The 72,089-nt window shown below is 38.1% G+C and overlaps 1 long non-coding RNA gene and 1 pseudogene across 1 annotated transcript; both read right to left on the minus strand.

Moving 5' to 3' along the window:
* Window positions 1-25,421: 25,421 nt before the first annotated feature.
* On the minus strand, window positions 25,422-25,952 carry LOC122039696. Its single transcript, XR_006128339.1, has 3 exons — window positions 25,897-25,952; window positions 25,698-25,826; window positions 25,422-25,489 (listed from the first exon to the last, which is right to left on the minus strand). It is a non-coding gene; the product is annotated as an uncharacterized LOC122039696 (long non-coding RNA).
* A 308-nt stretch (window positions 25,953-26,260) lies between these two features.
* Window positions 26,261-28,682, minus strand: LOC122043695 (annotated as a pseudogene).
* Window positions 28,683-72,089: the final 43,407 nt, after the last annotated feature.

A 72,089-nucleotide genomic window follows, 5' to 3' on the forward strand; every position in this document is an offset into this window, starting at 1 on the left:
AATACTTAGCTAATTTCATAACATATCATAAGAAGTCTATGAACATACTAAATTAGGTTTTGAGTTTCATGAACCCTAAAACCTCATCATAGCCGAAACATCATACAACAAGAAGTAAACTTCTAAGCAACATATGAACATAAATACCTAGCCAATTTGATAACATATCATAAAGGAATCTATGAGCATGCTAGATTAGGTTTGGAGCTTGATGAAACCCTAAAAATTCATCATGGCCGAAACCTCATCAAGTAGGAATGAACTTCTAAGCAACATATAAGCATGAGTTTCTAGCACATTTTATAGCATATCATAAGAAAGTCTATGAGCATACTAACTTAGGTTTTGAGCTTCATGAACCCTAAAAAGTTATCATGGCCGAAACATCATACAACAAGAAGTAGACTTCTAAGCAACCTTTGAACATGAATACCTAGCCAATTTGATAACATATCACAAGGAAGCCTATGAACATGCTAAATTAGGTTTAGAGCTTGATGAAACCCTAAAACTCTATCATGGCTGAAACTTCATAAGCTTAAAAGTAAACATATAAGAAACATGTAAACATAAATCTCTAGCTAATTTCATAACATATCATATGGAGGTTTATGAGCATACTAACTTAGGTTTTGAGCTTCATGAACCCTAACATTTCCATCATGGCCCAAACTTCCTCAAGCAATAGTTAAACTTCTAAACAACATATAAAAATGAATCTCTAGCTAATTTCATAACACATCATAAAGAAATCCATGAGCATGGTAATTTAGGTTTTAAGCTTTATGAACCCTAACATTTCATCATGGCCAAAACTTCCTCAACCAAGAAAATAACTTCTAAACAACATATAAACATGAATCTCTAGCTAATTTCATAACACATCATAAATAAATCCATGAGCATGTTAAATTAAGTTTTAAGCTTCATGAACCCTAAATTTTCATCATGGCCGAACCTTATAAAAGAAAAGAGAAGGTCAATAAACATATTAATAAGAAGATCAAGCTTAAACATCATACACATAATTTTTTTCTAACTAAATTCATATCATAACCTGCTAAGATTCATGAGCATGGTTTCTTCTCTTTTTATTTTTAATTTCAAGAGTTCAAATCTTTCGAAAATACCGTAAGCAACTTGTACCACAGGTTAGGGAATACTTACATCCTTGTTTAATTTACTTAAGGGAAATATCTTGCTTGTGGAGCCTTCCTAGAGAGGGGTCCTCCTTTGCTTTTGGATTTCAGCAAGGAGAGATGAGGAGAGGTCTTGGTCATGGTGAGGAGAAGGATGGAGGAGGAAGAGAAGAAAATGAGTTTTCCTCTTTAAATTTCCCTTTTATTCATCATAAGAGAAAGAAGGGAAAATGTACTTTTCCTTCTCCTTTCTTTTTTTTCTCCTTAATGAAAAGAGGAAGCAAGAATCCTCTTTTCTTTTGATAGGGAGAAGGCAACTCTAACTTCTCTTTCTCAATGAAAAAAATAACTCTTCTCTTACTCTTAACTATATTGTTACTTCTCTCTTTAATAATCACTTCTCTTGGTCTATTGGTTTACATCTACATATATCTAATAAGAGATCCAAGGTTCAAACCTTGGTCATCTCTTTTTGGTTCTATTTTGTTTTATCATTTTTGCAAATTTACACATAAGGCCTATTTATTTTTATTATGATAAAAATATATCTAAAATCCTGCTAAGTACCCTATGGGTGTTACAGTCCCCCATACCTTATAAAAGTTTGTCCTCGAACTTAAAATAGTTTCGGGTACTTTTGCCTCATATCGTCTTCTCGCTCCCATGTGGCTTCTTCGAACTGTTGATTTTACCACAGGACCTTTACTAATGGTACCTCTTTGTTCCTTAGTCTTTTGATACTTCGATCCAATATCTGTACTGGTCGACTTACATAACTTAGATCCTCTTGCACTTGTACGGTTTGGGGTTTGATCACCTGGTCAGCGCTCGGAATACATTTCTTTAACACCGAAACATGGAACACATTGTGGATAGCTGACATCTCCTAAGGTAGCGCTAGTTCGTAGGCCACCTTGCCCACTCTTTTCAGAACTTGATATGGGCCTACATAACGTGGGCTTAGTTTTCCTTTCTTTCCGAACCTCATCACTCCTTTCATAGGAGCTACCTTAAGGAACACTGCATCTCCGACACTGAATTCTAAGGGCCTTCGTCTTTTATCTGCATAACTCTTTTGTCGGCTCTGAGCTGTTTCTATTCTTTTGCGGATGTTCTGTATAGCCCGGGTGGTGTTGTCAATGAATTCTTTTGAACTCCCATCTCCTTCTTCTCACCACCTTCGTACCAGCATATAGAGGATCTACATTTCCTTCCATACAGAGCCTCGTAGGGTGTCATTCCGATAGTAGCCTGATAACTATTGTTGTAGGCGAATTCCGCTAAACTTAAATATCGGTACCAACTCCCTTTGAAATCTAAGGCGCAAGCCCGTAGCATGTCTTCTAGTACTTGATTCACCCTTTCTGTTTGTCCGTCGGTCTGAGAGTGGAAGGCAGTGCTGAACAATAGCTTGGTGCCAAAATGTGAAATAAAACGACCATCTCGGTCAGAAATAATGGTCTTAGGAATCCCATGTAATCTGACAATTTCTTTGACGTATAATTGAGCTAATTGCTCAACAGAATAGGTCATCTTAATTGCCAGAAAGTGGCTAGATTTTGTCAATCTGTCTACGATTACCCATATAGCGTCGTAACCATTTGTCGTCTTGGGTAATCCCGAGATGAAATCCATAGAGATATCTTCCCATTTCCATTCTGGAATTCGGATTGGCTGCAGTAATCCTCTAGGTCTCTGGTGTTCTGCTTTAACCCGCTGGCAGGTCAAACAGGTACTGACATACTGAGCCACATCTCTTTTCATACCGGACCACCAGAATTTCTTTTTCAGATCTTGGTACATCTGGGTGGAACCCGGATGCATCACATAGGGTGCTGCATGGGCTACTTCCAGTATCTTCTTTCTCAGCTCTGGATCCTCAGGAATACATAATCTGTCCCTGAGATATAATATTCCACTATCCGCGATACGGAACCCGTCATTCTTTCCCTCTAAGGTTTCTTTCTTAATTCTTTGGAGACTTTGGTCACTAGTTTGCTTCTCTAATATATTGTCGAATAATTTCGGTGCTAAGGTCAAGGTGGAGAGTTGCCCGGACATGTTTTCGACCCAGTGACGCGTAATGTTTCTCAGCTTCCCAATAATTTTGACCATCGATTCGCCTTCAGTATTAGATAACGATTTACTTTCAATATCAGATAAGACTTTAGTATACTGACTAAAGTTAGGCAGCTGACCTGTGACGACCGTAGAAGCATTCGTCGTATCCTCCTTGGTGATGGAGAAAATTCTGGCACTCGTCGTTACTGGCAGAGCTTCCAGTCTCCCTTGGCTTATCTGCGGGTCTTCTATTGCAGCTTGCATCATGTGTAGCTGTGGAAGCGCACCTTTGTTCTGGACCTGCGGAGGGATAGGTGTCTGGATCTGTGTAGGGCAGTTCCGAGCCATATGTCCTTCCATTCCACAGTTGTAGCATCTGTTTGTACCTATGCGGCATGTCCCCGGGTGCTTCTTTCCGCAAGTAGTACATTGAGGGAACATGAGTTGCTTGCTTGCTGGACCACTCTTGGAATCACTCCATTGATTCCTCTTGCCACTGTGATTTCCTTTCCAGCTGGTTCGGTTACTTTGTGATTTCTGTCCCCCTGACTGAGTCTGATTATTGCCCTCATTCATTGCTTTCTGATAATATTCCGTGATCAGAGCGCTGCTGATTAATTCTTCGATGGTCTGTGGTCTATTAACTCCGCACCACGTGGCTATCTCGTGTGAGCATCTTGATGAGTCCGACCCTTTCTCTCTGCCTTGACCAACTCGGGCACAGAGTGCTAGGCGGTTGAATTTCTTAACGGCTTCATTGACTAGATCACCTTGCCGGAACTCGGTGAATTCATCATAGTGTTTATTTGTGACTCATATGGAAAAATTCTTCAAGAATTTCGTCTCAAGTCGTCCTCACGCCATCTAATTTACTTGTCTTTTGCCTTCACTCGTCCCACCACACGGCATCTCGCAGAATGATGCACATTTGACTTTCTCGTTCGTAGGCCAATCCAAGAACTCCACTATGCTCTCCACGTCTTGAACCGAAGCCTGTCCCCATGGTTCCAGGTTTAGCTTCGAGAGCTGGTTTTCTTGCGAATATGCCTCTGACGAACCACTGATGGGCTGCAGTACGGCCTGGGGTAATAAAGTATACTAGGTACTATCGGTGCTACATCCTGTGTCTCGCAAGTGAGGATTCCCTCTGATTCAGAGAAGCGATGATTTGTTGTTGTTCCGTAACTTGACGCTGGAGCCTGTGAATACATGCATGATCGTGGAGGTGTTGTTTCCTCTGCTCTGGTATTATGTCTTCTAGCCATCCTTATCTTCATTAATGACAATAGAGCTAGCGTAAGTTATTATCATTCCTAACCAGACTAACAAAAGGTTAATGTCATTTCTATCTATTTGTAAATTTGTTGTGTTATCATCCCTAACATACCATCATGCAACCTAAACTAAAACTGTGACTTAAAAGAATAATGTAAGCATGTTTACTACTAAAGCATCATATATAAAATGAATAAACTGAGCATAAGCAAAATAAATAAACTGAGCATAAGCATCATAATTAAAATAAATAAATAAACTGAGCATAAACATCATAAATAACATAAATAAATAAATTGAGCATAAGCATCATAAAAGAAATATACTAAGCATAAAAAAATATATAATTTCTTACTTGGAGCGGCAGAAAGAGACTCGATGTGTGTGCAGTGGGAAGGCTAACTTGGCTCTGATACCAATCTGTAACATCCGCCCTCCCTGCTACTCAAAGGGACGGGGCTACTGGCTTACTTAACTATTCCAGGATACATACATATTCAAAATTTCTTTCTTATAACATAAAGCAGCGGAAATATCTTAAAGTTATACTGGAATGTAATATAAATACAAATGGTTCATGTCAAACATAACAAAATATTATAGCAGGTCTTATTTGTCTCAGCCGAGCCACTGTCATACACACCTCCTTGCCTCTCCTGCAGCTCCCTAGGTCATCCATCCCTTGCCTTTATCTGTGGTACAAGGAAGTAAGCTATGAGCACACTAGCTCAGTAAGATTCTTTCCTACTCACAAAAATCGTATCTCAAGCATAATCATATAAGCATATCATCGTTGAAAACATAATCATCTATCAATATAAAATGTGAGCATAATTTCTGATCATAACATATCCTTATGAACCATATTTCTAACATATCATAAATAAAGGAAACATATAAGGAGAGTCATGAGAAGCATAACATATCATCAGATTACATGAAACATAAAGGAAACATATCATATATGCATGGGTGCATTATGCAAAATGTCCTTTTAAAACATATGCCATGTCGAGTGCAAGATGTCTTTAAACATATCTTTTAATACTTGAACATAATATCATCATCATGAGGGCCCGGCTTGTACCACATACATGCATAAATGCGTGCAATCCCTAGGACAAGGTAGCTAGCCCCGAACATACTAGGGATCTAGACCCGTTCATAGTCCGTCGGCCTAGGGGCGTACTAAGGAGCTCATCCCTTTTTACTAGACCCGTTCATAGTCCGTCGGTCTAGGGGCGCTTATGGAGCCCACCCTTGGTACATGTCATACAAAGTAAAGTACATGTCATGCATATTGTATCATCATAACTGTCATATCATATCATCATAGATGTCATGCTCTTGTCTTAACATGAAGAGTGCTCTTAATCCCAACTTAAGGAAAGCAACTCTTTGCCATTTTCTTATCATATCATAAGGCATACATTCTTGGCACATAGACATCATATAAAACCATTATCATGCTTGGTTCATAAGCTTACATAAATGAGCATGCAACATCTTTGAAATCATACATGCTTGAGTACATAGTCATCATAAGAATCATATCATGCATAATTCATAACATACATAATTAAACATGTTACTGGTCTTGTCATAAAGCATGCATACTTAAACATAAAACATATCATAAGGGCCATCATCATGCATAATTCATGAGCATCCCTAATTAAGTATATAAATTATCGTAGGCAACCATAATCATACATGGAAAACATTTACTAGCATCTCCTAGTTCATATTCTAGTATGTGAGACACCTAGCAAGGTCATGATTGGGTCTCTAACCCTAGTTTTATATGGTGGCCGAGAGTCAACATGCTAAGTGTTAGGTCACAACTACATATAAGCATATGAACCTTAAATCAAATTCATGTCATAATCTAATAAGAATGTCATGAGCATAGGTAGTAGGTTCTAAGCTTCTTAGCCCTTTTAACTTAGTTGTGGCCGAACCCCTAAGAGTATGGAATTAAGTTCTACATGAGCATAAAAATAGCAACTACCTTCATATCATATCATAAGGAAAATTCATGGCTTGTTAAGTTTAAGTTTAAACTTTCTTGAATCCTAGGTTATAGTTATGGCCGAGAGTTCATAACAAAAGGTAACTTCTATGCAACATACAACATGAATACTTAGCTAATTTCATAACATATCATAAGAAGTCTATGAACATACTAAATTAGGTTTTGAGTTTCATGAACCCTAAAACCTCATCATAGCCGAAACATCATACAACAAGAAGTAAACTTCTAAGCAACATATGAACATAAATACCTAGCCAATTTGATAACATATCATAAAGGAATCTATGAGCATGCTAGATTAGGTTTGGAGCTTGATGAAACCCTAAAAATTCATCATGGCCGAAACCTCATCAAGTAGGAATGAACTTCTAAGCAACATATAAGCATGAGTTTCTATCACATTTTATAGCATATCATAAGAAAGTCTATGAGCATACTAACTTAGGTTTTGAGCTTCATGAACCCTAAAAAGTTATCATGGCCAAAACATCATACAACAAGAAGTAGACTTCTAAGCAACCTTTGAACATGAATACCTAGCCAATTTGATAACATATCACAAGGAAGCCTATGAACATGCTAAATTAGGTTTAGAGCTTGATGAAACCCTAAAACTCTATCATGGCCTAAACTTCATAAGCTTAAAAGTAAACATATAAGCAACATGTAAACATAAATCTCTAGCTAATTTCATAACATATCATATGGAGGTTTATGAGCATACTAACTTAGGTTTTGAGCTTCATGAACCCTAACATTTCCATCATGGCCGAAACTTCCTCAAGCAAGAGTTAAACTTCTAAACAACATATAAACATGAATCTCTAGCTAATTTCATAACACATCATAAAGAAATCCATGAGCATGGTAATTTAGGTTTTAAGCTTTATGAACCCTAACATTTCATCATGGCCGAAACTTCCTCAAGCAAGAAAATAACTTCTAAACAACATATAAACATGAATCTCTAGCTAATTTCATAACACATCATAAATAAATCCATGAGCATGTTAAATTAAGTTTTAAGCTTCATGAACCCTAAATTTTCATCATGGCCGAACCTTATAAAAGAAAAGAGAAGGTCAATAAACATATTAATAAGAAGATCAAGCTTAAACATCATACACATAATTTTTTTCTAACTAAATTCATATCATAACCTACTAAGATTCATGAGCATGGTTTCTTCTCTTTTTATTTTTAATTTCAAGAGTTCAAATCTTTCGAAAATACCGTAAGCAACTTGTACCACAGGTGAGGGAATACTTACATCCTTGTTTGATTTACTTAAGGGAAATATCTTGCTTGTGGAGCCTTCCTAGAGAGGGGTCCTCCTTTGCTTTTGGATTTTGGCAAGGAGAGATGAGGAGAGGTCTTGGTCACGGTGAGGAGAAGGAGGGAGGAGGAAGAGGAGAAAATGAGTTTTCCTCTTTAAATTTCCCTTTTATTCATCATGAGAGAAGGAAGGGAAAATGTACTTTTCCTTCTCCTTTCTTTTATTTCTCCTTAATGAAAAGAGGAAGCAAGAATCCACTTTTCTTTTGAGAGGGAGAAGGCTATTCTAACTTTCTTTCTCAATGAAAAAAAACAACTCTTCTCTTACTCTTAACTATATTGTTACTTCTCTCTTTAATAATAACTTCTCTTGGTCTATTTGTTTACATCTACATATATCTAATAAGAGATCCAAGTTTCAAACCTTGGTCATCTCTTTTTGGTTCTATTTTGTTTTATCATTTTTGCAAATTTACACATAAGGCCTATTTATTTTTATTATGATAAAAATATATCTAAAATCCTGCTAAGTACCCTATGGGTGTTACAGTCCCCCATACCTTATAAAAATTTCTGCTTAACACTCCTCCATGCTATGGCTTCACCTCCTAAAGTAAACACATAACCTGAGGTAGACTTACTATTGTCCCTATCTGATTGGAAGTCAGAATCCGTGTAACCCATAGGGAGCAAATTATCTGTTTGGTAAACTAGTATATAATCTCTAGTCCTTCTCAGGTACTTTAATATATACTTTACGACAGTCAAATGTCCCTATCCTAGATTACTTTGATATTTTCTAACCATGCCCACAACAAAATAAATATCCACTCTCGTGTTTAACATTGCGTACATTATGCTTCCTATAGCATAAGGAATTGACTTCATTTCCTCTATCTTTTTTGATGTCTTAGGAGATATCTCTTTAGATAAAGATACACGATGCCGAAAAGGTAGAAAACCTTTCTTGGAGTTTTGCATGCTAAAACGAGCTAGGATAGTATCGATATATAAAGTTTGGGATAAACACAACATTCTTTTCTTGTGATCCCTTATTACTTTGATCCCAAGAATATGTCCACATTCTCCCAAGCCCTTCATATCAAATTGCTTGGACAACCGTACCCTTACTTCTGACAACACTTTGACATTGTTGCCGATTAATAAAATGTCATCTACGTATAGTACAAGAAATACCGCCACATTTCCGTCACACTTCTTATATACACAAGACTCATCCAGACACTGAATAAATCCATAATACTAGATTACTTCATTAAACCGGGTGTTCCAAGATCTTAAAGCTTGCTTCAGCCCATAAATAGACCGATTGAGCTTATATACAAGATGCTCTTTGCCCTTTGCAATAAACCCCTCTGGTTACTTCATATGGATGTTTTCTTCAAGACTTCCGTTAAGGAAAGCTGTCTTGACATCCATTTACCAAACCTCATAATCCATATGAGCAGCAATAGATAAGAGTATCCGGATAGACTTAAGCATAGCTACTGGTGAAAAGGTTTCCTCATAATCTATTCCCTCTTTCTGAGTATACCCCTTCGCAACAAGCCTTGCTTTGAATATTTCCACCTTCTCGTCTATCCCTCTTTTTCTTTTGTAGATCCATTTATATCTAATAGCTTTTACACCATTTGATGGTTCTACTAGCTCCCAAACTTTGTTTGAATACATAGATTCTATTTCTGAATTCATTGCTCTTTGCCAAGATGCTACATCTTAATCTTGGAGTGCTTCGTCATATGTTCAGGGATCAGGTTCATGTTTACCTGGGATCAAGTCCGAAGACTCTCCCAAAAACATGAATCTTTCAGGTTGCCTTATAGTTGTGTATCATTTGTGATACGTGTTGCAATTTCTTATGATATTTCATCTTGCACTGTTGGTACTAAAGTAGACGTGTCCTCTCTCATTTCTTCTAGAATAATTTCACTCATGGGCTTGTGGTTTATTATATAGTCCTCTTCTAAAAATCAGGCATTAGTGCTAACAATGACCTTCTGATCTTTAAAACTATAAAACAAACCACCTTTCATTCCTCTAGGATAACCTATAAACAGGCGAGCTTTTGTACGAGATTCCAACTTATCAGCATCTCTCTTCAGCACATATGCTGGACTACCCCATATCCGAACATGACTCAGACTAGGCTTACACTCATTCCACAATTCCGTAGGAGTAGAGGGTACTGATTTAGAAGGTGCCAAATTCAGAATGTACACTGTCGTTTCTAAAGTATATCCCCAGAACGAATTTGGTAATTCTTAATAACTCATCATCGATCTAACCATTTTTATAAGAGTCATATTCCTTTGTTCTGCCACACCATTCTGTTGGGGTGTACCAAGTGCAGACAATTGGGATTGAATCACAACCTCTGATAAGTAATTCCTAAACTCTCCTGAGAGGTACTCGCCACCACGATCAAACTGTAGTGTCTTGATACTTTTACCATGACGTTTCTCTATATTAGTCTTGTACTCTTTGAACTTATCAAAGCACTCAGACTTGCGACGCATCAAGTAAATGTCCCCATATCTCGAACAGTCATATATAAAAGAGACAAAATATTTGAAACCACCTCTTTCCTAGATAGTCATAAGTCCATACAAATCAGAATGAATCAATTCCAACACATCTTTTGCTCTATACCCCTTGGCCTTAAAAGGTCTCTTGGTCATTTTTCCTTCCAAGTAAGATTTGCGGGTTGGAAAGTTTTCCAACACTAATGAACCCAAGAGTCCATCGGCTATTAGCCTTTGAATCCTACTCAAGTTAATATGACTAAGGATTCCTCAAACAATATTATTTAAATTCATCAACACCTCAAAACACCATGAATTTTGTATGAATAATATATGTCCTAGGAAGATCGCAGTTCCATTGTACAAAAATTTTATACAAGTGTCGAACCTTTCCTAACCACCCATTGTGTTCTTTAGAAATTAAATTAGGAATCGTAAATGGAACTTAACATTATTGATTCCAATTTAACTTATATGTTCTTAATGGTTTAGACTTGGATCGCAAAGATGATTAACATTATTGATCCAAATCCATCGTTATAAATTTAATTAAAATATTAATTTGAAATCGGCTTCCTGTGTTAAACATGGCGAGGCACTAGGCCTTCTTGGATATGGAAGCAACCACCACTTCCTAGAAAAGTCTTTTAATGAAATCTAATATTTAATTTCCTATATATAACTCTAGGTGCTACAAAAGAACAATCGAATCACAAATTAAAAACAACAAAAAAACACAAACTCGAATATCTAATCTAAAAATCTAGAATCATATGCATCTTGTGTTTGGAATTCATACAAAGAAAAACTAGTATGATGAGAAAAATAATTACTAGTTATACCTTTCTTTGTATGCAACAACCTCTTAATCTTCTACCGTATTCCTCTTCTTATCTCGGACGTTGTATGGGTAACGATCTACCGAGATGAGAACCACCCAAGCACTTCTTCTTCCTCACCATGTTTCGCCCACCAAAAACTCCTCCAAGGATGCAGAGGTTCGACTACCACCTCCAAGCTCCAAGGGATGCAAGAAACAAAGCCTCCTTTCTCTCCTTCTTCTCCAAGTAATATCCGGCCAACTTCCAAGCTCCAAATGATGAAGAGTTTTAGCCAAGGAGAAGAAAGAAAAAGGAGATGGGAGAACTAGAAGGGCCGACCACACCACCAAGGAAAAGAGGAGGAGAATAGAATAGAGTTCTTTTTTATGAAGGCACCCCTACCCCCTCTTTTATAATCCTTGGTCTTGGAAAAAAAGGAAAATTTAAATAAAAAACTTCCTTATTACTTTGCCATGAAAAGGAAAATTTAATTAATTAAAACATATTTCCTTTTCTTAAAACAATATGGCCGGCCACCTCATAATCTCAAACAAGGAATGTTTTAACATGAATTAAAACTTCTAATTTGTTTCCAGAAATTTTAAAATAAAAATTCATCTAATAATTTATCCCTTCATGGTTGGTTATAAAAGGAAATATATAAATTAAAATTTCTCCATAAAACATGTGGATGATTTCCAAAAAGGAAAGTACATTTAAAATTAAAATCTCCTTACAATCTACAAATATGGAAAGATATCAAATATTTTCTTAATCTTTTGTAGAAACTTATAAAAGAAAATATTTAATTTTTAAACTCTCTTTTTAAATCATGAACATGGTTACAAAAAAGGAAAGTTTTATCAAAATTAAAATCTTCCTTTCAATCTACAAATAAGGAAAGATATCAAATCTTTTCTCAATCTTTTGTAGAAAGCTATAAAAGGAAATATTTAAATTTTAAACTCTCTTTTAAACCATGGAATCCACATAAGAAAAATTTTAAAATAAAAATCCTTTTAATTTTCTTAGGGTCGGCCACACCATGCTTGGGTTCCAAGCATTGGTCGACCACATACTTGTCTTATCCTATTGGTCTTGGCCGACCCCTAGCTTGGGTTCCAAGCTAGCTTGGCCGGCCCCATTAGGATGGGTATAAAGGTGGGTATAGGTGGGTATAATACTTTATAAATAAGAGGCTACGATAGGGACCGAGAGGAGAAATTGGTTTTGGTCTCCCGATGAAATTAAACTTCCCGTGTTCGCCCTGAACACCCAACTTAATTCCATCAATAATAATTCATACTATTAAGAAATTATTATTGAACTACCACACCAATCCCAAATTACGTTTTAGGCTCCTTCTTATTATGAGTGTGTTAATCTCCCTGTGTTTAAGATGTCGAATGCCCACTAATTAAATGAGTTACTGACAACTCACTTTAATTAATTTCTTAGTCCACGAGTAGTACCACTTAACCTTATCGTCATGTCGGACTAAGTCCACCTGCAGGGTTTAACATGACAATCCTAATGAGCTCCTCTTGGGGGCATTATCAACCTAGATTACTAGGACATAGTTTCCTTCTATAATCAACAGCACACTATAAGTAATATCATTTCCCAACATATCGGGCCAATTGTTTTATCGAGCTAAATCTCACTCTTTGATAAGTCAAAGAAATATATACTAAATATATGGAATTGTTATTATATTAGGATTAAGAGCACACACTTCCAAAATAACTAAGGCCTTGTTCTTTTATTAAGTCAGTATAAAAAGAACTTACATTAAATGGTCCTACTCAATACACTTAGAGTGTACTAGTGTAATTTATTAGTCAAGATAAACTAATACCTAATTATACTATGACTATTCCAACAGTTTGTTTCTTTCCATCTTAGTCGTGAACTACTGTTTATAATTCATAAAGAACCGATAACATAATCTTCTGTGTGTGACACCACACACCATGTTATCTATAATATAAATTAATTGAACAACTATATTTAGCATATAAATGTAGATATTGACCAATATGATTCTTATTTCTAAGAAAATGTTTATACAAAAAGCTAGGCTTTTAGTATACATTCCAACAATCTCCCACTTATACTAAAAGACTATGCTGCCATATATCCTGCCATACATCTGATTCCCATCCCTTTAACATGCCCATCTAAAGCTCTTGCCTTATGGGCCTTAGTGAAAGGATCTCCCAGGTTATCACCTGATGCAATCTACGTGACAACAACTTCTTCTCATTATACGATGTCTCGTATTGGGTGGTACTTGCGCTCTATTGTGTTTACTTGCCTTATGGGATCGTGGTTCCTTCGGGTTTGCTACTGCACCAAATAATTTTAGGCAAGCCAGGAATCACATCCAAGTCCATCATGAGGTTACTGAGCCATTTAGCTTCTATGGCTGCTTCTGAGGCTGCCACATACTCAGCTTCTATGTCCAAAAAACACCTATGCTTAACACTCCTCCATAGTTATGACTTCACCTCCTAAAGTAAACACAAAACCTCGAGGTCGACTTACTATTGTCCCTTTCTGATTTGAAGTCAAAAATCCATCACAGGGAGCAAATCATCTACTTTGTGAGCTAGCATATAATCTTTAGTCCCTCTTAGGTACTTCAATATATGCATTACAATAGTCCAATGTCCTTATCCATGGTTACTTTGATATCTGCTAACCATGTCTTTGGCAAAACAGATATGCGGTCTCGTACACAGCATTGCATACATTAGGCTTCCGATAGTCGAAGCATAAGGAACTACCTTCATGTCCTCTATCTCCTTTGATGTCTTCGAAGACATCTCTTTAGATAAAGTTACTCTATGTATAAAAGGTAGAAAACCTTTCTTGGAGTCTTGCATGCTAAAATGAGCTAGGATCGTATCGATATATGAAGCTTCGGATAATCATAATATTCTTTTCTTGCGATCCCTTATTACTTTGATCCCAAGAATATGTGCATTCTCCCAAGTCCTTCATATCGAATTATTTGGACAACCATACCCTTACTTCTGACAACACTTTGATATTGTTTCCAACTACCAAATATGTTATCTACGTATAGTACAAGAAATACCACCACTTTTCCATCACACTTCTTATATACATAAGACTCATCCAGACACTGAATGAATCCATAGGTCTGGATTACTTCATTAAATCGGATGTTCCAAGACCTTGAATCTTTGCTTCAGTCCATAAATAGATCGTTTGAGCTTACATACTAGATGCACTTTGCCCTTTGCAATGAACCTCTCTGGTTGCTTTATATGGATGCTTTCTTCAAGACTTCCATTAAGGAAAGTTGTCTTGACATCCATTTGCCAAATCTCATAATCCATATGAGCAACAATAGATAAAAGAATCTGGATAGAATTAAGCATGACTACCGGTAAAAGGTTTCCCTTTGTCAACAAGACTTGCTTTGAAAGTTTCCACCTTCCCGTCTGTCCCTCTTTTTCTATTGTAGACTTATTTTCACCCAATGGTTTTTACACCATTTGGTGGTTCTATAAGCTCCCAGAATTTATTAGAATACATGGATTCTATATTTGAATTCATCGCTCTTTGCCTAGATGCTACATCTTTATCTTAGAGCTGTAACAACCCAATTTTCCCTATTTCAAGTTCTAAAAGTCCTTATTAATACTTAGAAATGCTATAGAAATATTCTAGTGATTTTTAGAAATTTTTAGAGTATTTTTACAAAAATTTTTGGAAGTCGTTTGATATTTTTACAAAACGAAAGAAGTTTTGACAAAAATAATGTTCAAGCCGAGATTCGAACTGGAGACCTCAGACCGAACCAAACCTTAACCAAATCCAGCTAGCCAACTGTTCTGCAAGTGTTTCATAAACAATTAGAGAGCGGAATAGATTTAAGTAGTAATAGATGATAGAAATACCGAGAGTTATAAAAGGGATAAGTTAGGGAAAATTTGGAGATATTATTTCCCCTAAACCTAATTCCCCTCCCCTTATCCCTCGTGACGACAGTCTCCTCTCCCGGGCGAAAAGGGGCGACAGCCGGTGAGAGGCTCTTTCCGACAGGCTTCCATAAACCCGCGACCACCTCGTCAAGGAGAACACGCGGATAGGAAGGGATCGTCGAGATCTTCACCTCCTCCGAACCCCTAGAACCATTCCGTCGGTTGTAAGTGCAAGAACAAGTGTAAGTACTACTCACCTGTGGTAGGAGTAGTTCCGAGCTTTAGGTTTTCATTTCCTTGCTCACGGAATTTGCGGTGCCGAATAGATGATGCTAGGGTTTGCTTTTCATTCTTTCTTTCAGTTGCTGCTTAGATATTTTGCCATGTATTCTAAGTTTTCGGTTGGACCTTGTAGCTAATTTCCCAAGTGGCAGAGACAACTTGTACTTAAGCAGGAAGTTTCGGTTGCCTTTGAGTATTCGGGTTTTCCTTTCCTTGCTTACAGAACCTGTCAAACAGAGATTTCATTGCTAGGGATTTAGTTGGTTTTGGGTTCCTTCCTTGCTCTGTTTGTCAAGCCGAACAGTCATACCTATTTGCATGAGAATTTTGAGTTTTGTGATTGATATGCTTCAATTGTGATAATCCAAATAGTCCTCTAATTCTAGCACGTAGTTCATGTTTTAAGAATGCCTTTAGCACTTCAGTGTTATATCCTTGTGCATTTACCTACTGCCCATAAATTCCAGCAAGTTTAGTTTTCTTTTGGGGCATGCAAATGGGCATAAATGTAACACCCCTAGAAAGCCTAGATAAGAAAGTAAGGATAATGAGAGTTTGAAGGTAGTGAAAAGAAGGTGTAAATATTCTAAGTTGAATATTAAGATTGGAAGGATTTAGATGATTAAAACTTTATGAAAGAAAATAAAGTTGAGAATATAAATCATCTATATTTATAATACATGGAATTAATGTAAACAAAAGGAAGGAATATGAGATAATATATATGTGTATGAAATATTTATGCATAATGCATAATATGGTGATATATGAATTATTATGTACAAAAGAATATCAATAATATGTTAGAAGAGAAATAGGATTGAACCTTGGACCTCTTGTAAGGAACATGTATAGGATATCAAAGGGGATAGGAGAATTATTGATAAGGAGAGAAAGGACTAAGTAGTTAAGAATAAGAAAGGATTCTTTTTACTTAAAAGGAAAAGGAAGTAAAAAGAAGTAAAAATATACATAACCAAGTTTTGATCCTTGGTTCTCTTGTGGATGCATGCATATGTTAACCAAGTGTGATAGGAGAGGATATTGTAAGAGGAGAGATAGGAATTTTAATTAAAGGAAAGAAAAGAGAGAAATTAAAGGAAAGAAAAGAGAGAATTCAAGAAGCATTTCTCTAGAATATTCTTATCATTAAAGAGGAGAAATAAATAAGGAGGATGAATCAAGTCAAGTTTTCCTCCCCTCATTTTTGTATAAATAGGCATGGAGGGGTGGCTTCATCCTCAACTCACTCTCCTCCTCTTCTCCTAGAGGTGCCGAGACACTCCCTCTTTTCTTTCTTTCTTTTTGTTGCCGAGCAACACAAGAGGAAGAAGCCTCCTCTTCTTCCTCCTCCTCTCCACCAAAAGACCTAGCCACTTCTTCCTCCATTGGTGCCGAGCAAAGCAAGCAAGGAAGAAAGGTCGACAAGCAAGTTCTCAACTCTAGGAAACTTAAGCAAAGAAAGTAAGCTTCCCCTCACCTGTGGTACAAGGCTTTTATGTGATTTTCGGATTTATAAGGATTAGAAAACCTAGGAAAGAATTTAAGAAAATTCGGCTAAAGAAAAGGTTTTCAAATCTAAGATGATTTAAACAAGACCTCATTTCATGATAAGATTTTCTATGCTATGTAGAAGGATTCTTTTCCATGATTTTATACTGATATGATGTATGATCAGAGGAGTATCTAACCCTAGGATTTAACCAAAAATATTTTAAAGAGGCTAGGAAGATTATAGTCTAACCAAACTAGTGCAAGGTTCCTTCTATGAAATGCTAAGGACCTTTCTATGGTTTTCTTGCTTGGAAATTAATTGGAACCAAAAGAAAACTCACTTGTATGCTTCGGACCAGAAAGGTTAAGGGTTAGAAAGACTAAACATGCTCCTATGATAGGATATAAAGTTTCTTAAAGGGTGTTCACATTGCTAGAAACTCATGAACTCTTTTTAGGGTTTTTCGGCCATGATAAAAGGGATAGCTTAGATTAGCCTAAACAAAAATATTAATATGCTCAAGACCTCTGTGATATTATGATATGAAAGTTGATTAATGCTCTCATATTTAATTGGAATGTAGAAAATTAGTTACATGATATAAGACATGTAAGATCACAAGAGTCCTAGCTTGTTTATGATCCAATTTTGTGTATGATGTTCTTAGTAACTTTTGCCATGACATTTACTTAGGCTTTCCATGCTTTAGGCCACTTAAGAAACCTAGCTTAAGGACTGGTAGGTTTCGGCCATGAAGGAAAATAAAAGAAAAAGGGAAAGAAACCTAGGAAATGCTATACATAATGAGAAGAAATGAAATTATGTTATGTAATATGCCATGATATGTTATAGCATAGGAAATGCTATACATAATGAGAAGAAATGAAATTATGTTATGTAATATGCCTGATATGTTATAGCATAGGAAATGCTATACATAATGAGAAGAAATGAAATTATGTTATGTAATATGCTATGATATGTTATAGCATAGGAAATGCTATACACAATGAGAAGAAATGAAATTATGTTATGTAATATGCCATGATATGTTATAGCATAGGAAATGCTATACATAATGAGAAGAAATGAAATTATGTTATGTAATATGCCATGATATGTTATAGCATAGGAAATGCTATACATAATGAGAAGAAATGAAATTATGCTAATTATGTTATGTAATATGCTATGATATGTTATAGCATAGGAAATGCTATACATAATGAGAAGAAATGAAATTATGTTATGTAATATGCCATGATATGTTATAGCATAGGAAATGCTATATATAATGAGAAGAAATGAAATTATGTTACGTAATATGCCATGATATGTTATAGCATAGGAAATGCTATACATAATGAGAAGAAATGAAATTATGTTACGTAATATGCCATGATATGTTATAGCATAGGAAATGCTATACATAATGAGAAGAAATGAAATTATGTTACGTAATGATATGTTATAGCATAGGAAATGCTATACATAATGAAAAGAAATGAAAAAGGAAATGCATGAAAGATTGTTAGGGACATGATATGATAGTTATGCATGATAAGTTATTTTTTTTGTATGGTTTGTACCAAGGGTGGGCTTCGTAAACGCCCCGGGGTCGATGGAGTAAGACTCGGGCCTCGTCAGTAATGGGCCTCTGAATGCCCTAGGTCGATGGAGTAAGACTCGGGCCTAGTATGTATGCATGGTAGGGTTCAAGACTTGCTACCTTGGACCTACCTATGAAGCGCGCACATTATGTATGTGGTACAAACCGGGATCCCCTCTAATGATGATATTAATTTCAAGTACTTATAAGTATAAGTTTTCAAATTCATGATGCATTGCCTACATATGTGCTTGAATTATCTGATGATTAGATATAATGTCATGTGATATTATATGAATATGAATATGATACCCTTGTATGTCGTATGCTTATGATACCTCGCATGATATTGATATGCAATGATATGAATTCGGTTTTAGTGAGTAGGAAAGGAACTTACTGAGCCATGAGTGCTCATAGCTTACTTTCCTTGTACCGCAGATATGGGGGACGGATATTCGGAACGACGGAGCAGCAGGAGGAGCAGATAGTGATGTGTGTGGTGGTGGCTCGGCAAGAACGATTCGGACAAATTAATATTTTTAGTTATATGATCAATATATGCACATTCGAACTAATCAGAATATGTGATATCATGCTTATTTAAATAAGAGGAATGATTTAAAATTTTTCGCTGTTATAGTATAACTAAAGCATGTACGTAAGTAGTATAAGATCGTAGCGCCGCCCTTGGGTAAGAAGGGTGGGCGTTACAATAAACATCCCTTGATCTTTATCATTTCAATCTTAGGTAATCCTGGTTAATTAGTAGGCATGATCAGCAGGTTTTCTAAGTGGCAATATTAGTTTTTGGTGCTATTCTTAAATACGAATAGCCCTATTTCATTCCAGCATTACAATTCTGAATTCTTTGCTTATTTTGGTTAGCATGAACAGCCATATTACCAGGATTCGGGATTTGTTTGTCTTGCTACCTTATCTAGCATCCTAGTATTTAGTTCCTTGCAGATTTGTAATCTTCCTGTACTACCGTAAGCATGAATAGCATTTTCCTTGCTACTCAAAGAGCAAGATGTTAGCTAGAGCCCTAGAGCCAATCATTTGATGATTGTATTTTGGACTTGTTGTATCATATTCTATATAAATAAAGGCATTTGGTTTTTGGTTATCATACTTACTTGTATTGGTGCCAAATAAACTAAGTATAATAACATCCTTGAGTAGACGGTTCTCACCTATATCAATCGGTTAGTTGAACCGATAGTGAGATGATATAGGGAACACTACTCTTAATCATTCCTAGTCGAGTATTAATATTCAGGGACAATGTTAATGCAATAAGACTAGCATGTAGGTCAACTCGATGACTTGATCTCACAAGTCATGGATATGGAGATATCAAGTTGACACATGGGTATGCATTGGAGAATGTATACTGAATGACCCGCCATGAGAAAGTATCATGGATCGTTATATGAGTGTCATATACTTTCTCATGTGACTATTAGTATGACTATTGGTCCTTAGACCTGAAGTCACCATGGTTCCCTATATAAGGAGTTATGTACTTTAGTTTCGTCAAACGTCACCCGTAACAGGGTGGACTATAAAGGAGATTACTGGGTATGTAATGAATTATGCAGAGGGATGTGAGTGATGTAGATGGGATCTATCCCTCCCATATGACGGGAGTGACATCGGTATTCTTGATAGAGTGAGACCACTAAGTGCGTGGCCATTCCCAAATGAGTCAATATGAGATATTGAGCTCATTTGATCGAGTGAGTCTACTTGGAGTTCAAGATTTAGATTGATTAGAGGATGACACGGTCTATGCCTCACATTGATCAATCTAGATGTCTAGGATAGAAGGACAATGTCACATATTGTGAGGAGTCACAATTAGTAGTCACAAGGTGATGTTGGATCTCAACATTCTTGTAACTTGGGTAGCAATGATGTATTGCTAGATGTCGCTCATTGCTTATGTTTCTAAAGGAGTTTAGAAGCATTGCCAATGTTACAAGAACCTATTGGGTCACACACAAAGAACAAGTGGATGGAGATTGGGTTCATATGATGAACCAATTGGATTAGGTTCATATGATGCACCAAAGATTAGATTCAAATTAGACTTATTGAGTTAGACTCAATTAGATTCAATTGTTGAAAGAGTCTAATTTAAATTTGATTCATTGAGTCAATTTATATTAATGAATTGAGATTCATTAAATTAAAATTGACTTGAATCAAAGGTTGGATTTGACTCAATAAGGAAGAGAATTGGTCAATTTAGACTTGACCAAATGGAAGTTGAAACATCAAGTTTGACTTGATGCATTGCCACATCATGAAGGTTCACTCATCCTACATGGCATGACTAACCTTGCCACATCATCTCCACATCATGAGGTATGCCACCTCATGGAGGTTACACCTCCCATTCCATTTAATGTGGCCGGCCACATTAAAAGGTGTGGCCGGCCACACTAATGTAGTGTGGAGGTTTTGGTTTTGTGTATTAATGTGTGCATTCATTCTATCATCTTCTTCCTTGGTCTTTCTTCCTCCTTGCTGCTGTTGCCATGAGTTCTAAGCAAGGGTGAAGGTGAGTGAGTTGAGTTCCAAGAGAATAAGGTGGAGTGAAGGTCACAAAGGAGGGTACCTAGAGGAGTATGTGAGATTTCTTTTACTTTCTCTCCTTTCTCCCTTTTCAAATCCTACCCGAGAGCCCTAGAAAGTGCTAGCACACTTGGGGTGCTCTCTTCTCCATCCTTGAGTGTTAGAGAACACATCTTGTTCGTGTGGATATCACTAGAGAGTTGTCTACGTTGACAACTTCGAGATCCGGCGTACCTTGGACAAGCAGGACTCGCGAAGGGCACGCATCGAAGGTATAAAATGTTTTCCCTTTGTAGATCTACTGTAGATCGAAGTTTGAAACTCGTACTCATATTTTTGAAAGTTTTCATCGCACGGATCCAATGGCTAGGGGGTTTCGGGGTTTCCGCGACGCGAAAAAGTGGTTTTCGCGGCCCGAAAAACCCAACACAAGAACAGCCCTTTATTTAGTTAGAATGGGTTTAGCATTTTCCTTGCTACTCAAAAAGGCAAGAACAACCTTAACTTAAAGTATGTAGTGTTAGTTTCTTGGTTTCTTGAACATGAACAGCTATTAAGCTTATCTTGTAGTTTGATTGGCTTTGCTTTATTTTTATAGCATGCTCAGTTACTTGCAATTCTCTACTTGTTAGATATACTTACAGTATTCTAGTAAGCTCTATTAGGGGATTATGAGAAGTTATGAGTAGAGAAAAGACCAAGGTCTAGTTAGAAAAGATAACAAGTAATTTAAAGTAAGAGGCTAGTACCCGACTTCCAAGGTTGTCGTTAAACAAATCCAGGTGACCAATTCCAAGCACTACAACAAAAACCCTCATAGACATCGGTTTTCCACCGGTGTCTATTTCATTTTCGACGGATGTCTATGAAGCCGATGTTAAAAGTCTGCCATTTTAGACATCGGATTAAAACCGGTGTAGTATCACTTAACGACACCGGTCTTCGAATCGGTTATTAACCGGTGTAGTATCACTTAACGACACCGTTTCATCAACGGTGTAAAACTGATGTAATATTGTATGTTAATAACACCAGTTTTGGCAGCGGTATACGACGATATAATAGTAGTTAATAACATCGATTTTGCAGCAGTGGAAAACCGATGTAATATCAGTATTTTTTAACAGTACAAATTTGATTTCCGAAACAATAACCAAAAAAATACACAAATATTCACATATTACACAAATATTCTTCATTCAACAGTATATATAAAATACACAAATATTCATAAATTACATAAATATTCTTCTTACAACAGTATCCATAAAATACACAAATATTCTTTTTACATCAAAAGCTAATAGATATCAGAATCAAGGTAGAACATTCTTTTAACAACACATCAAGATAGAACCACACTTCAAATGTAATCTAGCATGCATTCAACCCACTCGAATCGCACTTCATCAATTTCAACTCTAGAGTACTTGAGATTTGTAAACTATAAAAACACATAAATAATATATTAGTAAACCAAGACTAAAAATTATAGTTGAAAAAGCAGTAAGAGCACCAGGTAACAAGATGACTAATTGGAATGCTTAAAAAGAGAAACATTCATCAATACTATGCTTTGTCCCGGCGGGCAATTGTAGTACCAAATTCCTAGATATCCATTCTCCGAATCTTGATTAGGACTGAAGAAGCCAAGCTGGAATATGCCTCCCGCTGAAATCAAGGTCTGGCCATCGATAAGTGAGTTGTTCGGCGTCATTGAATCTCCTGCACAAAAGGTTAGGCTATGAGCAGTCTAATGATAGATCCTGTCATTGTTATAGTTTAATTATGGAATAATTATGATTTCTTTCCGATACATACCAGATGAAGACTGACCAAGAACAACCAGAGCTGTTGCTGATATGATTTCCAGCGAGAGGAAAAGAAAGAACTGCGGCTTGGCCATGGAAGTTTATTGATTTGCGTGGCTTGCACCAGCAATCTACTACTGCATTTGTTTCTCAAAGTTGCTCAAGGAGTCTCTATAATCCACAAACTTATCTCTGCTCTACGTAACAAATGTGGAAACAGAATTCTTAAGTTGAGCATTTTTCTTTTTCACGCATGTTGTTGACTTCACTGCATATAGTGTAGGGGCTTAAAAGCCTTTAAAGAGATACAGCGCAGCAGAAGAACTGTAAGAAGAAATTTAACATCAAAATAGTAACTAACTTAAATCAAAATACAATACTATTTTGAAAAGAAACCAGGAAAATATATAATAACAGTAGTCCTACAAAGACAATGAAAATCAAGTAACTAACTTAAATCTGAAGGTGATGCGTAAATTCAAAAATCTTAATAAAATACTTTGAGTGAGGCCATATTGATAACAAGTAGTCAAAGATTGTAAACCTCAAATTTCATTCCCATGCTCTGATGAATCAAGATATAACAAGATTTTAAGATTTACGAACTACTAAACAAAAATATCATGAGGAAGAATCTATAGAAGTACCTGGACAACATGGGAAAATTCATTAAGAAGTACCTTAAGGCATTTCTAAAAAAACACATAAAGCTTATAAATTATCAGAACGTTTGTTCAAGTTTGCAGACACACTAGCCTCATTAAATTTGCAAATGCACAACACTTATACATACAGTGAGAAAGGAATTGCAAATTCTATGGGTACATGATTAGAGTGTTGACTGCCATCAATAAATTATTGTTAACTTCAAATGAGTTAAATGCAGGTCAAACTAAACTAAATACAAATAGAGAAAATGGTTTGCTGTATTTGCCAAGTTAATTGCAGAAAACAATAATTGCTTGTGGGGCAAGCGAATTCACACAAAAAGTCAAAAATGTCTCAGTAATAGCTCAATTTGGATGCTTTCTGAACCATCAATCCAGTACATGAGCTTTCAAGAGCATTTTCAATGTCAGGGATCACACAAGTCGCCTTAACATGAACCGAGTAAGAAGATGTTGAAAGAGAGAAATTATGAAAATTCAAGCAAAAGAGATACTGATTAGATGGGCATGCACCATTCTCATAAAAACATCAATTACCTAAGTCTCAAATCTACCATGAACCAAGTAAGAAGATGTTGAAAGAGAAATTATGAAAATTCAGGCAAAAGAGATACTGATTAGATGGGCATGCACCATTCTCATAAAAACATCAATTACCTCAGTCTCAAATCTACCATGAACCAAGTAAGAAGATGTTGAAAGAGAAATTATGAAAATTTAGGCAAAAGAGATACTGATTAGATGGGCATGCGCCATTCTCATAAAAACACCAATTACCTCAGTCTCAAATCTACCATTAACCAACTGGACTGCATCCTTCAGCATTGAGACATCCACATCTCTGTTTGGAAGAGGAACCACCATATTATCCAACATAATCCGAGTCAAGGATGTTCTATTCTGACTAGAAAATTCCAATAACTCTTCCAACTCTTCCAAAGTCCTTGTCTCCACCTGTTTCAACATCCACTATTATGGTAGAAGGATTGGCATGATACTGTGAGGCATATATATTGCATACAGATGACAGGGTAAAAGAGCAAAACAGATTTAGCACATCTTCAATTTTTTTGCCTCGTAGGATATATTTGAATGTTTGCACTATATTTGCATCATGGCACTGCATTTGACATAACTATCACAAGAAGCAAAGGGTTTTAACATGATGGATCTTGGAAACCAGAAATCTTAGATGGAATCATTGGAAAAAGTATTTCATGAAAGTTTACTACTAAGCAAATATTGTTCTGTAAAAGAAAATTTGAAAAACAAAGGCTAAGAATTTAGTTGCATTGACTAGAAAAAGTGCCAATTACATTGTCATCCCCTTGACTAGGTAGTTCTACCCTACCAGCTCCAAAGAAACTAGTACCGCTTCCGCTTCATATCCTAATCAGAATAAAATACTCGGAAGCCAGATCAAACCCAAATCGAGCAGGGTCGATTTGTTCGGCTTGTATAACCTGCTTCAAAGCTGTCAAAAACAAGCATGGAGTATATCTGAAAACTGCTGAGGCAGTTAAACACAACCAAGAGGAATGTTGTTGCTAGAAGCCCTCTTGGGATATCATGGCTGTGATATATATCATGTATATCTATGTTTTTACAATAAACAAACTATAAAAAGATAAATGGAATTGAGCAGTTTCATATAGTTTTATCCACCAATATTCTTAATTTCTAGATTAAAAAAAGTTGGCTTTAGATTTCATATTTATTGAAGTAATAAAAGAGAGAAACATTTGCACTGTTGTATGGACAAAGACCAAGCTATGAACAGCATATACTATAATTTGAAGCTAGGGAAGTCAATAACTCACATTGCTTTACAAGCCCCAGGAACATGGTACTTAAAGTGCATCCTGGCCAACCAGTATCATGCATGAGTATTCATGTTGTCAATCTCAAGAGCCAATTCAAAGTTCTCCTTTGCACCCTATTGGCAACAAGAACATACCACTGAAATGAACCTATCTCAGTTGTTCAGGTGTTCTCTTCAATTTTTTTTTTTTAAAAAAAAATCTACTTTCTATTGAAAATTCAATAGGAAATAAGAGGAAAGCGAGTGTATGCTTGTGAAGGATACAAGAAAAACATTCGATTAGAGAGAAAAAAGATTATTCAGTTAGTTTGTGAGTCCATACTCTGAGTTGCAGGATGAGGCGAGTGTCATTCCGATCGGCATAGTCGATAACCCTATCTACTTCCTGTAGAGCACTCCACCCTTTTGCCACTAGTTCCATTGCCTTTTTGTTACGACTATGAATCCCTCTCTGTAGGGCGAAATAGCAAATCAACATATGCAGCGCGTTAAAACAAAGGCAAAGCGAAAGAAGAAATGACCTTGTGCATAAAAGAGGGCAGTGGCTTCCACACTTGTTTGGCAACTCTAGAGCATTATTGCTGAATCATTTTTCAGATATCTTGGTTGCACAACCTACCAATTTTGTCACTGCGAAACACCTAAAATCAACCCTCAAACTGTTAATGTCCAAACTCTGATCGGGTACACCATGTGAGGAGAGGAATCGAGCGAAGGGATCGGGAATCACGTCACCTGCTAGTCTAATTCCCAAATTTTAAATTAGTTAGTTTTTCTAGAATTTGTAAATACACATTTACATGGATTGTATTCTTATTTCATATAACAAACAAACAAAAAAAAATCCATATTTTCATTGAGATGATGAAAAACTTGGTAATTTTTTTAGGTTATGTGAAAAAATAGAATTCTCGAGTGGAAACTCTCTTTTACTGCTGTGCCAGTCACTAGTATGTAAAAGTCTGTGGGTGCTTCGTTCTGCAAGATCACATCTTCCCTGGGTGGATAATACTCGGCTTTCATCTCAAATACCTTCAAATATACAAAAGATGAGATACTGAGGTGAGAGCACTATGTTGTGATATTCAGTCTGGCAAAATCTGGAGTTAGAAAATTTTAATAATTACCAGTTGGAATAGCAGGTCATTAGATACTCCATGGAACAAGTAGACACTTTGAACCGGTGAGTAAAATAGATAGTGAGTAATGCTGGATCTGATGGCTTTGGGAAGAGCATCCAGTGTCTCTTGCTGTTGGAGGCCTTCTGAGTCAGTCCTGAACTTCAAACTGAGATGTGAGATCATTTGTTCTTGTAAGCATTCTGGAAGCTAATTTCTTTGTGCAACCCCCGTGGCTGCTTGGATTGTATCCCTCTGCAATGATCAGTACATATCTTTAATGCTATAAAAGTAAAACAAGAGTAAATATTGGTTGCAAGTACAACTTGCTGCCATCTGAATGGATTGATCAAGTTTTGCATTGTGAAACTTACATATCTTCTAGTTCTGCTAGTTCCATGAACTACCAAATTGGTTATATTTCTGATTAAATAGGTTGTTAGTCCAACATTAAAGAGCATGTAGAAAATGTCAAAAATCATCTCTCCTGTATTTTCAGCATGCAAGTCTCCATAACCAACGGTTGTAAGGGTGGTGATTGACCAGTACATCGAGGTCACATAGCGGATCCACAAGCCTCGCTCGTGGAAATCTGGCATAGAAGCACCGATCCAAGTACTGCTTGGATTATGATACCTTGCAGAGAAGATAATAGAAGCACCCAGCACAGTGCACAGCAAATAGGGTCACTTATGAGATTGTTATGAAATGACAGTATCAGTCGAAGTATCAACTGCAAAAGGTAAGTGAATGCACGAACTGATGGTAAAGAATAAAGATCCTTACACAAATAAGTTTTGCACATCGAACCCAAAAGTAGTTGAAGTGCCTATCTTTCTCTAGTCTGGTAAATGAAAAATGCAGTGTGTGGAATTAGTTGGAAGGTAGTAATATCTTCCCTCAGGGAACACAAAAAGCATTCACATAGTTATTTAAGAAGCATACCTTGCAAATAGTGCACTAACTCTTCTGAGACACCAGAGACGGAGCATGTTGAAGAATCCATAAGAGCGGAGCTTATGAGGCAACAATTTGTGTGCAAGTTCGGAAGGGATAGTGGAAGAAACATCAAGAACAAACCAACTGGTCAAATATTTCCATGCTATTAGCTTAGGATCGTCAATGAGCAGATAAGTTGTTCTATCAAGGTAGGCTGAAAAGAAGGTTAAAATGATGTCAATGGCAAAGAAGGCGTTGACAATATTGTCCACCAGGGCAAGAGTTCCCTTCACATGCCCAAGGAATCCAAATTCGAATGGAGAAACCCAAGCAGAATAGACAATGAGAACAATCAAGAAAATCTCCCACGCCCTGTGACAGAAATTTAAACATCAGAAATGTCTGCAATACAAAAGTCTCCAATCAATTATCTCTTGGATGTAGTATTCATGAATAGGACGGCTGAGGGTTTCTTATTTCCAGACAAGGATAATAAATTGTCATGAAAGAAAGAAAAGTATAAGCAAAATTACCCCAACAAAAGATTTAGACAACGTAAACCCTGATGCTTTTATATATGAAAAACAAAAAAAAGCCTTTTAGAACCGAGAAAAAAAATAGAGATGGGGATTAAAGAAGTTTATATGCAATGAAAGAGTAGAAAATCAATATTTACGCATCTGAAAAATTGCACCTTGAAGACTAGGATCCTTAGCTCGAAGTCCTAAATCTTTCTCACAATATCTTCACTAAATTATACAAATTAGGAGTTAGGAGAGAATACAACTCTTTTCAAAAAAATAATAATCATAATAATAATAAAGGGTAAAAAGTTATTCAAAGAGAATCCCACATCAAATCTATCACCGAAGTTCCACAAGAAATATCGATCCAGAAGAAAGTTTGGATTTTTCAAGGGTTCATGACCAAGAAAAAAAAGGTTTACATGCAAGAGGGAAAAAAATCTGAACAAAAAGAAGCCAAAGAACAAGAGAAAAAACCCCACAATCTTTCCATCCAGAGCAAATCCCACAGCTCACAATCTCCAACGGAAAAAATGGAGTTCGCCCTAGTAACGGCAGAGGGAATAGAACACCAGACCTGTATTGCCGATCGTAAGGGGAAATGATGAACCTCCGGAGCTTGACCCTGCGGTTGCTCCTGGCCCCGAGGGAGGGGAGAATCCCGGTGGAGAGGCTGTAATGGCTGCCGTCCCTCGAGATCTCCTTCTCCGCCTCGATGCCGCACATCATTGCCGACGGTATGTTGAACACCTTCGCCATATCCACCATAGTCGCCAGATCACGTTATCTACACCCACACTCCCTCTCTCCAACCGCACCCTTTCCGGATTCAAAGCATCACAGCTCACAAGAATCTCGATTGGCGATGGCGGCCGCAGAGGCGTGAGCAAGAGCAGAGAAAGCGGCAACAGCAAGACAGCCCGTTGTAAAAGGGAGGAGTTGGAGGAGATGCGACATTGTAAAAGGGAGGAGTTGGAGGAGATGCGATGTGGTTGGACGGAAAAGCAAGTGCGTCGTGTCCTGATCCTGATCGGGAGAGGAAGGGGAGTCAATCTAGGAAGGGGAAGAGGGAGATGAGGTTGAGAGAGATGGTTGGAGGTTTAGGTTTAGGTTTAGGCTGAGGCAGATGGTCGGAGGAAGGGACGCGATATAGGGTTAGGTTTGGAGGGAACTTCACAGTGTTGCAAATTTTGGCTGGTGGAATATTAAAATATTTTATTTTGGTTCATTAACACCGGATTTTAAAAATCGCTGTTAAAATCGGTGTCTATTAATGAAAAAAAAGGCGCTCATAGACATCGCCTAAAAAACCGATGTCTATGAGCGAAAATCTGCGCTCATAGACACCAGTTTTTAGAAAAACCGGTGTAAAATATTCAAAGACATCAGTTTTTGCTTAAAACCGTTGTTGTTCCACTGATGTCTATGAGGGTTTTTGTTGTAGTGAAGGTCTTGGCCCTGGTAAGACCAAGGTCTTTACCCTCATAGGACTGGAGGCTCGCTACCTCAGTCTCTATTAGGGAGCGCGCATTTGGTACTAAGCCTGGGCCCAAGAAAGAGAAGAAGAAAGTAAAATATTAATTTCAAGTATAAGGCTATAAGTAAATGAAACAAGTATCACCTATGTTTAGAACCAGCAAAGTTTAGCTCTTATAATTCTAAGCATACAATATTTATTTTCATTTGCTTTCCTTATGAGTTTATTGAGCATGATTAGCTTTATTTCCAGCATGCAGATTTATTCTTGTATATCATGAGTATGCAGATTATTTTAGTGCTTTGCTATTAGATAAGCATGAGTAGCTTTTCTTTTTAGCATTTCAGTTTTAGCATCCTTTGTATCTTATGCACTTTTGAGTTTTGTGAGATAGTTTAGTACTTACTAAACAATTCGCTTATAGATTTATTTTCCTCCTACTGCAGATAAAGGAAAAGCTAAAGTATAAAGAGGAAGGCGACAAGAAGGATGCGTGATGGATGTGTGTGATGTTTGGATCTATGGAAGCTTGGGACCTTGCTAAAGGATTTAATTAGATTTTTGCTAAGAATCTGTTAAGAGTTTATATGGATTCCTCATTCATATTGTTAAATAAGTTAGTAGCTGTTAAAGATTAGTTCTTCTTGTGTTGATAGAATTGAGTTATTTTGCGTTCTTAGCTGTATTCTTTTCCTCACTGCTGGAACTATTCACTTTGTGATGCTGGAAATATTTTAGTGTTGCTGAAATTATCTTCTTAAGACAAATGCTTAGCTTAATTAATCATCTGCCATGTGTTACATGTGAAATATTTGTGATGAATGCTACATGTCGGAACTTTTATTCTCGGGATTCTTTCTTTATGTTGCCACTCCCGAGAAAGAATTGTTATAAGAGTTAATTGGGCAATTTGTAGTGCTTTAAACTGCTAAATGTCGTATGGTCTCTATGGGTTTTCTTGCTTACCTGCTGTTATGATTAAAGGTTAAATGTTATACTTATTATTCCTTTGCACCTTCTTAGTGGTAGAAAATAGCTTGTACATGGGTTCAGTTTAATGTTTCACATTGCTTTATTTGATGTATTCCTTATTAATGTTTAAAGGATTGGCTACCAATTATGTTGCATGCACCACCAGTACCATGACCGAACCAGACAAATATATATATATAAATGTATACAAGTTCTAAATGCCATGATGGAAACATAATATTACACTTTGTTCGAACATAAGGCTATGATTGATAAGCTTGATTTGTGACAAAATTTAAATGTTAGTAGTAATGCAGCATGCCTTCATTTAGGTTTCAAAAAAAAAATGTTAAGTTTACTATCTTTAAAGTAAGCAATATTAGTTAAGTAGAATGAGTAGTTAAGAAACGTCCACCCCTAGAGAGTAGTAAGGAGGGTGGTCGTTACAGGAGCACTTCGTCATATTTTCAGGGATCAGGTTCATGTTCACTAGGGATCAAGTCCAAAGACTCTCCCAAAACATGAATTTTTAGGTCGCCTAACAACCCTTCCACTACAATGAAGCACTATCTGTAATTGTGTATCATTTGTGATACGTGTTGCAGTTTATTGTGATATCTCATCTTGTATAGATGGTACTAGATTAGACGTGTCCTTTATGATTTCCTTATGAACAAATTTACTTAAGGGCTTGTGGTTCATTACATAGTCCTCTTCTAAAAATGGGGCATTGGTGCTAACCATGACCTTCTGATTTGTAGGACTATAAAACTTCTTTCGTTTCTCTAGGATAACCCACAAACAAGTGAACTCCTGTCCATCTTATTAGTGTCTTCCTTCAGCATATGTGCTGGACTACCCCGAATCTGAATATGCTTCAAATAGGCTTACGCCTATTCTATAATTCTATGTGAGTAGAGAGTTCTGACTTAGAAGGCACTATGTTCACTTCTGTTTCCAGAGTATATCCTCAAAATGAATTTGGTAATTTTCTGAATAACTCATCATCGATCTAATCATTTCCATAAGAGTCCTATACCTTCTTTCTACTACACCATTTTGTTGGGGCGTACCAGGTGCAGTTAGTTTGGATTGAATCCCGACTTCTGATAAGTGACTCCTAAACTCTCCTAAGAGGTACTCGCCACTACGATCTCACCGTAGTGTCTTGATACTTTTACCGTGACGTTTCCCCACATCAGCCCTATACTCTTTGAATTTATCAAAGCACTTAGACTTGCGGTGCATCAAGTAAATGTACCCGTATCTTGAATAGTTGTCTATAAAATAGACGAAATATTCGAATGCACCTCTTGCCTGGATAGCCATAGATCCACACAAATCAGAATGAACCAATTCCAACACATCTTTAGCTCTATACCCCTTAGACTTAAAAGCTTCTTGGTTATTTTTCCTTGCAAATAAGACTCGCAGGTTGGAAAGATTTCCACTACCAATGAACCTAAAAGTTCATCGGCTATTATCCTTTAGATCCTACTTAAGTTAAAATGACCTAGCCTTAGATGCCAAAGATATGGTTGGTTCATTTCTGAAGGTTGCTTTCTCTCTTTAGAAGATATGTTATTAATTTTCATTTGTTGCATCGTGGGAGATATTGGATTTATAAATTGCCAACCAATGTACCAGAACAGATAACTTCTCTCTTTTCCTTAATAACAACTTTGTTATTAAAAGAGGCAGAATATCAAGTTCTTTGAAAGTTTAGAAACCGAAATCAAATTCTTTCCAAACTTGGCATGTAAAGATAATTTCTCAAAATCCATATTTTATTCCTATCAGAGGATAAACATCTCCCACTGCAACAGCTGCTACTTTTGCAGTAGTGCCCATGTAAACAGTGTTTTCCCTTTCATGTAGTTGTCGAGTTTCCTGGAACCCTACAATGAATTACAGACATGATCAGTGGCTCCTCATATCTACACACCAAGTACTGGTAGATAATACCATTAAACATGTTTCAACAACTAATGAATAAAATATACCTATATTATTCTCAGTTTTGAGAAGATAGTCCATCTTAATATCCATGTCTTATTTCCAATCATTATAATTTGGGACTACTAAGTCTATTCTATAGTATAACAGCTAGGGGTTTGACAAACATTTGAAATCCTAAGAATTACTAAAATATTTGGTCAAGACCAACACCATAAAATCCCCGTGAATTTTGTATGCCATGATAGTGTGGACGTATACAAAATCAAAAAGGAGATTTTATCCATTAATTTTATTATCTCGTCAACCTAACTTTATGACAAATAAAATTAATAGTTGGTCTATCTTTGATCAAATATTTGGTCAAAACTTTGAATTTAAAATAATATTGATTCCTCAAAATAATATCATTTAAATCCACTAATAGCTCAAACTTCGTGAATTTTGTATGCCACGATAGTGTGGACGTATACAAAATCAAACATTTGTAAGAGGAGGGGTTTACCCATTAATAACCTTGTCAACCTATCTTTATGACAAATAAAATTACCTCAAACACCATGAATTTTATATGCCACGATAGTGTGGACGTATACAAATCCAAACATTTGTAAGAGGGGTTTTGCCCATTAATTTTATTATCTTGACAAATAAAATAACCTCAAACACCGTAAATTTTGTATGCCACGATAGTATGGACGTATACAAAATATCAACATTTGTAAGAGGGGGTTTTAATTTTATTATCTTGTCAACCTATCTTTATGAAAAATTAATAGTTGGTTTTCCTTCGGTCACACAAATAATAGCAGTGACTCCGATGAGGAGGATACTATTAGATGTGGCTAAGTGTATACCATTACTTGACACTTAGTCCATTAATTAAGATTGTGCCTATAACACCCCACCCTCCTCACTACTAGTCTGTGAGGGAAGAGCACTACTGGACTACTAACTTTACTTAATTAGAGTTGTTCACATGTAAAGATCAATACATAAACTCTCTAAACATGCAACTGATAGCAGCGGAAAACATAAACAACTTATCTCTACATTCTACTCCAGCATATGAACACAACTAAAACTATACATCAATCTAATCATGTTGAAATATATGTATTAATCTGAACATGCATGCAACCATTATACAACTCAGATCATAGGTCTAATGTGCATAACAATTTAAATGAAAGAATTCTAAATACATGGCAATCTTAATAAATTGTTATGCTAAATCCCAAGGCTTCTATTGTCCAAACATCACACATCCATCCGCACCTCCTTGTCGCCTTCCTTCGCTATAGCTTTTCCTTTCCTTTATCTGCAGTAAGAGGAAATGCAACTATAAGAAAAATTGCTTAGTAAGTGCTATCTAACTCACAAAACTCGAATATGCATGTGAACATACTAAAATGCTAAACATGTAAAGCTGCACATCTTAATAGCAAATAACAGCAAGAAAATTCTAAATGACATGCTAGCATAAAAGGGAGCTAAACTTGCTGATCTTTAAACTTATGTGAAGCTTATTTCTTTTGTTTAAAAACTAATACTTTAATACTTCAAAATAATAATCAATCTCTTCTTGGGCCCAGGCTTAGTACCAAAGCGCGCTCCCTAATAGAAACTGGGGTAGCGTGCCACCAGTCCTACGAGGGTAAAGACCTCGGTCTTACCAGGGCCAAGACCTCGGAATTGGTCACCTGGATTTGTTTAACGACAACCTCGGAAGTCAGGTACTAGCCTTTCAAAGTAAAATATCTTAATTACTTCTTCTTTAAATGCCTTGGCATTTTAACAAGTACCTTGTGTGCCAAAATCCCTAAAATCTTGACTTTGAGATCTACTTGAGGCCTTAGCCTTTTTCTTTCTTTCCTTTATCTTTCTTATACTTTTCTTAAACTCAAAATACTGATAGAGAACTCAAAATCTGGAACTAAAATGCTTAATGAAAAATCTGCACTGCAATGCATATTAAAAATCTACAATGCATATTAAAAATCTGCACTAATGCTTAACAGAAATCCGCACTAATGCTTAACAAAATCTGCACTAAAGATTAACAGAAATCTGCACTAAAGCTTAACAAAAATCTACACTAATGCTTAACGAAATCTGCACTAAAGCTTAATAGAAATTTGTACTAATACTTAACAAAATCTGAACTACATACTAAAGAGGAATTGTACATGCTTATCAATTCAGCAAAAGAATAACTCTACACTTCTACTATGAGTTGTTCCTGCCTAATTACTGCTAACAAAACGAAGGAGATTCTGATTGCATACTAAAGAACCTGTTCTTACCCCTATCAGAGCACAACCTGCACTGCACATCAGCTCTAAAGAACTATTCATACACCCCTAACGAGTTTAATAGGGTACCTATATTCCACATATAAGCAAACTCTAGGTTTCTTTATTATAGGGCACAGAATTCCTTCAACTAACTATTGCAGAAATGAAAAGAGATGACAAATCTCAGAATTTCCCTTAGCCCACAACAAATCTCAATTCTTTACAACATATTTCGAAGCCAAGAGGAAAACTAAACCGAAATCTGCAAAATTCCAGTCCATAACAGCATATTCCGAAATATGAACTTGCATTGTACTGAAAAGAACTAAATCTGCAACCATGTTAAAAAAAAACTATTCTTAAACTAACTGTTCATGCTATTAAACCACACACTGAATCCTCTTTAAGCATGCTACAATGGAACACAAAGGAGCAAGCAAATCCTTTTTTAAGTGTGCTACAACAGAACTACAAAGCAGCAAGCAAATCTCGGAACTACTCTTAACCCTCTAGCACCCTAAATTCTGCACAACATGATCCGAAACAAGAAGGAACTAAATCCCTAGCAAGCATAAATTTGGCACAAACACAATCTGAAAAAAAAAGAGCATGTCGTGGATGGTAAGGAGTGAAACAAAGCTCCAAAACTACTCTTACTACAGGTGAGAAGCAACTTACTCTTGTTCTTTGACTTACAACCAGAAACAACTTCTAGGGTTTCGGCGAGCTCGAGATTTCCAGCAACTCCCCGCGTCCACGCACTCTCCTCGACGAGCGGATCGTCAAGATGTGAAGAAACCTTCGGATTGGACCCTTGGCCGGCCACCGAAGACGAGTCCTAACCCTCCTTGCTTTCCGCCCGAGCACAGCCATCGCACGTAGAAGAGGAGGAATTAGGTTTCGGTCCCGGACAACATAACAATGCTTATCTCTCTTATAACTTCGAATTTATGTTACCTACTTCCATATAAATAAATTTCCGCCTGATATTTGCTCAGCACCGCCCGCTTGGGCGCTTGGTCATCGTGCTTCACTTAAGCCTCTGACCGGGTCAGAGGTCGGGGGTTCGAAACTCAGCCGAATCTCTTTTATATCTAAATATTTTCTGTTTTCTATTACTGCTTAAATAAATTTCGCGCCTTCTTTAATCAGCACGACCCTGCTGGGTTCTTGGTCAGCCGAATCAACTTAAACCTTTGCTTAACCGAAGGTCTCCAGTTCGAACCTCGGCTTAACCTCTTTATTTTTTTCAACTTCTTTCTTTTGGTAAAAATACCAAACGAACTTCAAAAATTACATAAAATTACTCTAAAAATTCCTAAAAATTTCTAGAATATTTCTAAAGCATTTCTAAATATTTTCAACCACTATTAGAACTCATAATGAGGAAATTTGGGTTGTTACAGTGCCCCTTCCGATGGGAAAGATCACACGCTCCTAATTAATTTTCTATAGTCATCCAAAATGGAAGTTTGATCTAGTGATCCACAAACAAACTCATCCGATGTAGAGGAAGACACTCAGAGCCAACGTGCAAGTTTATTTATATCACTTACAAACCAGTAATGGAGACCGTGGAATTTATTTAAAAATCCCTCTCCCACTTAGTTATTTAAGGTGAGGAATTTTAACCTAGCAAGCACACATCACAGTAAATAAAAGCAATAATTATGGAAATTAATTTTCTAACTATTATGACCTTTTCCATCACTGTCCTTCACGTGCTATCAGCCCTAGGGTTCCTGCTGTCGGGTCCATCGAGCTTCCTTTTCTGCTGCGCCTCCGGTCCTCCAATAGCACCACGCCTCACAAGGATACGATCCGCGACATAAAAAATAAAATTTTACATACTTCGATCCTATATTCCACGAGGGAATGTACATCAAGTCTAGATCGAACATAAATGCAAAATCCTAGGGTTAATATAGCTCCTGCTGTATTAGTTAAATACAATCATGCACACACAATAAAATGCCCTTTACATGTCCAAGGGTCCAATCACACACAATAACCATAAGCCATAATAGTTGGAGCCTGGAACCACAGAGTTAGCATATCCTACTATTATCCTACCTAAATTATGTATGTTATATGCATAATTAAACTGAAAACCAAACACATAGAGGCAAACCCTAGCTCTTATACAAATTGTTGGTTGGTCCTAGGAAGATCGTACCGGTTTCACTGTACAAAAATTTTATACAAGTGTCGAACCTTTCCTAACCACCTATTGTGTTCTTTTGAAATTAAATTAGGAATCGTAAATGGAACTTAACATTGTTGATTCCAAATTTAACTTATATGTTCTTAATGGTTTAGACTTGGATCGCAAACGATGCTTAACATTATTGATCCAAATCCACCTACGTTATAAATTCAATTAAATATTAATTTCAGAAATCGGCTTCCAGGTTAAACATGGCGAGGCACTAGGCCTTCTTGGATATGGGAGCAACCACCACTTCCTAGAAAAAGTCTTTTAATGAAATCTAATATTTAATTTCCTTATATAACTCTAGGTTTAACCAAAAAGAACAATCGAATCACAAATTCAAAAAACAACAAAAAAACACAAACTCGAATATCTAATCTGAAAATCTAGAATCATATGCATCTTGTGTTTGGAATTCATACAAAGAAAAACTAGTATGATGAGAAAAATAATTACTAGTTATACCTTTCTTTGTATGCAACGACCTCTTAATCTTCTACCGTATTCCTCTTCTTATCTCGGACATTGTATGGGCAACGATCTACCGAGATGAGAACCACCCAAGCACTTCTTCTTCCTCACCATGTTTCGCCCACCACAAACTCCTCCAAGGATGTAGAGGTTCGACTACCACCTCCAAGCTCCAAGGGATGCAAGAAACAAAGCCTCCTTTCTCTCCTTCTTCTCCAAGTAATATCCGGCCAACTTCCAAGCTCCAAATGATGAAGAGTTTCAGCCAAGGAGAAGAAAGAAAAAGGAGATGGGAGAACTAGAAGGGCCGACCACACCACCAAGGAAAAGAGGAGGAGAATAGAATAGAGTTCTTTTTTATGAAGGCACCCCTACCCCCTCTTTTATAATCCTTGGTCTTGGAAAAAAAGAAAAATTTAAATAAAAAACTTCCTTATTACTTTGCCATGAAAAGGAAAATTTAATTAATTAAAACATATTTCCTTTTCTTAAAACAATATGGCCGGCCACCTCATAATCTCAAACAAGGAATGTTTTAACATGAATTAAAACTTCCTAATTTGTTTCCAGAAATTTTAAAATAAAAATTCATCAAATAATTTATCCCTTCATGGTTGGTTATAAAAGGAAATATATAAATTAAAATTTCTCTATAAAACATGTGGATGATTTCCAAAAAGGAAAGTTATCTTTAAAATTAAAATCTCCTTACAATCTACAAATATGGAAAGATATCAAATATTTTCTTAATCTTTTGTAGAAACTTATAAAAGGAAATATTTAATTTTTAAACTCTATTTTTAAATCATGAACATGGTTACAAAAAAGGAAAGTTTTATCAAAATTAAAATCTTCCTTTCAATCTACAAATAAGGAAAGATATCAAATCTTTTCTCAATATTTTGTAGAAAGCTATAAAAGGAAAGATTTACATTTTAAACTCTCTTTTAAAACCATGGAATCCACATAAGAAAAATTTTAAAATAAAAATCCTTTTAATTTTCTTAGGGCTGGCCACACCATGCTTAGGCTCCAAGCAATGGCCGGCCACATACCTGTCTTATCCTATTGGTCTTGGCTGGCCCCTAGCTTAGGTTCCAAGCTAGCTTGGCCGGCCCCATTAGGATGGGTATAAAGGTGGGTATAGGTGGGTATAATACTTTATAAATAAGAGGCTACGAAAGGGACCAAGAGGAGAAATTGGTTTTGGTCTCCCGATAAAATTAAGCATCTCGTGTTCGCCCTAAACACCCAACTTAATTTTATCAATAATAATTCATACTACTAAAGAATTATTATTGAACTACCACACCAACCCCAAATTACGTTTTGGGCTCCTTCTTATTATGAGTGTGTTAATCTCCCTGTGTTTAAGATGTCGAATGTCCACTAATTAAATGAGTTACTGACAACTTACTTTAATTAATTTCTTAGTCCAAGAGTTGTACCACTCAACCTTATCGTCATATCTGACTAAGTCCACCTGCAGGGTTTAACATGACAATCCTTATGAGCTCCTCTTGGGGACATTATCAACCTAGATTATTAGGACACAGTTTTCTTCTATAATAAACAACACACACTATAAGTAATTTCATTTCCCAACTTATCGGGCCTATTGATTTATCGAGTTAAATCTCACACTTTGATAAGTCAAAGAAATAAATACTAAATATATGTGATTGTAATATTAGGATTAAGAGCACACACTTCCATAATAACTAAGGTCTTGTTCTTTTATTAAGTCAGTATAGAAAGAACTTACCTTAATTGGTCCTACTCAATACACGTAGAGTGTACTAGTGTAATTTATCAGTCAAGATAAACTAATACCTAATTACACTACGACTATTCCAACGGTTTGTTCCTTTCCATCTTAGTCGTGAACTACTGTTTAAATTCATAAATAACCGATAACATAATCTTATGTGTGTGACACCACACACCATGTTATCTATAATATAAATTAATTGAACAACTACATTTTATCTTTTAATATAGTCCAGCACAGTGCCACTGATAAAAGTAAAATACTTGTTATCTTTTCATACTTCTAATATATAATGCCTCGGCATTTTAATAAGCACCTTGTGTGTCAAAATGCCTAAACTCTTGACTTTGGGATCTATTTAAGGCCTTGGCCTTTTTCTTTCTTTTCTTTATCTTGCTTATACTTGTTAATACCTCTATTAAAAAGGTGTCTCATACAAAACTGCACTAAAATGCTTATTAACTCCGCACTGAAATGCTTAACGGAATTGCATGGAAATACTTAATAGAACTGTACTGAAATGCTTATTGAAACTGCACTAAAACTAAATATGCATACAAGCGTAATCAAATCTGCCTACAAACTTAATCAAAATTCTGCACTATAAGTTTAATCAAAATTCTGCACTATAAGCTTAATCAAATCTGCCTACAAACTTAATCAAAATTTTTCACTGTAAGCTTAATCAAATCTTCCTCCAAACTTAATCAAAATTCTGCACTATAAGTTTAATCAAAATTTTGCACTATAAGCTTAATCAAAATTCTGCACTATAAGCTTGATCAAAATTCTGCACTATAAGCTTAATCAAATCTGCACTATAAGCTTAATAAAAATCTGCACTATAAACTTAAATAAAAATCTGCACTATAAGCTTAATTAAAATCTGCACTATAGGCTTAATTAAAATCTGCAAATCTAATTAAGCTACTAGAGATCTAATTGGATCTTCCAATGCTAAACCATCAAAAATCTGAAAGTAAAGTTTCCATCCTTAATTTACATCATCAACATTTGATCATCATCTTTTCTGAATCTAATATTCCCTTAAATTTATGCATTCTCTTCCCATAAATTAATCAATATGATATCTGTCTCATGCTAACTGCATAACAAAACAATTTACTCCTTTCCAAATCTAAATGAACTAAATTTAGTTTAGCACCAATCAAACAATAAGGAATAAACTAAACCACATATTCAAATTAATTAAAACCTCTTCTCATCTTCTTTATGAAACTCACGGCAGGAAATCTTCAAAATCATTAATCTTTGCGGCATGCGTCGAAAATCAAGAATACATGAATCCGAAACTACTCTACTGCTGGTGAGGAAGCACTTACCTTGCTTCTTGGACTCACAACCGAACAAGAAGGGCTTCTAGGACCTTGGCCGACCGCCGGAGACGATGCCCTAACTCCCTTTTGTTTTCTGCCCGAGCTCCGTCATCGTACGCAGAAGAGAAGGAGAGAATGGTTTAAGTCACGGGAAAACAGAGCATCAACTTATCCCTTTTTATAACTTAATATTTCTGTTAACTCCTTAAATAAATTTTTCTATCTTTTCTAAACAGATTTGTCCGTTTGCATTCTTGGTCCGCCGGATTTGCCCTCGGTCAGAGGTTGTGGGTTCGATTCCTCAGCCGAACCCTTTTTCTCCTATTTATTTCCTATTTATTAATTACTACTTAAATAAATTTTGTTCTTTCTTTTAATCAGCATCGCTCTCTGGAACACTTGGTCAGCCGCGCTTCCCTAAAATAAGGAGTCGCTGGTTCGATTCCTCAGCCGAACCCTTTTTATTCCAATTTATCTCTTATTCTTTAACTACTACTTAAATAGATTTTTCTCCTTCTTTAATCTGTAATGCCAGCTGGAACAGTTGGTCAGCCGCGCATTGTTTAAGGCTTGGCTCGTGGGTTCAAATCTCGGCTGCAACCTTTTTCTTCCTATTATTTCCTGTTATCAACTTCTACTACTTAAATATATTTCATACTTCTTTTAATCAGCAACAACTGCTTGCACACTTGGTTAGCCGGACTCGCTTAAAGCTTGGGTCGGTCGGAGGTCTAGGGTTCTGTTGGGTTTTTCGGGCCGCGAAAACTGCTTTTCGCGTCGCGGAAACCCCGAATCACCCAAAGCCGTAGATCCGTGCAAGGAAAAACCGAATGAAATACAAGTACGAGTTTCAAAAACTTTAGATCTACTCCTAGATCTATGTGTTGAGAGCTTTTACCTTTGAAGCGTGCCCTCGCAAAATTCCCACTCGTCCAAACGGTGCCGGATCTCGAGAGTGTCAAAATAGACACTCCTCTAGAAGTATCCACACGAACTAATTAGGTGGAGATGACCAAAAACCAAGGTGTGCTAGCACCTATGTTGTTCGGCCAAGGAAGGAGGAGAGGGAGAGCTTGAGAGGAAGAAGGAAGAAAAATGCACACTTGAATGAAAATGAATTCTCATTCAAACCAAAAGTGGCCGGCCACTCTCCATTGTGCAACTCCCAAATTAATTGCATTAATTGCAATTAATGTGAAGCCATTAAAGAGAATGGCTTTGTAACTTCCATGAGGTGGCACCCATGATGATGTGGAGTAACATCATTGGTCCACATCAATGCCAACTCACCAATGAGGTGGCATAAAGTCAAGTCAAACTTGACTTTTAATCTTCCTCTCAAGTCAAGTCAAACTTGACCAAATCTCTTCCATGGTTGATCGAATCCAACCATTTGATTCAAGCCAACTTAATATAATGAATCTAATTCATTTAATTAAATTGATTCAATGAGTCAAAATCTAAATTAGACTCATTGAACACATGAATCAACTTGAGTCGAACTCAAGTTAGCCCAATTAGGATTACTCTTAATCCAATTTGATTCATCAAATGAATCTAATCCTCTTGGTTCATCATATGAACCTAATCTCCATCTAATTGTCCTAAGTGTGTGACCCTATAGGTTCTTGTAACGTTGGCAATGCCCTAAACCTATTTAGGAGCCAAGTGTCCTTCTATCCTAGATATCTAGATTGATCAATGTGAGGAATAGACCATGTCATCCTCTGATCAATCTAAATCTTGAACTCCAAGTAGACTCACTAAATCAAATGAGCTCAATATCTCATATTGACTCATTTGGGCATGGCCATGCACTTCGTGTCTCACTCTATCAGTAATACTGATGTCTCTCCCGTCATATAGGAGGGATAGATCCCATCTACATCACTCACATCCCTCTGCATAATTCGTTACATACCCAGTAATCGCCTTTATAGTCCACCCAGTTACGAGTGACGTTTGACGAAACTAAAGTACATAACTCCTTATGTAGGGATCTATGGTGACTTCAGGTCTAAGGACTAGTAGTCATACTGATAGCCACATGAGAAAGTATATGACACTCATATAACGATCCATGATACTTTCTCATGGCGGGTCATTCAGTATACATTCTCTAATGTATACCCATGTGTCAACTTGATATCTCTATATCCATGACTTGTGAGATTAAGTCATCGAGTTGACCTACATGCTAGTCTTATTGCATTAACATTGTCCCTGAATGTTAATACTCGATTAGGAATGATTAAGAGTAGTGTTCCCTATATCATCTCACTATCGGTTCAACTAACCGATTGATATAGGTGAGAACCATCTACTCAAGGACATTATTATACTTAGTTTATTTGGAACCAATACAAGTAAGTATAATAACCAAAATCCAAATGCCTTTATTTATATAGAATATGATACAATAAGTCCAAAATACAATCATCAAATGATTGGCTCTAGGGCTCTAGCTAACAGGTTCGACTCTCTGCTTGGACATTTTTTTTGTCGAAACTTCTTTCGTTTAGTAAAAATACCAAACGGCCTCCAAAAATTACATAAAAATACTCTAAAAATTTCAAAAAATCTCTAGAATTTTTCTAAGGCATTTCTAAATATTTTTACGTACTATTAGGACTCATAATGAGGAATTTTGGGTCATTACAATTCCCCATATCTTATAAAAAGTTCGTCCTCGAACTTAGAATAATTCTAAATATCTCTGTCTTATACTGTCCTCACACTCCCACGTAGTCTCCTCACATTTCTGATGTCAAATGACCTTTACTAGTGGTACTTCTTTGTTCCTTAATCTCTTAACTTCTCTGTCCATTATCACCTATATCGCATTGTACCCATTAGTGGTCCTTGGAAGACTTGTTATAAAGTCCCTGGAGACTGTAGGTGCATTAGTCACACCAAATGGCATGACTATGAATTCGTAGTGTCCACATCTGGCCCTGGGAACTGTTCTGGGTGTATCACTTCCTTTCACTTTCAACTGATGATTCCCAGAATGCAGGTTTATTTTAGAGGACACTGTTGCCCCCTTTTAATAGATCATCTATTCTGGGAAGAGGGTACTTGTCCTTAACCGTTACTTCGCTCAGCGCTCTAAAATCTATGCACATCCGCATAAATCTGTCTTTCTTCTTAACATCTAATTATGTAGAGAGAGAAAATCTAAAATTGTCTCTATACTCTCTAGACATATTAAAAAAAACATAGAAAGACAATCAAGAACTTTTATCTAACTTAAGCACATATAAACAAATTCTTCTAAAAATTTCTCTTTACTGTAGAGAATAAGAAAAGCATACTAAAAAAATTAAATACTTTCTTACTTGAAGACGGCAAGGTTGGTGCTGATGTGTGATGCTGGAGAATAGGAATTGCTCTGATACCAACTTGTAACACCCCACCCTCCTCACTACTGGTCTGTGAGGGCGGAGCGCTACTGGACTACTAACTTTACTTAACTATCCTTGTTCACATGTTAATAGTAATTCCTAAAACTCTCGGAGAACTCAAAACATACAATTAACTAGCAGCGGAAGACTAAATGACTCATCTAATACATTCTTATGCTAAATCCCAAGGCTTCCATAGTCCAGGCATCACACATCCATCCGCACCTCCTTGTCGCCTTCCTTTGCTATAACTTTTCCTTTCCTTTATCCGCAATAAGAGGAAATGCAACTATAAGCAAAAGTGCTTAGTAAGCACTATCTAACTCACAAAACTCGAATATGCATATTGCTGGAAGAATCTAAAACTGAATGCTCAGAAAGAAATACTACTCATGCTCATCTAATAGCAAAAGAAACATAGCATACTGAAAAGCTAAACATGTAAGCAAATCTAAACAACATGTCAGCATATAGGAAAACTAAACTTGCTGAATTTTAAACTTATGTGAAGCTTGTTTTACGTGTTTAAAAACTTATACTTTAATACTTCAAAATAATAATCAACTTCTCTTTGGGCCCGGCAACTGTACTTGCTATGCGCGCATCCCTAACTAGACCCGAGGTAGCTAGCCCCGAATCTAGTAGGGTTTACTAGGTTATCTAAACCTAGGGACGACTATGGGAGCCCAACCCATGGACAACTGAGAGTCCAGCACAGTGCCACTAATAAAAGTAAAATACTTGTTATCTTTTAATACTTCTAATATATAATGTTGATGCGGGAAGCATCCGACGATCGAACCTGAGTTTTGATTGTAACGACCCAATTTTCCTCATTAGGAGTTTTAAAAGTTCTTAAAAATATATAGAAATACTTTAGAAAAATTCTAGAGATTTTTAGGAATTTATAGAATATTTTTATGTAATTTTTGGAGGTCGTTTGGTATTTTTACTAAACGAAAGAAGTTTCTACAAAAAAATGTCCAAGCCGAGGCTCGAACCGGCAACCCCTGACCCGAGCAAAACCCGGCTAACCAACTGGGCTAGCAATTGTTACTTGAACAAATAGAGGAAGAGATCTATTTAAGTAATAGGAATTAATAACAAAGAAATAAAAGGAAGAAAAAGAGGTAGCAGCTGAGAATTGAACCCGGGGCTTTTGGCTTGGTCAAAACCCAGCCAACCAACTGTTCCGCGGATATTTCACCAAAGAGTTGGCAGCGAAATAACCTTAAGTTAACAAAAATACCAGAGTTATAAAAGGAACTTAGGGCTTGACAATTTCCCGAGCCCTAATTTCTCCCGAATCCCTTCTTCTCTTCTCACGCATGCGCGGCGTCGGCGACTTCTCTCGGGCGGAAAGCGAAGCCGAGTTAGGGCTTCTCTCCGGCGGCCGGCGGAGGGAGATTTCCGAGAGCTCTTCACACCGCTGAGCTTCTCTCGACGAGGAGAAGTCGGGAGCACGAGGAGGAGCCGCGATTTTGAGTCCTCTGATCAGAGCTCCGAAACCCTAGAAGTTCTTTCCGGTTGAGAGTTCGGGAACAGCAAGGTGAGTTGCTCACTCACCTAGAGTAAGAGTAGTTCCGACTTCGTTTTGATGTTTCCTTGCTTGTTTGGTGTTTCTGCCATGAAGTTTCTTTCGATTTTGTTTACTGCCGGGGGGTTAAAGGAAGAAAGGAAAAGGTTAGTTAAGTTTCAGCAGGTGGGCTGATCCCTTCAGGTTTTGAAATTGGTTGGGACCTTGATATGCATGCTCGGTTCATGTGGAGTTTTTTTAGTTTCAAAATTCTGTTGTTCTTTTATGGTTTTCTTTCCTTGTTGCTGTGAAGTTGTTTGAAGCTTGCTGCTAGGGTTGCTGCCATGAGTTTTTGTAGGTGGTTGAGATAGGGTTTGGTTTACAATCACAGATTTAGGGCTTTTGGTTGAGTTTTATGTGCCGTGTTTCTTCTCACTGGTTAGAATTTGGTAAGTTCCTGGTATTTGGTTCCAGCGGTGGACCTTGCTTCTTCTTGACTAGTTAAGTTGTTTTTTTAGGAATTGATTCAACAGATTGTAAAATATCTGCTATGGTGATTTCAAGTAATTGTTATGTTCGGGATTATCGAATTGGAGTTATTTAGTTATGTGGTAGTAGATATTTTCATTATCTCCTTGGAGGAGTAGATCTAGTTATGCATGCTTTAGTATACCATGTGTTATGAACAATTAGTCTCAGTCTTTAGGTTCTTAAAGTATGAAACAGTTTTAGTTTTTAGGTTGTTTGTGACCTTAACTAGCTTTTGTTTTTGTGTTGAATTACTAAGTGTGAACAGTTCTTTGGAGCTACTATACACTTTAGCTCACTGTTTAATTGCCGAGGCAATCTTAGAGCTTGTAGAGCAGAATTATGTTAGCTTAGCGTGAAGAATTTTAAGTGCAGATCTTATTAAATACACAAGTGCAGATTTTATTAAGTTTACAAGAGCAGATTTTTATTAAGCTAGTATGCAGATTTCTGTTAAGCATTAGTGCAGATTTTTGATAAGTATTGTATGTATAGATTTCTTTTGTATTCTATGCATAATTATGTGTTACATAGTTAGTTTCATTCATAGATGCACATGAAAGATACCCTAACAGTATTTTGGATTTAAGAAAAGTATAAGAAAGATAAAGAAAAGTATAAGAAAGATAAAGAAAAGCATGAGAAAGATAAAGAAAAGAAAGAAAAGGCCGAGGCCTTAAGTAGATCCCAAAGTCAAGACTTTAGGGATTTTTGGCACACAAGGTGCCTATTAAAATGCCAAGGCATTTAAAGAAGAAGCAATTAAGATTATAAGTATTTTACTTTTAAGAAGAGGCTAGTACCCGACTTCCGAGGTTGTCGTTAAATAAATTCAGGTGTCCAATTCCGAGGTCTTGGCCCTGGTAGACCGAGGTCTGCTCTTTTAGGATTGGTGGCTCACTACCCCAACCTATTAGGGAACGCGCATAAGATGGTACTATGCCTGGGCCCAAGAAGAAGTTGATTATTATTTTGAAGTATTATAAGTATAAGTTTTTGAACAAGTAAAACGAGTTTTACATAAACATAAAGCATTAAAGTATAAGTTTTTAAACAAAAGAAATAAGCTTCACATAAATTTAAAGATCAGCAAGTGTAGTCCTTTATTCTACCATGTTTATCTAGTAGATGAGTAGTTTTTCATATTTACCTATTAGATGAGCAGCATGATTAGCTATTAGAATTACATGAGTAGATTCCTTAGCTTTTCTTTGCTATTAGTTTGACATGAGCAGTTATGTTTATGCTTTATTTCTTTTTAGAGCATATAGTTTCTAGTTCTTTTCGTATACATGCACATTCGTGATTTTGTGAGTTAGATAGAGCTTACTAAGTAAATTTTTCTTATAGATTGCATTTCCTCTTACTGCAGATACAGGAAAGGAAAAGATATAGAAAGGAAGACGACAAGGAGGTGTTCGAAGGATGTGTGATGCCAGGACTATGGAAGCCTTGGGACTTAGTTAAGGATTTGTCTAGATTAATTCTTTATTTAGAATGATAAGAAAATTAGGAAGTAAGAAGTGGTATTTCATTATTAAGTTTCCACATTTTAGTAATTGGGATGATATATGTTATTTGATGTTATTAGGACATAGTAGATGAATTGTGATATGGTGTGATGAGTTGTAGTATTGTTTTCTTTATTTTGGATTTATTATACTGCGTGGTTGATTGATATGTGTTCCAGCCGCTTGTGGCTGAGTATATATTGCATGTATTGTTGAATATGGTCACTGGTACAGGGGAGACTCTGCCGAAATTTTTCGGTAGGGTTTCCATGTGATTTTTTAATCATACCGGTTAAGTAGAGTTAGTAGTTAAGTAACGGTCATCCTTAGAGAGTAGTAGTAGTAAGAAGGGTGGTCGTTACATTGATAATGGCAAAGGATTCAAAGTTACGGTGTGTTGTGGATTGACGTGCTTGATTGAGTGTCTCAGGTAAGTTCTAACTGAGGTTAGGCAAGGTAAAATCCCTAGGGGGTGGTAACCCTAGGTCATAGGGAGTGGTAACCCTATGCGGAAAGTCTTGGTGGGTCGAGTGCTTCAGGCAAAAGTCCTAGGGGGTGGTAACCCTAGGTGGAAAATCCTGGTGTTGCGAACTAGGTGGAAGACTGTACGGGTTGAGAAGCAGACGTCCAGCAGAAAGTCCGGAGGCATTGAACACCGAGCAAAAGTCCAGTCGATCTGGAGGATCATACTGGCAAAAGGTAAAATCTCCTGAGTGGAGTAGGTGAGGACGCGTTCCACGTAGAGGGAACAGTAGGCGTCGGGTCGACCTAGGGTTTCCGGTTGGAAACCCGAAGTCAGACCCCGGACAGTCCGATGACTGTCAAATTTATTTATATATTATCTTTCGTGTTCTAACTTTATTTTGCAGACAATTAATAGTTTTATGTAGGGTTAGAACTGACCAGGATCGGTCGACCGAACCTTGGGATCGGTCGACCGAACCTTGGGATCGGTCGATCAAACCTCCAAGCTACCAGATCAGATCTCTAGAAGCTGGACCGGGTTCGACCAGGGATCGGTCGACCGGACCTCGGGATTGGTCAACCGAACCTGGGATAGGTGTCGACTGGATCAAGCCGAGGTGTGCGGGTCAGAGGAGACTGATCGGTCGATCGAACCTTGGGATCGGTCGACCGAACCCAGGGATAAAGTTTGACCAGATCGAAGCGGAGCGACGGATCGACGGATCAGATGTGGTGGAGATCATCTGATCGGTCGACCGAACATGAGGATCGGTCGATCGATTTGCTTCGGGTCAAATCTGATCCCGAGAGTTGGGGATCTGGATCAGACCTTGCAGAGCTATAAAAAGAGGCCTCAAGGTGCAGCTCAAATAATCAACTTCAAACAGAAAACTCTGCTCTTCCGTGTGCTGCTGCTAAACGCCTCAACAACGCTCTGCTACTCCAACGAATCACTCCAAAGTTCTCTATTCTCTTTTTCGTTGGTATAGTTTCCTTACTGCACTTACTTGTAATTATTCACTTGTAAAGATTTGCGCTATATAGTTGTTGCCCACGGAAAGCGGTCAAGGACTGCGGGCCTTCGAGTAGAAGTCGAAATAGGCTCCGAACGAAGTAAACCAATTGTGTCTTTGTATTTACTTTACTTTTCATTTCCGCTGCGTTACTTTAGTTACTCGAACGATTTCCGTAAATCACTAAAATAGCCACGAGCGCTATTCACCCCCTCCCCCCTCTAGCGCTTTCGATCCATCAATTGGTATCAGAGCGGGGTCATTTTGAATCGGTGCAACCACCATTCAAAATAATTTTTCGTGGTATTTTCATATTTTTTCAGAGTCAATTAGAATTTAGCTTTATAGCTATATTTTAATTCTTTTCTCGAATCAGTTTCTGCTCGAGGTTGGTGCAACACCACCCGAGTTCGTGTTCTATTTTCTTCTTCCCACACTACTAATCCAGGACCAAGTCCTGGGATTTCCTTTTTGTTTATTTTTTTACAGTTGATCTAAAATGGCCCTTCAAGAAGGCTACAGTACATCCCACCCCCCGGTATTCACCGGAGACGATTTCGGGTACTGGAAGGGTCGGATGGAGGCATATCTCCAGACTCATTTTGAAGTCTGGATGATTGTCAAAACCGGACTCCAACTACCAACTGATAGCGCCGGCAAACCACTACCATACGAGGATTGGGACGCATCTTTGATTAAGAAGGTGGAAGCTAATGCCAAGGCGACCTGCACCCTCCAGTGTGGCCTATCAAAAGAAGAACTCAATCGCGTCGGCCCCTTCAATAGTGCCAAGGAGCTGTGGGAGAAGCTCATTGAACTTCGCGAATGGACGTCCGACACCAAAGTAAGTAAAAGAGATTTAATTTTCAATAAATTATTTAATATCAAACTGCAGGAAGGTGAGATAGCTGCCCAACTCCATGCCCGGATTCAAGATCTGCTCAACGGTCTTCATGCAATTGGACAGAAGGAAGATAACTGGGACATCATAAGGTATTCTTTAAACGCCTTCCCGAGGAACACCTTGTGGGCATCCATGGTAGATGCCTACAAGGTTTCTTAGGATTTATCTACCATTAAGTTAGATGAACTGTTTGCAAAATTTGAACTTCATGAACAGACTAATGCACGCCTGACCGAGAAAGCGTTAGCTTTGGTTGCAGGAACAGGGAGAATGCGCGAATCAAAGATGAAGCGCAGAACCGAACCTAAGTCAGAAGAAGAACCAGATTCTGAAGACGATGATGAGCTTACAACCAAAATAGTCAACCTGGTAAAGAAACTCTATAAAAAGAAGGGCTTCAACAAAAAGGATGTCAGAAAAGCCATCCAGTCCAAAGAAGCCCAACCAAGCTCGAAGGTCAAATTCGAAGTAGCCTGCTACAGGTGCAATCAAAAAGGGCACATCAAGGCAAACTGCCCGAACCAGAAGGATCCAAAGAAACCAAAGAGAAAGAAGGCATTGAAGGCAACATGGGACGAGTCTTCTTCCGAGGAATCCGACGACGAAGAACTCGAGCAAACGAATTTTCTTGCGTTGATAGCCCGGGACTATAACAACGAATCCGGAAGCGAGGACAAATCGGAAGCCGAGTCTGAGAGAAGCCACGGATCTGCATCCGTTTCCGAAGGGCCAAACCCCTCTGTAAGTAAAAATCGTTTATATAGCTTAATTAATTATTTAATGCATAAAGTAGCTAAGTCCAAAATTCGAATCAAATCGCTTCTAAAGGAGGTAACACTCCTTAAAGAAACTACTAATAACGAATCTTTGACTGATCTAGTTCAAATTGGAACCTCAACTCAAGTTCAAAAACTTGAAGAAGAGAATTCCAACCTGAAAAATCAAGTCAAGGATTTGAAGACAACCTTAGAACGATTTTCCTTGGGATCCAAGAATCTTGACTTGATTCTTAGAACACAAAAGGCAATCTATAATAGAACTGGACTAGGATACAAATTGAAAAAGAAGTATAAGTCATATTTATCTCTCATTCAAAGAACAAATAGAAAAATGGTCCAAGCATGGGTTGCTAAGTCCAACCTGATCAATCAAGTTGGACTCGGACAATATTGGATTCACAAGGATCAAATACATTACCTCGATAGACCATATCGAGGCTATGATCCAGGGGGAGCTAAAACAATTAAAATTAAAAATTAAATTAAGAAAAAATTCTAAATTCTAAATTAAAATTAAATTATAAAAAATTAAAATTAAATTAAAATTAAATTCAAAATTCAAAATTAAAATTAAAAAATTAAAAAATTAAAATTAAAAACTCAATTAAAAATTTAAAATTAAACCTAACATTCTAAATTCAATTGAAAATAGAAGGAGGATCCAGAATAGCTGGCACCCGCAACTAAAGTATCCAACTAGGTAATCAAACTTAATCTACCCGAAATGGGTAAACAAGAGTAGACTACCCGGTAGGGTAATTTAAGTTAGATAAAATAGGCTAGGTTTAACTTGACCCACGGTACTGGTGAAGTTTTTGGATGATAGTACGTTAGGGAAGCTTGGGCATCGCATGTCTAGGAAGATATGGCTTCGACCTGGTGCATTTGGCAAAGTGGAACTGACCGAAGCTACCCTTAAATGAATCCTAACTAGTTAGACTAAGGTTTAGTATAAAGTTCAATGGGTAGGACTATTTGTGTAACGACCCACCTTCTACTACTAGGTTGTAAGGCCGATCGCTACAGTTATGCTGAGCTAACGGTGCGGAAAACTGATCTAAATTAAATTTTAGATGCTAACTGATAACTATTCTTGGTTCTACATGTACTGAAGGATGTAATCTATGGGATACAAGGTATATCCTACATCCCCTATGGAATAGAAGCTGATTTGCTAAGTTCCTTGGTCGAAACTGAACTTCCCAATCGATCCAGACTGAACTGGGCCGATTGCTCTCTGTTGGATTGATCCATGGATCGATCCAGACTGCTACTGTGCTCGGGTGATAATCTGGATCGATCGACTGATCGATCCAGGCTCAATGATCGATCCAGAGATCGATCCAGCGTGCTTCTGTGCATGGAACTTTATTTGGATCGATCGGCTGATCGATCCAACATAAGTCAATCGATCCAATGATCGATCAAAAACCTTTCTGTTCGCGAGGAATAACTTGGATCGATCGACCGATCGACCCAGAGGCCTTCTGTTCGGAACAGAATGTGACTGGATCAATCGGCTGATCGATCCAGAAGCCTTCTGTTCGTGGAATCAGCCCTCAATCGATCCGTGGATCGATCGAGGACCCCAGATCGATCCATGGATCGATCGGAGTTTATGATTTCGCACTGAAACTCTGACTTCAGCACTTGGGCGTGCCAAAATCACACCTATGAGTTATACACTACATAAGGAACATTCTAATGACATAAAACTAGTATTCTAAACTTAACATGATGTATAATTCACTGATTCATAGCATTACTCAACTAAACGTGCATAAAAATAAAAACACTAAAGAGTTCTACGGTTTAAACTTGCTAAGTCCCCTAGGAATCTTTTATTCCAGTTCCTGCCACACACACCATCTCTGCATTGGCCTCCAGCTTCCTTGCTAGTCCATTTTTCCTTTGCCTTTATCTGCAGTATAAGGAAAATCGAATCTGTAAGCTTAAAGCTTAGTAAGAAACCATCTACCTCACAAAAACATGCAACGATGCAAATATGATTTAAAATCATGCTGTTTAAAACATATGCTGAATATACTAAACAAACTAAACATGGCATGGCATATAAGCATACAATCATGGCATATCTAAAGCTGAACATGATATAAATAAAGAACTAAGCAGATACTAAGAACTGAGCTACGCTAATACTGAGCTACTGCTAGAACTGTACTGAATTCACGAATTAATTTGTGAAAGGTTGAAACCATATACATATAGTAAGTGAAAATACTAAACATGCTGCTGATGGGCCCGGCAACTGTACGTGCTATGCGCGCATCTCTAACTAGGCCCGAGGTTGCAAGTCCCGAATTTAGTAGAGCTACTAGGTTATCTAAACCTAGGGACCGACTATGGGAGCCCAGCCCAATGGATATCTAATCCAGTACAGTGCCAACTGAAAAGTAAAATACTAAGTATAGCTAAACTGTTCGAAATTGCTATTTCTAGGTTATCTGAACCTAGAGCTAGTTGTCTGAACCTAGAGGTGACTGTGGGAACCCACCCATTGGATCGTAGTCCCATATAAGCTAGAATAAACTAATTTACTAATTTAGATGTGTCTAATGCATTAAACTGTGCTAATAAAAATGCCTAAGTTGTATTATTTTCTAAGCTGGTTATTTAATCGAACACCTAGTGTGCTTTAACTCCCCTCTCTATTAGGGAGACTACCTTTAGGCACCCAACAGCATCTAAACCTCCAACTGAAGGAGAAAAGATGTGTCCGGCCCATCTAAAGGTACTCACTAAATCCCTAAACTTGCGAGGAGGGTTAAATACACCCTATGTGTCGAAAACATACGCATATAACTAAACTAATGCACAGAAAATCAAACGGTAGCTATTATACTGCAGGTGAGGGGTTTCTTACCTCCTGTTCGTAATTTCTTATGATTCTATTCGCTAGAATTCCGGTGGAGATGATCTTCCCGACGATCCGCTCTCGTCTACGTGTTCTTCTCGCGAAGGGGAACGTCCTCGTATCGAAGATCTCGCCGGAAGAAGTCCTCGGGGCCCTAGGGAGAGAACCCTAGGTTTGCTTGGGAGTTGGCGCCGAGAGAAGGAAGGAGAAAAGAGAGGTGTTCGGCGTGAGGGTTTGGAGGAGAGGAATGGTGCCGAACCAAATTCTAAAATAAACCCAAACCCAACTTAACTCCTCTATTTATATTAAGTGGATAATTGAACCCAACTTAAACTTAAATATAAATGTTTCCCTTCTCTTTCAGCACGGCCCTGCTGGGTTCCACTGGTTCCCAACATTATCCCTAAGCCATAGGTCTCGGGTTCGATTCCCGCCTAAGCTATTTTGCGGTTCTAATTATTTTTGCTGCTTCCGCTACTCGGAAAATTCCGGAAAAATATCTAAAAATTCCAGAAAAATCATAGAATATTTCTAAAAATAATTTGAGAATTTTCGGGCGTTACAACTCCCTATACCTTATAAAAAGTTCGTACTCGAACTTAGAATAATTCTGGGTACTTCTGTCTCATGCTGGCTTCTGTCTCTCAAGTTGCCTCTTCTGCTGTGTGACTGTGCCAAATGACTTTGACTAATGGTACTTCCTTGTTCCACAGTTTCTTCACTGCTCGGTCTATTATCTGAATAGGCCGACTATCATAGCTGAGGTCCTCGCGGATCTGTAGCGACTAGGGCTCAATCACCTGGGTGGCATCTGGGGTATGCTTCTTCAGCATAGAGACATGAAATACGTTGTGGACAGCTGACATTTCCTGGGGTAGCTCTAGCTCATATGCTACCTTACCCACTCTTCTGCTGATAAGGTATGGTCCCACATATCTGGGACTAAGTTTGCCCTTCTTCCCAAAACGCATTACTCCCTTCATGGGAGCCACTCTGAGGAACACTGAATCTCCAACTGAAAACTCTAAGGGTCTGCGCCGCGTGTCAGCATAGCTTTTCTGGCGGCTCTGAGCTGTCTTTATCCTCTGGCGGATCTGCTGTACAGCTGCTGTGGTATCTGCTACTAGTTCTTTCTGTTCACCACTCTCATACCAGCAGACTGGAGATCTACACCTCCGCCCATAGAGAGCCTCGTAAGGTGTCATGCCGATAGTGGCCTGGTAGCTGTTGTTGTATGCAAATTCTGCTAGGCTCAGATATTTGCACCAACTTCCCTTGAAATCTAGGGCACATGCTTGGAGCATATCTTCGAGTACCTGGTTTACTCGCTCCGTCTGACCATCTGTCTGAGGATGAAATGCTGTGCTGAACTTTAACTTAGTGCCCAATGCTGACTGTACACACTCCCAGAAGTGTGATGTGAATCTGCTGTCTCTGTCTGAAATGATGGTTCGTGGGACTCCATGTAGTTTGACGATCTCCTGAAGATACAACTGAGCTAGCTTCTCCATGGAGTAGGATATCTTGATAGCTAAGAAGTGGGATGATTTAGTCAACCTGTCGACTATTACCCAAATGGCGTCAAAACCATTCGTGGTTCTGGGCGGTCCCACTATAAAATCCATAGAGATATCCTCCCACTTCCATTCTGGAATTTGTATAGGCTGCAGAACTCTTCCTGGTCGCTGATGCTCTGCCTTGACCCTCTGACAGGTGAGGCAGATGCTAACATATCTGGCGATGTCTCGCTTCATCCCGGGCCACCAAAAATGTTTCTTCAGGTCTTGATACATTTTGGTGGAACTTGGATGCATCGCATAGGGAGTCCTGTGAGCCTCATCTAAAATCTGTCTCCGTAGCTCCTCCTGATCTGGAACACAGAGTCTGTCACCAAAGTACAACACCCCGCTATCGGACACTCTGAATTCTCTATTTTCTGATTCTGCTAGCCATTGCTTGATTTTCTGAATTCCAGGATCCTGTTCTTGAGCTGTCTGGAGGTCACCAAGCAAGGTAGACTCTAAGGTCAAGGTAGAGAGCTGTCCCACTATAAGCTCGAGACCGAAATCTATGATCTCCTTCTGTAGGGGCGGTGACATGGCTGTAAGGGATAATAAGGTAGCACTGGATTTTCTGCTGAGTGCGTCTGCTACCTTATTGGCTTTTCCGGGATGGTAGAGGATATCTATATCATAGTCTTTGACCAACTCTAGCCATCTGCGCTGTCGCATATTCATATCCTTCTGAGTGAAGAAGTACTTCAGACTCTGATGATCTGTATATACTCTACACTAGGCTCCATACAAGTAATATCTCCAAATCTTGAGAGCGAACACCACTGCTGGAAGCTCAAGGTCATGAGTAGGGTAATTCTTCTCATAATCCTTGAGTTGTCTGGAGGCATAGGCGATCACCTTACCGTCTAGCATCAGCACTGCTCCTAATCCCAATTTAGAGGCATCACTGTAAATGTCAAAGCTATCTGTATTTCCTGGTAAAGCTAAGATAGGAGCACTGGTCAATCTCCTTTTGAGCTCGCTGAAGCTGTTCTCACAGTCCTATGTCCACTGAAATTTCCTGTTCTTTCTGGTGAGAGCTGTCAGTGGGGAGGCTATCCTGGAGAAGTCCTCTACAAACTTTCTGTAATAACCTACTAATCCCAGAAAGCTTCTGATTTCACTGGCGTTCTTCGGTCTTTTCCAGTTACTTACTGCTTCTATCTTTGAGATGATGTGACCCGGGAAGGACCTGATCAAGCCGGAATTCACATTTCGTGAACTTGGCATATAGCTGATTCTGCTGAAGTGTCTGCAGTACTATCTTCAGTGCTCTGCATGTTCTTCCCGAGTTCTAGAGTAGATAAGGATGTCATCGATGAACACGATAACAAACCTATCTAAGTACTCTCTGAATACTCTGTTCATGAGATCCATGAATGTAGCTGGAGCATTTGTCACGCCAAAGGCATGACTACGAACTCGTAATGTCCGTATCGGGTCCCGAATGCCGTCTTCTGATATCAGACTCTCTGGTGATATCCCGATCTGAGGTCAATCTTAGAGAACACCGCTCCTTTAATCGGTCGAACAGGTCATCTATCACGGAAGAGGATACATTCTTGATCGTGACCGATTCGATGCTCGTAGTCTATGCATAGCCGCATGCTTCCATCCTTCTTCTTCACGAGCAGGCGCTCCCATGGTGAGTGACTAGGGCGATGAAGCCCTTCTCCTGTAGTTGCTCATGAAGTTCCTTCAGTTCTGCTGGAGCCATGCGGTAAGGCGCCTTGGAAATAGGATTGGTGCCGGGGAAGAGCTCTATCTCAAATTCAATCTCCCTGACTGGTGCTAGGCCTGGTAACTCTTCAGGGAAGACTGCTGGGTAGTCACATACAACTCGGACCTCTGCTAGCTATTGATCCCTGTCCCGGCTGATATTGACTACATGTGCTAGGTACCCCGTACATCCCGAATCCATCAACTTCTGTGCCTTCATAGCTGAGAGAAATTTCCTGGCTTTTCTCTTTGGTTCCCCGATGTACTCGAACTGTGCTTCTGCTTCGGGTTGGAATACGACTTTCTGTTTACGGCACTCTATGGAAGCACCGTATCTGATCAGGAAGTCCATCCCAAGGATGACGTCGTAGTCAGTCATTTCTAGCAGGATCAGATCACAAAAGAGTTCTCTGCCTGCTATAATGACTGGCAATGCTCTGAGCCAGTGCGAGGATACCATAACTTCTCCCGAAGGTAGTGTCATCAGAAACTGACCACTGAGTATCTCTGAGGGTATTTCTAATTTTTCAGAGAACATCCTGGCTATATATGAATGGGTTGCCCCAGTATCAAATAGAGCAGTAGCACTATACTGTAAAATGCAAATCTGACCTGTGACAAATGTCGAGGCATTGGCTACGTCCTCTCTGGTGAGTGAGTAGATCCTCGCATTCGCCATAGCTGGAGGGGCTTCTAATCTGCCCTGGCTGATAAGTGGACCTTCTAGAGCGGCCTGCATCTGATATAACTGAGCTGGCTGGCCTGAATGCTGAATCTGCTTGGCCATGTGCCCTTCTTGTCCACATTCAAAGCATCCTCGTGTGCCCTTGCGACAAACCCCTGGGTGGAATTTCCCACAAGTAGCACACTTTGGATAACTGGGTCGCTTGCTAGATGGTCCTCCTTTTGAGTCACTCCCTGATTTGCGCTTGCTGTTGGAGTTCCCTTTCCAGTTGGAGCTGTGGCCTTGCTGCTTTTTTGTGTGAGAGTTTCCTTGGCCTTTGGACTCTGAGGAGACTTGCTTCTGCTGCTTTATGCTGTTCTGGTAATGCTCTGTGGTCAAGGCACTGCTCACTAACTCCTCTGTGGTTTGTGGCCTATGTATGCCACCAGCCACGTTCACTGCTATCTCTGGCCTCAGCATCTTGAGCATCAACCGGATTCGTTCCTTCTCTGTGCTGACTAGCTCTGGACATAGATGAGACAACCTGTTGAATTTCTTCACGGCTTCCTCAACTGAAAGGTTGCCCTGACGAAACTCAGTGAACTCGTCGTAGTGGCGGTTTGTAACCCGTATATGAAAGAACTCCTCGAAGAATTCTTTCTCGAAGTCAACCCATAGCATCTGGTTCACTGGGCGCTTCGTTCTTATTCTTTCCCACCACATGCGTGCATCTCCTGTCAGGCAGAAGGAGGCACACTTCACCTTCTCGTGTTCCGGCCAGTCCAGAAGCTCCATCGTGCTCTCCAGTGTTTTGAGCCAGGCTTGTGCATCCCATGGTTCACTAGCGCCTGAGAAGTTCTCTGGCTTGACTCGCTGCCACTGGATCAGATAGGCTTCCTTTCTTGGCTCAGCTGCTGGAACTGCTGGTACTGGTACTGGTGCTGTAGGCTGAGCTGGTGGAACCTCTAAGACCACCGGAGTCGTCAAATTTGTTCAGCTAACTGCTGCTGTAACTGAGCCACTAATGCTGTAAGGTCGGGAGGAGGCACTGAACTGCCTGCCTCTTGCTGGGGCTCAGTAGCTAGTGCCCTTCTAGCTGGGCGTCCTCGTGCCATTTCTAAAGACATAGAGAACATAACATAACTAATGTAATCACTGTCATATAACTACTGGTGTCATGTTTAAAAACTATCACATACTAACAAGCAGCAGGCAAATAAACATGAACTATAATAACAAAACAATGAGCATAAATAAAGTAGAGGTATTCTTACTTGGAAGCTGCGGTTCAATGCTGATGTGTGTGTAGGAAGTATGGAACCTGGCTCTGATACCACTCTGTAACGACCCACCTTCTACTACTAGGCTGTAAGGCCGATCGCTACAGTTATGCTGAGCTAACGGTGCGGAAAACTGATCTAAATTAAATTTTAGATGCTAACTGATAACTATTCTTGGTTCTACATGTACTGAAGGATGTAATCTAAGGGATACAAGGTATATCCTACATCCCCTATGGACTAGAAGCTGATTTGCTAAGTTCCTTGGTCGAAACTGAACTTCCCAATCGATCCAGACTGAACTGGGCCGATTGCTCTCTGTTGGATCGATCCAGACTGCTACTGTGGTCGGGTGATAATCTGGATCGATCGGCTGATCGATCCAGGCTCACTGATCGATCCAGAGATCGATCCAGCATGCTTCTGTGCACGGAACTTTATCTGGATCGATCGGCTGATCGATCCAACATAAGTCAATCGATCCAATGATCGATCAAAAACCTTTCTGTTCACGAGGAATAACTTGGATCGAACGACCGATCGACCCAGAGGCTTTCTGTTCAGAACAGAATGTGACTGGATCGATCGGCTGATCGATCCAGAAGCCTTTTGTTCGCGGAATCAGCCCTCAATCGATCCGTAGATCGATCGAGGACCCCAGATCGATCCATGGATCGATCGGAGTTTCTGATTTCGCACTGAAACTCTGATTTCAGCACTTGGGCGTACCAAAATCTCACCTATGAGTTATACACTACATAAGGAACATTCTAATGACATAAACTTAGTATTCTAAACTTAACATGATGTATAATCCACTGATTCATAGCATTACTCAACTAAACGTGCATAAAAATAAAAACACTAAAGAGTTCTACGGTTTAAACTTGCTAAGTCCCCTAGGAATCTTTTATTCCAGTTCTTGCCACACACACCATCTCTGCATTGGCCTCCAGCTTCCTTGCTAGTCCATTTTTCCTTTGCCTTTATCTGCAGTATAAGGAAAATAGAATCTGTAAGCTTAAAGCTTAGTAAGAAACCATCTACCTCACAAAAACATGCAACGATGCAAATATGATTTAAAATCATGCTGTTTAAAACATATGCTGAATATACTAAACAAACTAAACATGGCATGGCATATAAGCATACAATCATGGCATATCTAAAGTTGAACATGATATAAATAAAGAACTAAACTGATACTAAGAACTGAGCTACGCTAATACTGAGCTACTGCTAGAACTGTACTGAATTCACGAACTAATTTGTGAAAGGTTGAAACCATATACATATAGTAAGTGAAAATACTAAACATGCTGCTGATGGGCCCGGTAACTGTACGTGCTATGCGCGTATCTCTAACTAGGCCCGGGGTTGCAAGTCCCGAATTTAGTAGAGCTACTAGGTTATCTAAACCTAGGGACCGACTATGGGAGCCCAGCCCAATGGATATCTAATCCAGTACAGTGCCAACTGAAAAGTAAAATACTAAGTATAGCTAAACTATTCGAAATTGCTGTTTCTAGGTTATCTGAACCTAGAGCTAGGTTGTCTTAACCTAGAGGCGACTGTGGGAGCCCACCCATTGGAACGTAGTCCCATATAAGCTAGAATAAACTGATTTACTAATTTAGATGCGTCTAATGCATTCAACTGTGCTAATAAAAATGCCTAAGTTGCATTCTTTTCTAAGCTGGTTATTTAATCGAACACCTAGTGTGCTTTAACTCCCCTCTCTATTAGGAAGACTACCTTTAGGCACCCAACAGCATCTAAACCTCCAACTGAAGGAGAAAAGACGTGTTCGGCACATCTAAAGGTACTCACTAAATCCCGAAACTTGCGAGGAGGGTTAAATACACCCTATGTGTCGAAAACATACGCATATAACTAAACTAATGCACAGAAAATCAAACGGTAGCTATTATACTGCAGGTGAGGGGTTTCTTACCTCCTGTTCGTAATTTCTTACGATTCTATTCGCTAGAATTCCGGTGGATATGATCTTCCCGACGATCCGCTCGCGTCTACGTGTTCTTCTCGCGAAGGGGAACGTCCTCGTATCGAAGATCTCGCCGGAAGAAGTCCTCGGGGCCCTAGGGAGAGAACCCTAGGTTTGCTTGGGAGTTGGCGCCGAGAGAAGGAAGGAGAAAAGAGAGGTGTTCGGCGTGAGGGTTTGGAGGAGAGGAATGGTGCCGAACCAAATTCTAAAATAAACCCAAACCCAACTTAACTCCTCTATTTATATTAAGTGGATAATTGAACCCAACTTAAACTTAAATATAAATGTTTCCCTTCTCTTTTAGCACGGCCCTGTTGGGTTCAACTGGTTCCCAACATTATCCCTAAGCCATAGGTCTCGGGTTCGATTCCCGCCTAAGCTATTTTACGGTTCTAATTATTTTTGCTGCTTTCGCTACTCGGAAAATTCCGGAAAAATATCTAAAAATTCCAGAAAAATCATAGAATATTTCTAAAAATAATTTGAGAATTTTTGGGCGTTACAATTTGGAAAACCTCAAAGGCATGGTTATTTTAATGAGTTCCTTGTGACTCACCATAGCTCAGAAGTTTATCCAAAAAATGCTTACTTGTTGAACCCAAAGCTAAACCTGAATCTAACACAAAGTTAAACATAATCCTAAAATTGAACCTCAATTCATCTCACAAAAATTATAGGAGTCCCTGATTGAAAATTAAGATCAGGTGAGATGACTAAGGAATAGAAATTCAAAATTAATTCATAATTGAAATTCAAAATTAAAATTCAAATTCAAATTCGTAATTAAAAAATTAACTTAAATATTTTCAAAATTAAAATTAACTTAAATATTTTTCAAATTAAAATTAACTTAAATATTTTTAACTTAAATTTAAATTAACTTAATTATTTTCAAAATTAAAATTAACTTAAATATTTTCAAAATTAAAATTAACTTAAATATTTTCAAAATTAAAATTAACTTAAATATTTTCAAAATTTAAATTAACTTAAATATTTTCAAAATTAAAATTAACTTAATTATCTTTAAAATTAAAATTAACTTAATTATCTTTAAAATTAAAATTAACTTAATTATCTTTCAAATTAAAATTAACTTAAATATTTTTCAAATTAAAATTAACTTAAATATTTTTAACTTAAATATTTACAAATGAAAATTAACTTAAATATTTTTAACTTAAATTAAAATTAACTTAAATATTTTCAAATTAAAATTAACTTAAATATTTTCAAAATTAAAATTAACTTAAATATTTTTCAAATTAAAATTAACTTAAATATTTTTAAAATTAAAATTAACTTAAATATTTTCAAATTAAAATTAACTTAAATATTTTTCAAATTAAGATTAACTTAAATATTTTTAAAATTAAAATTAACTTAAATATTTTCAAATTAAAATTAACTTCAATATTTTCAAAATTAAAATTAATTGAAATATTTTCAAAATTAAAATTAACTTAATTATTTTTAAAATTAAAATTAATTTAAACAGTTTTTAAAAATTCTTCAATTAAACGTCAAACCACCATACGAACACCCATAAAATTAATTAATTGTTAACTCAAATTGGGTAAGATGCAAAATTAAGGACTTACTTCAATCAAACTGTCTTTTGATCCATCAACTACTTTATGTGTAGGAATTGGATCAATGGATGTTGGACAGTGGATGCTCCAGACATATGACTGGAGATAGGTTGAAGTTCACTAAGCTAAAACTAAAGAATCTAGGATCAGTTGCATTCGGCAACGATGGAAAACTGAAAGTAATCGGAAAAAGTAATATCGAACTTAACTCCGATTTTATTATTCGAAAAGTGTTATTAGTTGAAAATTTTAATTTTAATTTATTAAGTATAAGCCAATTATGCGATACTGGTTACTCAGTTAATTTTACCAAGTCCGAATGTATAGTCAAACATATTGATAATCCAAAAATCATACTTAAGGGCACTAGGAAAGATAATGTCTACACCATTTATCTACCAACACCCTCAATAAAGTGTTTTCTAACACAACAAGAGGAAACTAAGTTGTGGCACAGGAGATTGGGTCACACTCACACAAGACTCATTTCAAAAATGAGTCAAAATGGACTAGTTAGAGGATTGCCCAAATTAAAAGTTATTGAAAATTCAATCTGTAATGCATGTCAACAAGGAAAACAAACCAAGTCAACCCACAACTCAACCAATCTAGGTAGAACTACTTGTTTACTTGAGCTCTTTCACCTAGACCTATTTGATTCACACGGAGCCAAGTCACTAAGCAAGAACTAGTATTGCTTAGTTATAATAGATGATTTCTCCAGGTTCACCTGGGTAAAATTTCTAAAAACAAAAGATGAAACCTTTGAAATATTTAGTAATTTTTGCAAATTAACAGAAAATGAAAAAGATACTAAAATTAAAAGAATAAGAAGTGACCATGGAGGAGAATTTGAGAATCACAACTTTACTGAATTTTGTGAAATAAATGGATACAAACATGAATACTCCTCTGCCCTAGGACCCCTCAACAAAATGGTTTAGTAGAACGTAAAAACAGAACCCTACAAGAAGCTGCTAGAACCATGTTAAACGAATATAAACTATCTAATCAATTCTGGGCTGAAGCAGTTAGTACAGCATGTTACATTCAAAATAGGATTTTAATTAACAAATTACAAAATAAAACACCCTATGAAATTTATTATAATAAAATCCCCAACTTAAACTACTTAAAAGTATTTGGGTGTAAAGTCTTCATTTTGAACACTAAAGACTACTTAGGGAAATTTATATCAAAAACAACCCCGGGATTATTTTTAGGGTATTCAACAACCAGTAGAGCATATAGAGTGTATAACAAAAATACCCTAAAAGTAGAAGAAACAATAAATATAATATTTGATGAAGAAAATAAATTACCCAACACAATAAATCAAAATGAAAATACAGAAAATATTAACCCAATAAACAAAGAAGATGACGAAATTCAACCTGAACCTATTGAATCTGAAGAACAAGCACAAATTACCCATCTGACCAAATTTTGGGTGACCCAACTGTAGGAGTCAGAACTAGATCATCTTATAGAAACCAGAGCTAAATAGCCTTGATTTCAAAAATCGAACCCAAAACAATAGAAGAAGCCCTACCAGACCCAGATTGGACTCTAGCAATGCAAGAAGAATTGGCCCAATTTGAAAGAAATCAGGTCTGGGAATTAGTGCCTAAACCCGTTAATAAATCCATAATTGACACTAAATGGGTTTTTAGAAACAAATTAAATGATCAAGGTGAAATAATTAGAAACAAAGCTAGGTTAGTAGCTAAAGGATTCAGTCAAGTAGAAGGGTTAGAATATGATGAGACCTATGCCCCAGTAGCAAGACTTTAATCCATTAGGATGTCGCTGGCCTATGCAGCACACAAAGGATTCAAGCTATTTCCAATGGACGTAAAATCCGTATTTTTAAACGGATTTATTAAAGAAGAAGTATATGTAGGTCAACCCCCAGGATTTGAGGACTTAGAACAACCAAATTATGTTTTTAAATTAAAAAAGGCCCTATACGGACTAAAACAAGCACCTAGGGCTTGGTATAAATGTCTGTCCAATTACTTAATATCAAATGGATTTAACCAAGGTCAAATAGACCCAACTCTTTGTAAGTTAGAGCCCTAGAGCCAATCATTTGATGATTGTATGGACTCATGTATATCATATTCTTGTATATTAATAAAGGCATTTGTGTGGTTATTATACTTATTTGTATTAATGCCAAATAGACTAAGTATAATAGCATCCTTGAGTAGAAGGTTCATACCTATATCAATCGATTAGTTGAATCGATGGTGAGATGATATAGGGAACACTACTCTAAATCATTCCTAGTCGAGTAATAACATTCAGGGACAATGTTAATGCAATAAGACTAGCATGTAGGTCAGCTCGATGACTTGATCTCACAAGTCATAGATATAGAGATATCAAGCTGACACATGGGTATACATTGGAGAATGTATACTGAATGACCCGCCATGAGAAAGTATCATGGATCGTTATATGAGTGTCATATACTTTCTCATGTGGCTATTAGTATGACTATTAGTCCTTAGACCTGAAGTCACCATGGATCCCTACATAAGGAGTTATGTACTTTGGTTTCGTCAAACGTCACCCGTAACTGGGTGGACTATAAAGGCGATTACTGGGTATATAACGAATTATATAGAGGGATGTGAGTGATGTAGATGGGATCTATCCCTCCCATATGACGGGAGCGACATCGGTATTCTTGATAGAGTGAGACCACTAAGTGCATGGCCATGCCCAAATGAGTCAACATTAGATGTTGAGCTCATTTGATCGAGTGAGTCTACTTGGAGTTCAAGATTGAGATTGATTAGAGGATGCCACGGTCTATGCCTCATATTGATCAATCTAGATGTCTAGGATAGAAGGACAATGTCATATATTTTGTGAGGAGTCACAATTGGTAATCACAAGGTGATGTCGGATCTCGACATTCTTGTAACATGGGTAGTAATGATGTGTTGCTAGATACCGCTCATTACTTATGCTCCTAAATGGGTTTAGGGCATTGCCAACGTTACAAGAACCTATAGGGTCACACACTAAGGACAATTAGATGGAGATTTGGTTCATATGATGAACCAAGAGGATTAGATTCATTTGATGAATCATATTGGATTAAGAGTAATCCAAATTGGGCTAATTGAGTTGGACTCAAGTTGATTCATGTATTCAATGAGTCTAATTTAGATTATGACTCATTAAATCAACTTAATTTAATGAATTAGATTCATTATATTAAGTTGGCTTGAATCATATGGTTGGATTAGATCAACCATGAGAGAGATTTGATCAAGTTTGACTTGATTTGAGAGGAAGAGAAAAAGTCATGTTTGACTTGACTTTTTGCCACATCACTAGTGAGATGGCAAAATGTGGACCAATAGGATTGCTCCACATCATCAATGTGTGCCACCTCATGGAGCTTACAAGCCTCCATAGCATTTAATGTGGCCGGCCCACATTAAATGAGGAGGTTACACTTGTTGCCATGTCATTTAGTGAGGTGGCAAGATGTGGACCAATAGTGTTGATCCACATCATCCTAGAGTGCCACCTCATGGGGGTTACAACTCTTAATGGTCTCCACATTAATTGGAATTAATGTGGGGGTTACACCTCCTAGAGTGGCCGGCCACTTTGATGGCTAAGGGGTTTTTTGAATTTCCTCTCAATTGATTCATTCACTCTTGCTCTCCCTTGGGTGCTCTCTCCTCTCCCTCTCCCATTCCTTGGCCGAACACTCTATTGGTGCTAGCACACCTTGTGTTTTGGTCATCTCCTTCTACTTGTGTCCGTGTGGATACATATAGAGGTTGTCTACTTTGACAACTAGAGATCCGGCGACATCTTGGACAAGCGGGAACGCGAAGGGCTTCGCTACAAGGGTAATGATCTTAACTTTAGTGTAGATCTAAAGTTTTTACAAACTCGTACAAGAAAAAGGTTTTTTTCGAAATTTTGTTTACGAATCTTTGCACGAGATCCATGGCTTTGGGTGACTCGGGGTTTCCGCGACGTGAAAAAGCGGTTTTCGCGGCCCGAAGAACCCAACAGTGGTATCAGAGCCACGTGCAAAGACTTGTACGAGTTCGTTTGTATTTTTATGAAAAATATACCTTCTGTGATTTTCTGTAAAAATTGAGTTTTTAGAGTTTTTATGAGTAATTTTTCCGTAGAAACGAAGCACAAGTGTCTCGGCACTTGTAGGCTTCGGCTACCGGAAAGTTTTCTTTCAAACGGCTTCGTTTTGCCCCAAATCCGTTTGGGACAGCGGGGTCGGGTGCCATTAGATCTCAAAGTAGCAACTCACGATGGTTAGATCGTGGGTAGGGGTACTGTCCCTAACCCCGCAAGGGGATTTGCTCCGCGATTGCACCCGAAATCGCTAAAAACGAACCCGCCGGGAAGATTTTTCTGAAACGGCAATGTCTCGGCCAAATCATTTTGGGACAGCGGGTTTAGGCGCTGTTGGATCGCAAAGGAACCCTCGCGATGGTTAGATCGCGGGTAGGGGCGCTGCCCCTGGGCCCCGCAAGGGGATCCGTTCCGCGATGCTAAACGGGACCGCCGGGAAATTTTACTCGTAAAAATTGTAAAAATTAATTTTAAAATTATATAAAATTATGAAAATATATAATTTTGAATTATATATTAATTTTTTGATAGTCATGGCCCAAAAACCCAATATGATTGGTTGTGTTGTAATTCATAATACGGCCTGCGTGCCGTTATGTGTTTGCGCGTGTTGTATGTTTTTATTTATTCAGGACCTGCGCGTCGTGCCTTCTCTTATATTCTTGTTGTAAATTAGATTTAGACTCGAATGTAACTCGAGTTTCAAATTGTAATGTACAAATTGGAGCGGTGGAGGGTCCACACGAGACGGAGTTCCGAGGCGGGCACGAGCAACACAAGGTGGTCAAAGGGAGGAGCTTGGAGAAGCTGTTGACCCTAGGTTGACCAATCGATCTTCTCATTGGCTTGAGAAGATCGTAGTAGGGCCATGACTAAATCATAAATAGATTAATTAATTGCTTGTGTATGTGATGCATATTTAATAAGTAGTTAATTAATTAGTGTCATACGATTAGATTAGATCTAAGTCGTGCACATGATGCACCCTTGCGATTAGATTAGATCTAAGTTGTGCACAAGATGCATCCCTTTTCGATTAGATTAGATCTCAATCGACTCAACTATAATGCCTAACCGTGCCGTGATACCTATCACTACCTCGATCACATGTATTGTTGAATCTGCCAAAGCAGAGCAATACATATTATCTTGGTAGGGTACGGAGGGACAATCTTGGTCCCGCCTATCAATGCATGGGTGAATACAAACTCAATTAGATTGAGTATTCCTAGTTACTCGGTTGGATCGAGTCAACTATAGGCATTATTCCAACGGTTGGAAAAGATAGGTCAAAATCACATCTATATTAACTCTCGGGCGTATTAGCCAAAGCTAACTCGAGTTTTAATATAAATGCAGATATTGATTCTATAAACAAGAGTTGCATAGAGATGTAATTGGTAATCGTTACCTACCGATCATACTAAGTCTTTGGCGTATTAGCCAAAGCTAACTCAAGGGTTAGTATGATGTGGATCTTGTCCCACAAGAATTATAGAATTCAGTGGGAGCATCATTTAATTAAAGGCCTAATTAAGTGATTTTTAAAGAATATGATATTTACTTCTGCAAATTTTCTGTTGTAGATAACCATGACGTCGAACATGATTTCCTTCTCCCTGCGATCTGTCCTTGAGAAGGACAAGCTCAACGGAGCAAATTTCCTAGACTGGTACAGGAACTTAAGAATAGTTCTCACCCAGGAACGTAAACTGTACGTTCTGGAGCAGCCCATTCCGGAGGCTCCTCCTGCCAATGCCCCGCGAGCAGACAAAGATGCTTACAAGAAGCATCAAGACGACGCATTAGATGTGTCCTGTCTAATGCTCGCGACCATGAACTCTGAGCTTCAGAAGCAACACGAGTTGATGGGCGCTTACGATATGGTTGAGCATCTTCGCCAACTATATCAGGGACAAGCGAGGCATGAGAGATTTGAGATCTCTAAGGCACTGTTTCAGTGCAAGATGTCAGACGGGGCTCCTGTAGGTCCTTATGTACTCAAAATGATTGGGTACATAGAGAACCTACAAAGATTGGGGTTCCCACTTGGCCAAGAGCTGGCCACTGACTTGATCTTGCAGTCTTTGTCGGATAGCTATAGTCAATTCGTTCTCAACTATAACATGAACGAGATTGACAAGCCACTGCCCGAGCTACTTAGTATGTTACGAACTGCTGAGATTAACCTTAAGAAGGTTAAGCCCATTCTGATGGTCCAGAAGCACAAGGGTAAGGGCAAGCCCAAAGGTAAGGGAACATCCCAAACCAAGGGCAAAGGCAAGGCACTGAAGCCTAAAGGAGGGGTCGCTAAGAATGCTGCGGTCAGACCGGGCACTGGAAGAGGAACTGCAAGGTATACTTGGAGGATCTTAAGAAAAAGCGAAGTGAGACTTCCACTTCAGGTATATATGTTATAGAAGTCAATCTATCTATTTCTACATCATGGGTATTAGATACTGGATGTGCTTCTCACATTTGTACTTGATGTGCAGAAGCGAGCATTCGCAAAGGGCGAGGTGAACCTACGAGTAGGCAATGGAGCACGGGTTGCTGCTATTGCTGTAGGAACTTATCAGCTATCTCTGCCCTCTGGGCTTGTACTAGATTTAGATGATTGTTGTTATGTGCCTGCTCTTACTAAGAACATAGTTTCAGTTTCTTGTTTAGACAAGAAAGGATACTCTTTTATAATAAAAGACAAATGTTGTTCTGTTTATTTAAAAGATATGTTCTATTGTAGTGCACCACTAATAAACAGACTCTGTATTCTAGACCTTGAGAGCCCTATCTATAACATTAGTACCAAGAGGTTCAAATCGAACGATATGAACCACACCTATCTCTGGCACTGTCGCTTAGGTCATATAAATGACAAGCACTTATCCCAGCTCCATAAGGATGGTTTGCTGGACTCATTTGATTTAGAATCATATGAGATATGCGAGTCATGCCTACGAGGCAAGATGACCAAGACTCCCTTTAGTGGGCACGGCGAGAGAGCGACTGATCTGTTAGGACTCATACATAGTGATGTATGTGGCCCTTTCAATGTCGCTGCTAGAGGCGGTTATAGGTACTTCATCACGTTTACTGATGACTTCAGTAGATACGGTTATGTGTACTTGATGACACATAAGTCCGAATCCTTTGAAAAGTTCAAAGAATTCAAGAATGAAGTACAGAACCAGCTTGGCAAGAGTATTAAAATACTTCGATCAGATCGAGGTGGTGAATACTTAAGCCATGAGTTTCGTGACTATTTAGCTGAGTGTGGGATTCTATCCCAACTCACTCCTCCTGGAACACCACAGTGGAATGGTGTGTCCGAAAGGAGGAATGGTACCTTATTAGATATGGTACGGTCTATGATGAGTCACACAGATCTTCCGACATATCTATGGGGATATGCTCTAGACACGGCAGCTTTCATACTCAACCGAGTTCCATCAAAGGCCGTGATAAAGACACCATATAGAATATGGACTGGGAGAAATGCCCAGGTGTCTTTCATGAGGATTTGGGGTTGTGAGGCTTACGTACGCCGTCAAGTCTCAGACAAGTTAGGACCCAAATCTGACAAGTGCTATTTCATTGGATATCCCAAGGAAACTAAGGGATATTACTTCTACATTCCCAGTCAGCACAAGGTAGTTGTGGCAAAGACTGGGGTCTTTCTAGAAAAGGACTTTGTTTCTAGAAAGACTAGTGGGAGCACGTTCGATCTTGAAGAAGTTCAAGATGCGAACAATAGCACTGATGCCTCGATGCAAATTGAACTGGAACCACAAAGTGTTGTGGATGATGTTGTTCCACAAGGAGTTGAGGAACAACAACCGGTTCAAGTAGACATACCTCTTCGCAGGTCTGATAGGGTACGTCGTCAGCCTGAGAGATACTCATTTCTCTTGTCTGACCATGATGACATTGTGCTCATAGAGGATGAGCCTACCACCTATCAGGAAGTTGTGATGAGACCAGATTCTGAGAAATGGCTAGAGGCCATGAGATCCGAGATGGAATCCATGTACACCAACCAAGTTTGGACTTTGGTTGATCCACCTGAAGGGGTAAAACCCATAGGGTGCAAGTGGGTCTTTAAGAGAAAGACTGACATGGATGGACTTATTTATAAGGGTCGCTTGGTAGCTAAAGGTTTCAAGCAGATTCATGGTATTGACTATGATGAGACCTTTTCTCCAGTAGCGATGTTTAAGTCCATTCGGATCATGCTTGCTATTGCAGCCTACCATGACTATGAGATATGGCAGATGGATGTCAAAACCGTGTTTCTGAATGGAAACCTGCTCGAGGATGTGTACATGACACAACCTGAGGGTTTTGTAGATCCACAGCATACTAGCAGATTAGGCAAGCTGCATAGGTCTATTTATGGACTAAAGCAAGCTTCTCGGAGCTGGAATCTTCGATTCGATGATGCGATCAAATAGTTTGGTTTCATCAAGAATGAAGATGAGCCTTGTGTCTACAAGAAGGTTGTAGGGGACATAGTTGTCTTCCTCATATTGTATGTGGATGACATACTACTCATTGGGAAGGACATCCCTATGCTTCAGTCTGTTAAGACCTGGCTAGGGAGTTGCTTCTCAATGAAGGACTTAGGTGAGGCATCCCGCATTCTTGGGATTCAGATCTATAGAGATAGATCTAAGAGATTGCTTGGCCTAAGTCAGAGTACATACATTGACAAGGTACTCCTTCGGTTTGCCATGCAGAATTCCAAGAAGGGATTTCTGTCGATGTCACATGGCGTGAGTCTTTCGAAGACTCAAGGTCCCTCTTCTAGAGAGGAGAGAGATCGCATGGATCAGATCCCTTATGCCTCAGCCATAGGATTGATCATGTACGCCATGCTATGTACTCGACCTGATGTCTCATATGCTTTGAGCATGACGAGCAGATACCAGTCAGATCCAGGTGAAAGTCACTGGATAGCTGTCAAGAATATTCTTAAGTACTTGAGAAGGACTAAAGAATATTTCTTGATATATAGAGGCAATGATGAGATAACTATAAAGGGTTACAGTGATGCTAGCTTCCAGACCGATCAGGATGATTACCGATCGCAGTCAGGGTTCGTGTTTTGCTTAAATGGTGGTGCTGTGAGCTGGAAGAGTTCGAAGCAGGACACAGTAGCTGATTCTACAACAGAGGCCGACTATATTGCTGCATCAGAGGCAGCAAAGGAGGCAGTTTGGATCCGCAAGTTCATCACTGAACTTGGGGTGGTTCCTAGCATCGCTGACCCAGTTGAGCTCTATTGTGACAACAATGGAGCTATAGCACAGGCGAAGGAACCTCGCTCACACCAGCGTACCAAGCACATACTACGGCGCTTCCATCTCATTCGAGAGATTATCGATAGAGGAGATGTGAAGATTTGCAGAGTACCTACAGAGGCTAACATCGCAGATCCCTTGACCAAGGCTTTGGCACAGAGGAAGCATGATGGTCACACTAGGTCTTTAGGCCTTAGAGCCTATACTGATTGGCACTAGTGCTAGTGGGAGATTGTTAGTTAGAGCCCTAGAGCCAATCATTTGATGATTGTATGGACTCATGTATATCATATTCTTGTATATTAATAAAGGCATTTGTGTGGTTATTATACTTATTTGTATTAGTGCCAAATAAACTAAGTATAATAGCATCCTTGAGTAGAAGGTTCATACCTATA

The sequence above is a fragment of the Zingiber officinale genome, chromosome 2A, assembly GCF_018446385.1.
Source record: "Zingiber officinale cultivar Zhangliang chromosome 2A, Zo_v1.1, whole genome shotgun sequence".
In the NCBI taxonomy this organism is placed as follows: Eukaryota; Viridiplantae; Streptophyta; class Magnoliopsida; order Zingiberales; family Zingiberaceae; genus Zingiber; species Zingiber officinale.